The sequence below is a fragment of the Myotis daubentonii genome, chromosome 9 (genome assembly GCF_963259705.1).
Source record: "Myotis daubentonii chromosome 9, mMyoDau2.1, whole genome shotgun sequence".
Taxonomy (NCBI): Eukaryota; Metazoa; Chordata; class Mammalia; order Chiroptera; family Vespertilionidae; genus Myotis; species Myotis daubentonii.
The window spans coordinates 5,793,252-5,865,340 of NC_081848.1; positions in this window are offsets into that span (position 1 = coordinate 5,793,252).

The window sequence follows — 72,089 nt, forward strand, 5'->3', positions numbered from 1 at the left end:
ACACAAAAGCTCTGATTTCTAGGCTCAGAACTGGCACACTCTCCTCTGTGGCATTTTATTGGCAAACAAACAAACAAAAAATCAGTCCTGATTTAAGGGATGATAAAATAGACTCCTCCTCATGCTGGGAGGAGGCAAAGTCACATTGCAAGAGGCCTGGGTACAGGAGGCAAAAACATTGCAGCTGCCTTTGCAATGGGCCATCCAGACTCCTGTCACCCTCACTGTCTCTGTTGTTCCTTCATGGATTGGAAATTGGGGAGGGGGGATACAGGAACATGCCCTCTTTCAGAAGCCATGAGAGAACACAAGTCCAGCCAGAGGCAGGAGCCGGCCTCCCAGGCCTCGCCGCTCGCCCAGTCTTCGCACGCCATCGATGTCTTATTTTCCATCCTCTGAACCTCCAGTGTTGTTTTTCTTAACACCACAAACTGCCAGCTGCTTTGTGTGGCCCGCAGGCCTCCGAGGGCATTTTCTTCTCCATTAGTGCACACAGAAGCGGCAGCAGTCCCCTGGGCAGCCACGGTGAGTTTCCAGGCCAGGCCAGCGATCACAGGCCCTGCTGGTGACAAGAGGGAGGGATGTCCAAAGAAAACCTGAGTCCTGACATGCCAGTCCTTCTGAAAGACAACGCTGCGGCCCAGACCTCCCCAGCCCCTCCCTCCTCCAGGGGACCAGGTGATAAAGCTTGTCAGCACCTGGCCAAGCAGCCTCCCAGGCTCACTTTGGACAACACGTGGCCAGTCTCCCTTTTGACAGCAGGCCCCATGTGGACGCTGCATTTGAAGACTGGAAAGGAAAGTGGGGGGCGATATGGAAGAGGAATGGTGCCTTAGCGGGCAGACCAGAAGGAAGAGCCTCATTACGAAGGAGAGTGAAAGGGCTGGGAGGGTTTTAGTCACTGACGGCACGTGTTAGAAGGACTGGTGCTGGCGCAAAGCGAGTTCCTGCATGTCTTTTCTGAGAACGGAGTAAACATTCCCAGACTTAAAATGCAGCAGGAGTGGATTAGGTTAGATGAAACAGAGAACTTGTGTCTGTCAGAGCTGCAGTAGCAGAATGCTGGACAGGAGTGGGGCACAGTCTCTGCCCAGAAGAAGTTTCCAGTAGCATTAGAGATCCCCAGACAGATCAAGAAGATTGGGCAATGCGACGTTGTGTACACACACAAGTGTCTTGGCAAGGACTCTAATTGCAATAAAATTTTAAAGAAGGAAGAAAGCTGAGTAAATCTTTGAGGAAGCATTAGGACTTGAGCCGAGAAGGGTTTGTATGGACAGAGAACATTATGGCCCAGACAGAAGGAGCTGTGGGGACAAAGGCAGGAGGTGACCGAGGTGTCCTCTTCTGCTGGGGAATCCCCTCAGTCCTGGGCAACTGGCCTGTGAGGTCATCCCGAAGGGAGAGAAGCACGAGGCGATGTAATTGTGGGGCATTAAAGACACCCTTTGACAAGACAGTAGGATTTAGGTCAAGGACTAACCTGAAGCAGCGGTAGAGATAGGATGTCTTGAAGGCTGCTTCCACCTTGCTAATTCTAATATCGATCTTCAGAAGACCTTTGAGCTTCTCACCTTTGGTCATAAGTATCTCACTGAGCACACAATGGTGAAAAATACAAGTCATATTTGGGCTCCGAGGTGAGTCAGCAGGCCTGCCTTCCCTCAGGGGAGTTTGTTCTTAGAGAATAATGTTCCTGAGAACGTCCATTTTCCAACATCGTGAGCAAGGTAGGGCCCAGTAAGTGCTTCTTGGATGGATTTGGAGGGAGGGGGAGAAAAAATGGGGAGAGGGGGAGAGGGATAGAGAAAAGATATGCAATTCAATAATAGCTTTGTGAGTGGAATGATAAATAGGTGAATAAATAACTAGAAGAATTACAGATGAATTATGGTGGTTATTTTAATAATTCTATACAAAGAGAAGTGCTACAATGTGGTTAAAAATAAGTATAAAACGAAGTTGTATTTTCAAAAATTTTGACTTTGACCCTCTGGCATGGCCTTCTTAGAGGTACATTATATAATAACACCATACTCCCACCCCCCACCCCCACACTACAGTTACCAGCACTTCCTAACTCTACTCCAAACTGCTCTATCTCTCTTCTCTGAAAAAACAAAAACAATTAGATGGACCTTGAAGTCTATCACTCACACTAACAGGATGTGGCCTTGGGCACACCTCCAGCCTCCACACCCTCAAAAACTCCGTCTGGGCAAATGAGAGGGCTGACTGAGATGAGGCCTGGAGTCCCGGTTAGTGCTGGGATCATAAACCATTGTCTTCATTGTTTTTAAAAAGTAAAGAAGTACAAGACGTTTAGATAGCATGCCCAGCATTTCCAGATGGAGAACTAATGAAATCGCTGGTCTCTTCTGCACTATGATGGTTTGGCTCCTTTTCTTCTCACCTGAGAGCTCGGAGGCTAGAAGGGAGTGTAGAGACGCCCTCGGGGGTGCAGGCAGCAGGACCCCCGCCCTCCCCGCCCCCTTCACCCCCTCCCCCCAGAAGAAATGAGCTGCAGAGAGGGAGTATTTTCCTTGTCGCCTTCAATCTGGCTCCATGCGGCTGGTGGGGATTGTGCGTTTTGCAGCTGGAAGCGGTGGGCTCCCGGGATAAAAGCAGCTGCTCAAGTGCAGCTTAGCGCTGGAGATGCCTGGTGAGAGGAGCCAGAGCGCGCCCGGTCCTTGTTCCCTGTTTCTGCCTGGCCGAATCAATAATTAACTGTGTTCTAATAGTGCAGTTTTGCTCCAGATTCTCATTTAGCTCAGGCATGAGGCCTAAATGAAATATTTAGTTGACAGGATACAGTTATGAAGTAAAACCACATTTCTGTCTGTATACTTTAATTATTCTAATGATGAGAAACCGCAGCCTGTCCTCAGCCCTGGCTGCTGTGGCTTCCCTGTCACTCCTCTTCCAGGGAAAAGATAAAAACCTCTCTCCCTCCTGAAGGAAAAATGAGAATGTCACATCCCAGTGGCCACCGGCACAGGGGCCTGGAGCAGTGAGGGAAGCCTGCTCCCAACCATTTTGTCCTAATGCAAGTGGACTCATCAGAAAGGCATGCTGGGACCTTCATCCTAGAAATTGGGCAAAGAAGAGAAGCCAGGCCATGTAAGAGCAGGATGGGGCGCCCAGGGACTATCTGAAAGCAGCCAGCATCCTGGCACAGGAGGCATACAGCGCCTAGGCAAGGTCAGGCTGAGCGCGGAGCACCGTCAGGCGTCTGGGCCACACGGTCACTCCAAGTTAGAGAATGGGTAGCTCTGCCAGGGGCCCGCCTGTCCAGGGCATGACCAGCCTGTGCTGGGGGCTCCGAGACAGCTGAGCCCAGAAGGAGAAGTCACAGGAGGTTAACGGGACAGGCCAGCCTGCAACCACGGCCTCCCCACTCCCTTGTGGTGTGACGTCAGGAAGCCCCTTCACCGCTCTGGGCCTCGGCTCCTGAGCTGCTGGTCAAGCACCATGACCTCAGAGGCCTCACCCAAGCCTGGCTCCTTCGGATGCTGGCTCCAGCAGATGGGGACACGGAGAGGTCACGCCAAGTGCACTCCTGCCTCCAGACAGCCTCGCCTTCACTGTCCGCACCATCTCTGACCGAGAACCCCCCTTCCCCCCCCCACCTGTCTGGGAGGAAGCCATGGGCAGCCCTGTTTATTCACTGCATTGCGATTCAGGCAGTGCACCCAGAAAGTGTTTCCTCACACTTACCCTGAACCCGCTCGCCAATACACAGCTCTTTCTTTAAAAAAAAAATGTTTTAATGAATTTATTGGAGTGACATTGATTAATAAAATTGCACAGGTGTCGGGCGAACAGTTCTATAACATGTCATCTGTATTGTGTGTTCACTACTCAAGTCAAGTCTCCTTCCATCACCACTTACCCCCCTTCGCCCTCTCCTCCCTCTCCCACTGCCCTGCCCTCTGGCAGTCACCACGGCGCTGTTGTCGGTGTTTGCTTGTTGGTTGGTTTTTGTTGCTTAATCCCTAGCTCTTTCTTGAGAGAATGGGTGCCTCTGTGCTCCCTGGGGTCCTGGATGCAGAGCTACCGCCCACCCCTCCTGCCCCATCCCCACCTGGAGAGGTCAGAGGGCTGCAGGTAACACCACCTCTCAGCCAGGCAGTGCCCGGAGCCTTCTGCTGGGCAAACCCAGGTTGGAGCCCACGGCCTGGGGTCCCTAGATCAGGCGCACGATGGCTGCAGATCACTAATTATTTGCACAGCTTGCTTTCCTGAGTGCCTCTATTTTAGATAAATATTTTGTATACATTTGCTCTAGAAATTAGAAAAGGCGGAAAGAAAAGCAAGCGATGTTGATTTTGGATCCAGGCTGGCTGGTTCGCTCTTGTTAGTGTTTGAGAAGTCAATCCATTCATCTCCAGCGAAGTGGGCAATGCAGAAGAGAGAGACTTGTCCAATATTTGCTCAGCCTATTGTGTCTCGGCACGTTCCCAGGTGCACTGGCTTTCAGAGGAAGTTAATCACCATGTCTGAGACCCCTTCGGCTGTGCCATTTCTGAGCAAAAGGTGCAGATAGGTTTTTTTGTTGTATCGTGCTTTAAATCTATCTCCTTCCTCCCTTCCTTCCTTCCTCCCTCCTTTCCTTCCTCCTTTCCTCCCTTCCTCCCTTCCTTCCTTCCTCCCTCCTTTCCTTCCTCCTTTCCTCCCTTCCTCCCTCCCTCCCTCCCTCTCTCCCTCCCTTCCCAGTTGCAGTGGGCAGGTTGCTGCCTGCTAGCACAGGTGCAAGGCACTGGGAGGCAGGGGCAGGGTGGAGAAGGAGGAGCCCGGCCCATGGCCATGGGCAGGTGGGGTTCTCCTGAGCTTCTCTGGGGACCAGACCCGGGAAGCGTGTGCAGGCAGAGGTGTTAGGGGACCGGCTGTGGAGCGAGGTTCTGGAGCCTGGAATTGCTGCCAGGTCAGGCATCACCAGTACCACGGGACAGTGCTCTGCAGGTTAGTGTTGCAACGCTTCTCCGCAGTGTAGCAGCCTCACATGCCCGCCCACAGGCAGCCGACACCCCGGCGGAGCACATGGCCTGGGAGCATGGTGCTGTCCCCAGAGCACAGTTTCCAGCCACTGGGAGGAAAAAGTAGAAATGATCACTTCAGAGTTGCCAAATGTTTATAAAAAAAAAAAAGAAAACTAAATCCCCTTTGCTGGTGCGCACCCTCTCCATGCCAGGTCACCCCCTGGAACACCCTTTATGCCAGTCTGTGCTTGTGGGGAGGGACGCAGCCCCACACTGAGCCTCCCGCGTGTGGAGCTGCTGGTTAGCATAGCAGCCCAGCACTTCCTCCTTCCCCTATGGACAACGTCTCTGCCCAGGGCGGCCCATGCTGCCAGCCACCAGGTCTCCTGAGACCCGTGACTCGACTCTATTCCAGTTCAGTGCTTGGGAGCCCATTGCTGTCCCATATTTAAGTCACCTCCTCAAACTAACCTGTGTCAATAATCAGCATGGACCCTGGCTCTGTCCCCTGGATGGAGAAAGGCAGGATGGGAGGGGAGAGAGGGTGGTGAACCCTCGCAGTGCCTGCTCCGCCGGGCGTGCATGGTTTGATCTACAGGAAGCCGCTGTCTCTCAATCTTTCTCTTCTCGCCCAGGAAAAAGGAGACAGGTCTGCTGGGGGCCTCGTCTCCTTCCATGGCCCAGGCCCAGCAGCGGAGCCAAGGCCCATTCATCAGAGGCCCTGCCAGCCCGCGCGTGTTGGTGATGTTCCCTCTGCCACTACATTCTCCCGACTTGAAACATATATCATCGCCTAATCCACCCGGATAAGCGGCCTGATGTATAACCGGCTCCTCGATCCGCTGCCACTTTATGAAAAGGCCCCGCTAAGTCTGATAAAAGGACAACTTTGTGTTCTGAATGCTCATAACTTTATCAGATAAAATCCCAGTACAAAGAATGGCTGGGATTTCAGGCGGCTGAGGCTAGGGAAGCACCTGTGAGTGCGTGTGATGTCTCTCTCATATCAGCACAGAAAGCCTCGGAAGATGGAAAGCCTGTGTCTTCCAGTTATCACACAGGTGACATGGGTGCCCTCTGATAAAGTGCGGCTCAGCCCTTCCCTCCCTCCAGGCTGCCGGCCCAGCTCCAGCAATCCTCTCGCCAGGGCACAGCTGAGCAGCAACAACGCGGCTTTGTAACATGAGACGTGGGTTCCATCCAGCTCCACCATTTCACCACGCACAACCGTGGGAAGAGTGCTCATGCTCCCTGCAGCCGCAGGCTCTCCTCGGTAGATAGAGGAGATTATACTTACCTTATACAGTTATTCCAATCCTATATAATAAAAGGGTAACATGACCCTAACGGTGGAATGACTGGTCACTATGATGTGCACTGACCACCAGGGGGCAGATGCTCAATGCAGGAGCTGTCCCCTGGTGGTCAATGTGCTCCCACAGAGGGAGCTCCGCTCAGGCACAAGCCAGGCTGATGGGCTGCGAGTGCAGCTGTGGTGGTGGGACCATCTCCTGCCTCCTTGAAAGCACTAAGGATGTCTGACTGTGGCTTAGGTCCACTCCCAGTGGGAAGTGGGCCTAAACGATTATTCAGACATCCCCTGAGGGCTCCCGGGCTGCCAGAGGGATGTCTGACTGCCAGCTTAGGCCCGATCCCCCAGGGAGCAGGCCTAAGCCAGCAGGTGGACATCCCCTGAGGGGTTCCAGACTGCAAGAGGGCGAAGGCCGGGCTAAGGGACCCCCGGAGTCCACGAATTTTTGTGCACTGGGCCTCTAGTGAGTCAATAAAAGAGCCAATATAATAAAGAGGTAATATGCAAATTGACCATCACACCCTTGCACAATATGGCCACCCCCATGTTGTCACAAGATGGCCACCCCCATGTGGTCAAAAGATGGCCATCCCCATGTGGTCACAAGATGGCCACCCCCAGGTCATCACAAGATGGCTGCTGCAAGATGGCTGGCAGGGGAGGAGAGTTGTGGGTGATCAGGCCAGCAGGGGAGGGCAGTTAGGGGCAACCAGGATGGCAGGGGAGGGAGGGCAGTTGGGGGCAACTGGGCCTGCAGGGAGGGAGGGCAGTTGAGGGGGGACCAGGCCAGCAGGGGAGGGAAGTTCGGGGGGGACCAGGCCAGCAGGGGAGGGCAGTTGGGGACGACCAGGACGGCAGGGGAGCAGTTAGGCATTGATCAGGCTGGCAGGGGAGTGGTTAGGGAGTGATTAGGTTGGCAGGCAGAAGCAGTTAGGGGCAATGAGGCAGGCAGTCAGGTGAGTGGTTGGATAAGGCCTAAACTGGCAGTCAGACATCCCTCGAGGGGTCCCAGATTGGAGAGGGTGCAGGCTGAGCTGAGGGACATACCCCCCCCCAAGTGCACAAATTTTGTGCACAAGGCCTCTAATAGTCAAATATGCTTGTCCTTCCTCTTCTGTTTCATTCCCTTCTGTCTTTTGCTTTTGCTTCCAGGGAGATATACCCCACTTCACTTCACAAATCTTCCATTGATTTTGTTTTACTTTGGTTACTACAGCTTTAACTTTTAGAACTCTTGCATGTTATCTCATTGTTTCTTTAAAAAAAATAGTACCCTGTTCTTGTTTCTTGAATGTAAATTTTCTCTTATCTCACTACAGATTTTACAGGGAATTTTTAAAAATGTTTTCTTCTCTCCCCTGTGTTGCTTTCTTTTTCTCTTTAATTGTCTTCCCTGACAGTTTGGTCACTGCATCCATGCACGCCCTGGGAGGCACCCCCTTCAGCTGGCCCCAGGATGAAGACTCGCCAAGCAGCCCAACGTCGGACCTGACATCTGGAGTCCAGGTAAGCCAGGTGAGCCCAGCCAAGACCCCCACTTGCACCCATTAGCACAAAGAGGTTTATTAAAGAGCTGAGGGTTAGTCCAGAAAAATAAACTTGAAGGGGCATTACCCTCAAAAGATCAAGAGCCTTGGCTCCTATGAGGAAAGGTGTGCCTGGTAGGAGACCACCGGCTGGGGATGCTGAGCTCAGCAGGCATCCATCACACTCAAAGGAGGGGCCCGGCCAGCCCGCCAGAGCTCAGCTACTTACCGAATGAAGGCCACGTTTCCTTCATGGCTCACCAGGGCCTCCTGATCTGCACCTGCCAGCATCTCTGGCCGAAGCCCCTCCACCCATTCACCTCTGACCCACCTCTCACCCACCTTCTGAGCTCACAGGTGCCAAGCTGTGCTTGCCCAGGGACCCCACACTTGCCGTCCTCTGATTGGAGTACTCTTCATGCAGGTCCTGTCCCGGCACCTCAGGGAGAGGCCTCCCCATCACACTCTAAGCCTTCAGTCTGTTGGGGTTATGATGATAACGGGGGACTTATCTCCTTGAGTGATATTATTTATTAGTTTTTCAAGTTCCTGTTTGGCCTTCCTCCTCTAGAATCCCAACCCCGTGAGGTCGAGGATCTGTCTTTGGCTGCTGATGCCACAGCCTCAGAACACAGGTAGGAGCGGGCACTCGGGTGCTGACTGTCTGAGAGAAGCACCAAGAGCGTAATCAGTGCAGACAACGCTGGGCAGACACACTGGGCCTTACTGAGTGGCCTCGGGCGCCAGAGCGAGCGCTGGGCTGTGTGGGGTGAGCCGTGAGGAGTCAGGGGGCTTCGGAGGTGAGGAGGGAGGTCAAGGTCCGCCTGGCCCACCCTGCCTCTCTCTGCTCCTAGTCCCTGAACACGTCTGCGCTCCCTGAGGGCCAGGTCTGGAGCCATAGCGGGGCTTTGGTCCGGGCCTCTCTGTCCGGCTGCTGCCTCTGCTTCATTTCTGGTCAAGGAATGGCCCACAGCTGGCAGTTCAGTGGCTTCTTTCTTCATTGGCTCATTTTAAACTTGGGGTTTGCAGTACTGGCCACGGCCTTTGCTTTCAACTCCCTGAGGCAGACTTAGACACAATCACCGAGCTGGGCAGACAGAGGGGAGCTGCTGTGCAGGTTCCCCTTCGTGGATGCATTTCCTGACAGCAGAAGTAAGTCTTTCCAGTCAGTTCTTTGTAGTCAATTCCTGATCGGCGTCCCCCATTGTTAATATTGTTGTTAAACTCCCGAAGCCGCACTGAGTGAAAGCTAATTATGATAATTAACAGAGAACTCCTGAACTTGTCAAACTGGTAATTATAAACCACAGGGACTGCTATCATTAATAGATGCCGTGGAAAGGGAAGGCGCAGGGGTGCTGGCAGAGAGGGGCGTGCAGGAGGCGTTCCAGTCCAGAGACAAATCTGCACGCCAGCAGGGCGCCCAGAGAGGGCCGCCCTTGGCTCTGTGCCCCGCACACACGCTGCTTCCACTCACCTGCACACCAAGCCCACTCTCCATGCACACCCACCACCGCCACACGCACACACCTACACGCATGCATGCAAACACTCTTACACATGCACACACTTAATTAGGATAAGTTTCCCTGTAATTCATTCAGTTGTGCAACAAAATTTTATTGAGCATTTACTAAGTCTAGAACTTACTTTAGGCACTGGAGTCAAAACTCATAAGACACAATACCTGTCCTCAACGAGTTTATACTCTAGTGAATGAAGGGGAGATTTTTCAAAAAGAGCCTTTAAAATAGAATAAAGGTTTTTTTTTTTATTTATTGATTAAGGTATTACATATGTGTCCTTTGCCCCCCAACCCTCCTCCCCCACTCATGCCCTCACCCCCCTGGTGTCTGGGTCCATTGGTTAGGCCTATATGCATGCATACAAGTCCTTAGGTTGATCACTCCCCCTTACCCCCACCCTCCCCTACCTTCCGTCTGAGGTTTGACAGTCTGATCGATGCTTCTCTGTCTCTGGATCTGTTTTTGTTCATCAGTTTATGTTGTTCATTAGATTCCACAAATGGGTGAGGTCATGTGATACTTATCTTTCTCTGACTGGCTTATTTCCCTTAGCACAATGCTCTCCAGTTCCATCCATTATGTTGTGAATGGTAAAGAATAAAGCTTTATAGTTGTTCCAGTGAAGTCATTGCCAAGTGCAACGTGAGCATGGGAATAAGGTATCTAACCCTGTGGGAATGAGGAACGACCCTGGTATCCAAACAATACAGAACCAAAACCCCACTTTGAAAGCAGAGCCTCCGAACATTTCACAGTTCCAAAATCTGTTCAGAACTGCACGGAAGTCAAAGCCTTTTACTCCAGAAATAAGCCCAGTCAGACATAAACGCAACGTTGTTCCTGGAATTTCAACATTTCACGGAGGCAGCTTTATTAATACCACCCACTCCTCAGTTCTCCGCGGAGGTGAGGATAAGGCATGTGGAAGCACGGGCGACCTGTTGCTATTATTAACAGACACTGCTTGGTTAGTCTGCTCCCTGTCTGGTTGCTCCTGCAGATGCTGGGCTTGGACGCCCATTCACCGGGCATGTCCCTTTCACCGCACAGGGTCTCAGCTGCTCCTCTGGGAAGTGATGCTCCCTTCTCCACGGAGGCCTAGGGCATCCCAGACCAGCTCATGCGGAGGAGCCCGGGCCTTCCCAAGGCCCAGTGGCCCAGTGGGTGAGCGTCCACCTATGAACCAGGAGGTCACGGTTCAATTCTGGGTCAGGGCACAGGCCCAGGTTGCAGGCTTAGTCCCCAGTGTGCTGTGTGCAGGAAGCAGCTGATCACAGATTCTTTCTCGTCAATGATGTTTCTCTCTCTCTCCTCCCTTCTTCTCTGAAATCAATAAAAATATATTTTAAAAATTGCTCAATTCATGAGATAGCCTGGCTTTTCTTCCCTCCCAGACAGTAGGTAGAATCAATTCTACTTTCCCCGGGTGGGGGTGGCCTCTGCTCCCTGCCACTGCTGTGGTCACTAATGGCACAAGTGCCGAGGGCAGCCTGAGCGGATCTGGTGGCCTCCAGCCCTGGCAGCCTCCATCCTTCTCCCTACAGACACCGGAGTTCAGCCTGCAACTTACACAAACAACCCCTCCGTATGACAATATGCTCTAGGACAGCCGTGGGCAAACCACGGCCCGCGGGCCGGATCCGGCCCGTTTGTAATGAATAAAACTATTGAAAAAAGAGACCGTACCCTTTTATGTAATGATGCTTACTTTGAATTTATATTAGTTCACACAAACACTCCATCCATGCTTTTGTTCCGACCCTCCGGTCCAGTTTAAGAACCCATTTTGGCCCTCGAGTCAAAAAGTTTGCCCACCCCTGCTCTAGGACAAGGTCCCCAAGACCCTTCTCACCAAACTGCCTCCCCCAGGTCCCACCTACATACACATTTGGGAACTATTATGAACGTCTGCCTGCAAAGTCCACTTAAATGGAACCCCAAGCCCAGGCCTCAGGAGGCAGAGGGAACGTGGGGTCCTCAGTGGAGCCCTGGAGCCCTGGTGCCCTGGCAGGAGCCAGCTGCGGGCAACCAGCCTGCTACGCCCAGCTGGGCTTTCCCTGAAATGTGGGGGCTTTTTCTGGCCGGGCGAGAGGGGCAGAACAGGTCAAGTAAGGGCAAGGCACGGGCCTGTTTCAAGTCCTAGCCAGTGTTTATTTTTAGCTTAAGCTCAAAAATTGTCAGGAAGGCTTGAGAGGCCTCCAGCCCAATAGCAGCTTTGGGGTTTGGCTAGAACAAGAAAGGAACAGACCACAGGCCACGGAGGGACACTGCCAGGGGCTGGCGGGTCACAGGCCGTCTTGGGCCTCCGGGGAGGAGAGTGAAGGCCTCTGCGGAGGGTCCCAGGCACCAGAAGGTCGGAGAGGAGTCAGGGTGCCTGGCGGAACTGCCCCCACTTCCCACACGTTCTGTCTCCTTTGCTTGAAGGGAGAGGGTCAGGCCAGGCTGGCTAATGTGGGGTGTTCTTGCCAGAACCACAAAAGTCCCATTTCCTCAGCGAGAGCTGTTTCCCGGGGCTGCGCATGCCCACAGCAGGAGCCGTTCTGTCCTGGAGGGTGCAGACCAGCTGGGCTCAGCGCCCTCCTCCTCCCAGGTCCCTCTCTCCTGCCGTTGCTTTCCTGGGCAGAAACAACAAATGGTCCTTTTCACCCTGGAGATAAGATTGTGCTTCTCCCAAAGTCACCGCTGGCCTCTCACTGCCTCTGGAAGTGTCTGAATAATGAGGCTCTCAGAGAACTGTGGTTTTATGAGCCGGAGATTCCCCAGGCAGGCCTGGTGGCAGCGCCTACAGGGTGACCTGGGGCCTCGGGCCCAGCACCGGGCCCAGCCCAAGGAGCTTCGTGTGGCTATCCAGGTCTGGGCTCCGCAGAACTTTTTTATTTTTAATGTGTATATAGACTGGTTTCTCTTCCTTTTAATTTTGTCATTATTTTTTTTCTTGCCAAGGTAAACAATGGCTCTTATGCATAGAATTCCCAGCCTTTTTAAATGGTGATGACCCTCAGCCCGTGAGTCCTTCCAACTCCCCAGCAGCTGCTGGGGCCAGCAGACCAACCACAGAAGTGGGGAGGGATGTCCGCCAGGCTGAGCAGCTCGCTTACTCTTTCAAAGTACCTCTTCCTCCCCAGTCCGTCCTCCTCCTCGCCACCCCTGCTGGACTTGGAGCTACCAGGTAGATCTGGACTTGAGCTCCTGCTGTGCTGCTTGCAAGGCTATGACCTTGGGCCAGGCATGCCACTCCTCTCACATTACCTTCTTCATTAGTTAAAGTCCCATGTTTGTGATGAGACTCAAGTAACAGTAATGGATGAGACAGACATGCAAAGTGCTATGACCACTTTGTCAGGGCCGCGTCATAATGACAACTGCCATATCAGTGCTACAACCATCTGCAGGATAAGCAAGGTTCCAGACTTAGATTTCATTCCTCGCTTTGCTGGTTGTTAGCTGTGTAACCTCGAGAAAATTATTAAACTTCTAGTGCCTTAATTTCCTCATTCATAGGAATGGAAATAATCTTACCTAATCATAGGACTGTTGGGAAGTTGAAGAGATAATACAGGTAACATGTCTGGTACATGGTAAGTTCTTACCAAATGCTGTTTCCCTTTCCTTTTACCTTTTATTACTTCTTTAGACAGTTCTCTGATGTTTATTGAGCACCTATCCTATGCCAGACCTGATGCCAAATGCTCAGGATGCAAGAAATGAAGATTTGAGAAGCACGCTGTGCAGCTAGGGTGAGGAAGGAGGAATAGCAGTTCAGTGGGCCGCGTGGTTTGTACCGCCAGCCGAGAGAGGGCAGGTTAATCCTACCTGGGCATCTGCAGGGCCCTTGACCGAGGTCTGGAAAACATGCACAGGGTTTCACCAAGGCTGAGAAGCCAGGCATTTCAAGCAGAAGGACTGAACCAAGGCTCTGGACATGGGCTCAGTGGCAGGAGCTGACGCCTCAGGAAGCAGGGACCAGGTTAAGAAGGACTCACACACACACACACACACACACACACACACACACACACACGATGGGAAGGTGCTGGGCTGTATCCAAGAGCACTGGAAGCCTCTTAGATGGAAAAGCAGGGGAGTGCCTTGGTTAGATTTGCGTTTTAGAAAGACTGCCATGAGGCATGGACTGAGGTGGGGTGGGAAGAAGGGAGAAGGGTAAGAAAAATCAGTCAAAGGGGATGGGAATAATTCTGAAGACAAATTAGGCTCTAATGAGGGAACCAGCAGTGGGGAAGGAAGGGTTGGCTTGGTGAAAATGTAGCTTGTGAAATAAAGGAAGAGGAACTGACTTGGTAGCTGGCTCAGAAACAGGGGGTGTGACAGTGCCATTAACCTGGAGAGGGAACAAATTTCACACAAATGATCCCCCTACTGTGCCTTCTTCAATTACAGAGAAGCTGGGGAACAGCCTTCACCTGGTGACCATCTAGTGGGCCCTTCTGATCAGGAGTAAGATTAAGGGGCTCTTGTCCTCAACAACCTTTAAGGCTGAGAAAAAAATTCACTTCCCTTCACTTCCAATTTGTTTGTGTGTTTTGGAGAACCCTAGATAAAACAGAAGACAACAACATGGTTTTGAACAGTATCAACATAACTATTATTTTAAAATTATGTTATAACCAAAATAACTTTATTATATGATATTAGAGGCCCGATGCATGAAATCCATGTGTTGGGCCTCTAGTGGTAGAATAAAAAGGAAACTACCAAGTGTTGGCATGGATGCAGAACAAATGTAACTCTCATGCATTGCTGGTAAAGAGTAGAGTCATAGAATCACTTTTGAAAACTCTTTGGTGGTGTGTTATTTGCATTGTTGTGGGGCATATGCAGACCATATGAAAGTGTATATTCAAGGGAAATGCATGCATGTGTTCACCAAAAGATATGTATGAGTGTTCATAGAACTATTTGTAATTGTACCAATCTGGAAAGTATCCCAATGCCTGTCAATAGTAGAACAGATAAATAAATTATATTATATTAACACAATGCTATAATATACTGCAGTGAGAATAAGCATTCTACTCCTATCTGCAACAATAGAAATGGTTCTCAAAGACATAATTTTGTGTGAAAGAAGACAGGTATTTATGTTAAGGCAAAACCAATCAATGCTGTTTGAAGTCCGAATAGTGGTTACCCCTAAAGGAGATAGAACAAGAAGGAAGCATGAGGAGGGTTCTGGGTGCTATTAATATTGTGTTTTTTTAATTCATGTGCTGATTATACAGGTGTGTTTCTGAGAATGCATTAAGTTATAGGATACTAGAGGCCCAGTGCACAAAGTTAGTGCATGGGTAGAGTCGCTAGGCCTGGCCGGCGATCAGGGCTGAACAGGGCCTTCCGACTGCCAGCTGGGGCCTCCCTTCATTCCATGTCGTCCCCTGGTGGTCAGCACATGTCATAGTGAGCAATCAAACTCCCGGTCTCCCAGTTGAAATCCTGAGGGGACACTTTGCATATTAGCCATTTATATATATATAGAAGTACATGTTTGTGTATATATATCATACTTTAATAAAAGAGTAAAATATATAAATTTTACTCTTATATATAAACCAAGATGGAGCTGCAGGAATAGGGGCAGGTGCTGTTGGCTGTAGTACTTAGGAAGAATCCCTCCACCTGTCTTACACTGCAGAGTTCGTGTAGAAAGGTCATGTAGGAGGTCAGAACTGGGCTCTGGGGTTAGTAACAGAGGTGGGAGAAAGCTGAGCTAGCATTTCCACTTCCATGGAGCCCCAGGATCTGAAAGATTTCCACTTCTGAGTAAGTAGAAGAGCAATTATCTGATATTAGGAATGAAATGGTGACATTACTACAGATTCTACAGAACTAAAGAGAACATGAAGCTATTATAAATAATTTTATACCAATACATTTGAAACTATAGCTGTAATGGACAAATTCCTTAAAAAATACAACTTACTAAAACTAACACAGGAAGAAAGAGAAAATAGGAATTGTTCTATTTCTAATGGTAAATTAAATCTATAGTCAAAAGTGTTCACATGCGCACACACCCAGGAGTCTTCCATAGTGATGTACCACCACATTTATGGAAGAGAGAGCAACACTTTTACAAAAACCCGTCCAGAGACTTTAAAAATAGAGAGTACTCCTCAACTCATTTAAGGGGTTAGCAAACTTTGATATAAAAAGCTCAGAATGATATTATAAGAAGGGAAAAGTCTAAATCAATCTCCCTCCCAAAACTAGACACAAAATTCTAAACACGGTATCATCAAGCAGAATTCAGAAATATATGAAAACAAGATCCTAAGGCAGAGGCACATTTTCTAAAAAATGCAAGGTGGGTTCCATGTATGAAAATAATCTCGCTCACAATAGTAACAGAATAAAGAAGACATTTAATGTGATTTCAATAGAAGTAGGACAAATCTATAATAATAAAAGTCTAATGTGCAAATCGACCAAATGGCCGAACAGCGGAACGACCACCCGGACGACCTTCCGGATGAAGCCACAGCTGCGAGGGCTGAGGCAGCCAGGGCTGCGAAGGCCTACTCTTGCATGAATTTCGTGCATCAGGCCTCTAGTAATTAATAAAATCCAGCACCGTAATGATAAAGCTCTACGCAACAGCAAACATGATTTTTAATGGAAAAATATTGCTTTTCCTTTGAAGCCTTTTAAGAGGGAAAGAAGACAAGAATGAACTTCTGTTCAAAACTGTACTAGAGATTCCAGCCAATGCACCAAAAGATAACAATTGTAAAGAGATAACTAAAACTGTCACCATCTGCATAAAGTGCTATTTTGTACACAGAAAATAAAAAGAATATATAGATAAGTAATCAGAATTTAATTGTAATACTTTTTAATTTTTAAATAACTTTATTTTTCAATTACAGTTGACACACAATATGAATTTTAAAGTTAGATAGCAAGGTTGCTGAATATAAGGTCAATATACAAAAACAAGTATAATAGCAATAAAAAGAATATGAATTATTTTTTAGATAATTATAACACATTCATAATTGCATCAGCAAATATAAAATACCTAGGAATAAATCTAATAAAAGATATTAAAGACTTCTATACATACTCAAAAACGAAAAAAACTTATAAAATATTACTGAAAAATACCTAAATTGATTGGAATACATATGATTTTCAAACCTTAAAAACTAAGTATTACAAAAATGTTATTCCTAAGTTTAGCTATAATCAAAATGTCAATAAATTTTCCTTTCTTCTTCTTTATCTTTTTTAAATTGAAAATCTTATTCTAAAATTGATATAGAAGTACAAAAGGTCAAGAAATTAAGTCATTGTTGACAAAGAACAAAAAGGTAGAAGCTACAGCAACTAAGGCAGCATGACATTAGCACAAAACTAGTTAAATGGACCCATGGAACAGAAGAGTCCAGAAAATGCCATGCACAAATGGACATTGGTTTCTGACACAGCAGAATAGTGGAGCTAGGATAATCTTTTCTATAAACGGTGTTGACACTCTTGAATATTTATATGGAACAAACTAAAATGACCTTTACACCAAAGCATATACTAATATTAATTTCAGGTGGTTTGTATATCTAAAAGTGAAAGGCCATGTCATAAAGCTTCTACCTAATCATGTAGAGCATTATATCTATAAACTTTGAAGAAATAAAATAACTATTTTAAAAAACCCTGGCCAGTGTAGCTCAGTTGCTTGGGCATTATCCTATACACCAAAAGGTTTCTGGTTTGATTCCTGGTCAGGGCACATGCTAAGGTTTCGGACTTTATCCCCCGTAGGGGTGTGCAGGAGGCAGCCCATAGATGTCTCCCTTTCACATCAATGTTTCTCTCTCTCTCTCTCTCTCTCTCTCTCTCTCTCTCTCTCTCTCTCTCTAAAAATCAGTAACAAATCTTTAAAAAATAAAATGAAAAATAAAAGAACACAACCATGAAAGTAAAGTTTGGCAAACTGGGCTACATTAAGATTAGGAACTTCTGTGCATCAAAAGATACTAAGAGGCAAAGAGCATGGAGCCAGAGAAGTTATTTGCAACCCACATAAGTTGACAAAGGACTCAATCCAAAATATATAAAAGACTCTTACAAGCCAATAAGAAAAATGCAAATATAAAAGAGGATATTGTAATGACCAGTAAACATACGAAACTGATCAACCTTTTTAATAATAAAGAAAATGAAAAGTAAAACTACAATGAAATACTACTGCACATCCACCAGAGTGGCTGAAAGTACAAAGACTGGCAATAACCCATGCTGGGCGGGCGTGGAGCAACTGGAACACTCACACATTGTTGATGGAACTCTACTTTGCTACAATTACTTGGAAAACAGCTTGGTATTATGTATGAAACTTAAACGTGTTCTACGACCCAGCGGTCTCCATCCCAGGTATGTATCCAGAAGAAATATTCACATAAGCAACAAAAGACATGCACAAGGATGTTTAGAGCCATTATTCATAATAGCCTCAAACTGGAAGCAATCCTAATTCTGCCAGCAGTAGAACAGATAAGTGAATATGATATATTGGTACAATGGTAAAGTACACAGCAATGAACACAAACCACCTAGAGCTATAAACAATAACCTCACACATATAAAGCTGATCAAAATAAGTCAAACATAAACTAATAAATATTGTATGTTTCCATTCATATAAAGTCCCAAACTAAGCAATGCTAATCTCTATTCTTAGAAACCAGGATAGGGTAACCTTAGAGGGAGAGATGGCAGTGATGAGGAGAGGACAAGGAGGGGGAACGGGGCGGGCGGGGGGCGGGGGCGCTCGGGGGAGCTGAGCCTTCCATTTCCCAGTCTAGGCGATAGCTTATGGGGTTTTATGACCATTTAGGCAGCGATAGTTGTGTGTTTTGCACATATTTCTATATGAGTGTTATACTTCAATAAACGTTTTTAAGAACAATAAGCATAAATATTCACACTAAACTGGAAATAGTTGGTGCCTGGACTACCTGGGCCAATGGGAAGGGAAGGCCAGTGGGATTTTGTGAATAGAGGATAAATGAACAAAAGTATGGGGTTCTTCAAATATCAAGTTCCCAGAAAAAAAGAGAGCTCCTTTTTTACAAAGTCAACACTCAACCTCTTTTTTTTTTTTTTTAAAGCTTCATAAATCATGCAAAGCCCGCTGCTCGCCTTGGCAGCTCCCACTAAATTACTCCACGCACAGGTGCACGCGCCCTCCCGCGTCTGAAAGGGAGCGAGTCTCAGCCAAGGCGGAATTGTGGGCGTTTGTAGGGTATTCCTTTCCTTAAGGGTTTCTTCCTGTAGCTTCCGTGTATTTGAAGATCCCTGGGCTTGCAGTCAGAACCTCCAGGTTCAAGAGCAAATTAATCCATGGTTTAGCAGCCACTGGCCCTGGGTCGCCTGGCATGTCTCAGCCTCAGTCTCCTTCTCACACATGATGGGGAGAATACAAATGCCTGCCTCCCAGAACTGTGAGCAGGACACAAAATGTAGTCCTCTCCTCTCCCCGCCCCTCTCCTTCCCTCCCCTCCCCTCCCCTTTCCTCCCCTCTCCTCTTCTTACCTCTCCTCTCCTCTTCCCTCCCCCTCCACTTCCCTCTCCTCTCTCCTCCCCTCCCCTCTCTCCTCTCCTCTCCTCTCCTCTCCTCTCCTCTCCTCTCCTCTCCTCTTCTCTCATTTGGCGATCCCCCCTCCCCATCTCAGGTTTCTATGTCATCCTGCTCTTTGAACTCTCTTTCCTCTCTCATCCCAGGAAGGAATCGGATATTAGTAATTTATAGTCTAAGAACTGATTGATTATTCTCCAACTGGAGCTTGGCCAGGCGTTTGCATTTTCTGTCTTTTATCCCTCATTGTGGCACAGAAGACGTTTTCCCCTGTTAAAGGAATTTGAGAATCAGCGAGTAGGTGAAGAGCTCAGGGGGCAGGAGAGGGGGGCCTGCAGTCCCGTAGTCCGATGTTGCTAGTCTGTGGGGAGGTGGCTTGTTGCAAGTGCCTTTCACGGTGCTGGAGCTGGAGCAGCAGTCAGAGGGCTGCCCACAAAAGGGCGCCTGCTCTCCAGGTCGAGGTCAGGGTGGGGAGAAAGCAAACACCACACAAGGCTGTTGATACCCTAAGCCATGTAGCCATAAAAGAGACCTAAGAGAGATCCGGCCACTATGTTTGGGACCTAAAGCTTTGCTGACTCTGGGAGGGGTCGCCACAGCCACTGCCTCCTGCTACCCCATCCCCCTTCTGGTTTGAGCTCAGCTCTGCCTCCTTCCTCAGGGATCCCTTTTTTTTTATGATGAAAAATACATTTATTTTTTAACGTATACATGTACACTGATAGTCGGACAGAAAACTTTATGACTCCGTGTGATATTATCAGTGGGACTTTTGCTGCTGCATCACTGATGACAGAGATTTTACATCAGCTTTATATTTCGTGATCTTCAGAGATATGCACGAGCTACTATTTCATCCGTCAGGCTACTCCTATTACGAGACTTAACAAACTTTAACCCCATCCCTCCCCCTCCCTCCCTTTGTCCCCAGGTACCACTTGGACTTTTGCTTTTAAAGGCTGTGCATATCTTAACCTCCCTATCAGGCACCCTGCATTTATTCCTAGGCCGCATTTGTTATTTCTACACCTGGCTATAACATTTCAAAAGAGAACAATGCTTTCTGTAATGTTTCTTCCTGGTTAATAAAAATGATGCTGTCTGGAATGTGTTACAAGGAAAAGCAAGTTGAGAAAAAGTATAAGAAACCAAAGAGGAATCAGCAGAATAAATTGACGCCAACTAAGTACCAAGGAGGCAGAAAGGGTCACACTGTTAGGAAAACCCAGCACTCGGAGAAAGGCCTTCTCTAGACCCACACAGTGCTTGGGGCTTGGCGATGACAAATGGGCTGGAGGCTGGAGGGGAGCCCACTGAGGGGCAGGACAAGGGCGGCCAGCAAGCAGTGACGGCCCCTGAGGCTGCGTGCTGGTGTTGCCCTGAACAAGCTGGGAGAGCCCAGCCTCACAGGGGATGGGCTCCTGTCCCGGCTCCTGTGCAGCCCCCAGAGGGCCCCGCTGCCTTCTCCCAGGACAGAGCCCAGCACCAGGGAGACAAGCAGGCGGGGCAGCTGCAAGGGCTGGGATGGCAGCAGAGAGAGCTTGGGCCCTGGCGGCAGAAGGAAGTGAGGGACTGAAATACATGCGTCTGATTTGTCTCGGAGGAGATGGAGGAGATGGAGGGAGGAGATGGATGAGATGGAGGGAGGAGATGGAGGGAGGAGATGGAGGGAGGAGATAGAGGAAAGAGATGGAGGAGATGGAGGGTGGAAATGGAAAGAGGAGATGAAGGGAGGAGATGGAGGGAGGAGATGGAGGAGATGGAGGGAGGAGATGGAGAAAGGAGATGGAGGGAGGAGATGGAGGAGATGGAAGGAGGAGAAGGAGGAGATGGAGGGAGGAGATGGAGGAGATGGAGGGAGGAGATGGAGGAAGGAGATGGAGGGAGGAGATGGAGGAGATGGAGGAGATGGAGGGAGGAGATGGAGGAGATAGAGGGAGGAGATGGAGGAAGGAGATGGAGGGAGGAGATGGAGGGAGGAGATGGAGGGAGGAGATGGAGGGAGGAGATAGAGGAAAGAGATGGAGGAGATGGAGGGTGGAAATGGAAGGAGGAGATGAAGGGAGGAGATGGAGGGAGGAGATGGAGGAGATGGAGGGAGGAGATGGAGGAGATGGAAGGAGGAGATGGAGGGAGGAGATGGAGGAGATGGAAGGAGGAGATGGAGGGAGGAGATGGAGGAGATGGAGGGAGGAGATGGAGGAAGGAGATGGAGGGAGGAGATGGAGGAGATAGAGGGAGGAGATGGAGGAAGGAGATGGAGGAGATAGAGGGAAGAGATGGAGGAAGGAGATGGAGGGAGGAGATGGAGGGAGGAGATGGAGAAAGGAGATGGAGGGAGGAGATGGAGGGAGGAGATGGAGGTGATGGAGGGAGGAGATGGAGGAAGGAGATGGAGGGAGGAGATGGAGGGAGGAGATGGAGGAGATGGAGGGAGGAGATGGAGGGAGGAGATGGAGGAGATGGAGGGAGGAGATGGAGGAGATGGAAGGAGGAGATGGAGGGAGGAGATGGAGGAGATGGAGGGAGGAGATGGAGGAAGGAGATGGAGGGAGGAGATGGAGGAGATGGAGGGAGGAGATGGAGGAAGGAGATGGAGGGAGGAGATGGAGGAGATGGAGGGAGGAGATGGAGGGAGGAGATGGAGGGAGGAGATGGAGGAGATGGAGGGAGGAGATGGAGGAGATGGAGGGAGGAGATGGAGAAAGGAGATGGAGGGAGGAGATGGAGGAGATGGAAGGAGGAGAGGGAGGAGATGGAGGGAGGAGATGGAGGAGATGGAGGGAGGAGATGGAGGAAGGAGATGGAGGGAGGAGATGGAGGAGATGGAGGGAGGAGATGGAGGAGATAGAGGGAGGAGATGGAGGAAGGAGATGGAGGGAGGAGATGGAGGGAGGAGATGGAGGAGATGGAGGGAGGAGTTGGAGGGAGGAGATGGAGGAGATGGAAGGAGGAGATGGAGGGAGGAGATGGAGGAGATGGAGGGAGGAGATGGAGAAAGGAGATGGAGGGAGGAGATGGAGGGAGGAGATGGAGGAGATGGAGGGAGGAGATGGAGGGAGGAGATGGAGGAGATGGAAGGAGGAGATGGAGGGAGGAGATGGAGGAGATGGAGGGAGGAGATGGAGAAAGGAGATGGAGGGAGGAGATGGAGGAGATGGAGGGAGGAGATGGAGGGAGGAGATGGAGGAGATGGAGGGAGGAGATGGAGGAGATGGAAGGAGGAGATGGAGGGAGGAGATGGAGGAGATGGAGGGAGGAGATGGAGGAGATGGAGGGAGGAGATGGAGGAAGGAGATGGAGGGAGGAGATGGAGGAGATGGAGGAGATGGAGGGAGGAGATGGAGGAGATAGAGGGAGGAGATGGAGGAAGGAGATGGAGGGAGGAGATGGAGGGAGGAGATGGAGGAGATGGAGGGAGGAGATGGAGGAGATGGAAGGAGGAGATGGAGGGAGGAGATGGAGGAGATGGAGGGAGGAGATGGAGGAAGGAGATGGAGGGAGGAGATGGAGGAGATGGAGGGAGGAGATGGAGGAAGGAGATGGAGGGAGGAGATGGAGGAGATGGAGGGAGGAGATGGAGGGAGGAGATGGAGGGAGGAGATGGAGGAGATGGAGGGAGGAGATGGAGGAGATGGAGGGAGGAGATGGAGAAAGGAGATGGAGGGAGGAGATGGAGGAGATGGAAGGAGGAGAGGGAGGAGATGGAGGGAGGAGATGGAGGAGATGGAGGGAGGAGATGGAGGAAGGAGATGGAGGGAGGAGATGGAGGAGATGGAGGAGATGGAGGGAGGAGATGGAGGAGATAGAGGGAGGAGATGGAGGAAGGAGATGGAGGGAGGAGATGGAGGGAGGAGATGGAGGGAGGAGATGGAGGAGATGGAGGGAGGAGTTGGAGGGAGGAGATGGAGGAGATGGAAGGAGGAGATGGAGGGAGGAGATGGAGGAGATGGAGGGAGGAGATGGAGAAAGGAGATGGAGGGAGGAGATGGAGGGAGGAGATGGAGGAGATGGAGGGAGGAGATGGAGGGAGGAGATGGAGGAGATGGAAGGAGGAGATGGAGGGAGGAGATGGAGGAGATGGAGGGAGGAGATGGAGAAAGGAGATGGAGGGAGGAGATGGAGGAGATGGAGGGAGGAGATGGAGGGAGGAGATGGAGGAGATGGAGGGAGGAGATGGAGGAGATGGAAGGAGGAGATGGAGGGAGGAGATGGAGGAGATGGAGGGAGGAGATGGAGGAAGGAGATGGAGGGAGGAGATGGAGGGAGGAGATGGAGGGAGGAGACGGAGGAGATGGAGGGAGGAGTTGGAGGGAGGAGATGGAGGAGATGGAAGGAGGAGATGGAGGGAGGAGATGGAGGAGATGGAGGGAGGAGATGGAGAAAGGAGATGGAGGGAGGAGATGGAGGGAGGAGATGGAGGAGATGGAGGGAGGAGATGGAGGGAGGAGATGGAGGAGATGGAAGGAGGAGATGGAGGGAGGAGATGGAGGAGATGGAGGGAGGAGATGGAGAAAGGAGATGGAGGGAGGAGATGGAGGAGATGGAGGGAGGAGATGGAGGGAGGAGATGGAGGAGATGGAGGGAGGAGATGGAGGAGATGGAAGGAGGAGATGGAGGGAGGAGATGGAGGAGATGGAGGGAGGAGATGGAGGAAGGAGATGGAGGGAGGAGATGGAGGAGATGGAGGGAGGAGATGGAGGAGATGGAGGGAGGAGATGGAGGAAGGAGATGGAGGGAGGAGATGGAGGGAGGAGATGGAGGGAGGAGATGGAGGGAGGAGATGGATGAGATGGAGGGAGGGGATGGAGGAGATGGAGGGAGGAGTTGGAGGGAGGAGATGGAGGAGATGGAAGGAGGAGATGGAGGGAGGAGATGGAGGAGATGGAGGGAGGAGATGGAGAAAGGAGATGGAGGGAGGAGATGGAGGGAGGAGATGGAGGTGATGGAAGGAGGAGATGGAGGGAGGAGATGGAGGAGATGGAGGGAGGAGATGGAGAAAGGAGATGGAGGGAGGAGATGGAGGGAGGAGATGGAGGTGATGGAGGGAGGAGATGGAGGAAGGAGATGGAGGGATGAGATGGAGGGAGGAGATGGAGGGAGGAGATGGAGGAGATGGAGGGAGGAGATGGAGGGAGGAGATGGAGGACATGGAGGGAGGAGATGGAGGAGATGGAGGGAGGAGATGGAGAAAGGAGATGGAGGGAGGAGATGGAGGAGATGGAAGGAGGAGAGGGAGGAGATGGAGGGAGGAGATGGAGGAGATGGAGGAGACGGCTGTTGCTGAAGGGGAAGGCTCCACCTCTATTCCCGCTGTCGCTCCTGCGAATTCACATTCCCTCTGCCCTCCACCCCTTCGCCCCTCGTCAGGTTAATATATCATAATCCAGTATTTGTAATTATAGAACTACAATGGGGTTTGAATATTCTAGCCACATACTGGATTATGCAAAAAACATGACTTTTCCTACTTTATGTAACTCAAATTACTGGGTATTTCATGCCCCCATTATGTTTGGGCACAGAAAACACCATCTTGTCAATTCTAGTGAGCTCACTTCAGGGTCTGCCCAGTCACTTCAGATGTAAATTCGGTAAAGTCCGAATTTCTTACTTTTGAATCGTCCTCCCCAGAGTGGCAGCCATATTCTGGGACTCAAGTAGCATTGTGACCACAGAGCCTGTGTCCACGGCCAGGCTTGGCCATGCTTCCTCATCTCCGGGTGTGGTCATTGCCACCTGTTCCAGGGGACACCCACAGTCCCCGCAGCTCTCAGCTCATGCTCCCCCAGCTCCTCTGAGCCTCAGAGATGGGGCTGGGGGAGGGGAGGGTGGGGTCTCAGTCCCTCTCCCAGGCTGGGTCACACCGGCTGCCCCCTGACCCACCTGCTGGCTCAGGAAACTGTCCTCTGAACCTGGATGACGGTTCTGTATGATGTTCCACTCAAAGCATGGTCTCCAGTGGCATGGAGGCTGTGGGCAGGCCTTGCTCTGAGACCCACAACACCAGCTCTCCCTGCTCCCTCCCTAACTCTCCCTGCTCCCTCCCTAACTCTCCCTGCTCCCTCCCTAACTCTCCCTGTTCTCCCCCCTGCTCTCCCTTCTCCCTCCCTAACTCTCCCTGCTCTCCCTGCTCCCTCCCTAACTCTCCCTGCTCCCTCCCTGCTCTCCCTGCTCCCTCCCTAACTCTCCCTGCTCCCTCCCTGCTCTCCCTGCTCACTCCCTAACTCTCCCTGCTCTCCCCCCTCTCATTGTCTGGGGCCGCCACAGGCCTTCTGGGAACTGTCCCATGAATTGCCTTAGGAATTCTCCCTTCCCTGGTCACCACTGTGCTGTTAAATAATGTGCTCACACACTTGCATTCTGATTTGCAGCATTTAAACCCATTTATTGAGCACCCTCCCATAAGAAAGAAGGACTTTCTCAGTCGTGACTCCATATCCTTTCCTCCACTTCATCTCCCAATTATCAATGGTCATGTATTTTGTTCTTTCTACTCACTGCCTCTCTGACTAAATAATGTAGTTAAAAATTTCATTCTTGGTTTATTAAAGTAGACATCATTTATTGACTCCCTATAATGAAGTTTGAGGCTAATAAATTTTTATCTTCTCCTTTCTTCTCCCTCCACATCACCAGTGTTGTTAATTACAATATTATTTTTATGTTATCAAGGTAGCGATTACATTCTATTCTATGACTGCACTGCTTGCTGTTTTGTATTCTTTTATGGAACAGTTGGTTCAGAATTGAAATCAGTGCATCATACTTACAATATTATGATCATGGGAATGTGATTTTAGTGGAACCAAGTGGGGTGCTTGGGCCCATAGAACAGGAAACGTAATTAAGTGTCAAGGTCTGAGGGCTCCTGTCCCACTTTCTTTAGACTTGCTTCCCTCCCAGAAGCCATCATTGACACGTCTAAGAATAATCTCCTCTCTCTCTCTCTCTCTCTCTCTCTCTCTCTCTCTCTCCCTCCCTCCCTCTCTTTTAACCGCGTGATGTTCTCTATTCGTTCTTACTGAGGCATCCTATCTAATAAAAGAGAAACATGGTAATTAGCATACGTCCGCTACCCTTCCCATTGGCTAATCAGGGCAATATGCAAATTAGCTGCCAGCCAAGATGGCGGCTGGCAGCCAGGCAGCTTGAAGCTAACATGAGGCTTGCTTGCTTCAGTGACAGAGGAAACCAACGTTCCCCGCCTGCCTTGCAGACCTCTGAGCCTGCAGTTTAAGAAACATTGTAACAAATATAGAAGCTAAACAAAACCCCAGAAACCTGCTTTCAGCCAGCTGGGATCTCAGAGCTGGAGTTGATACAGTGTTTTGATTGTAGAACCCAAACAAACCAGATACCTGCTTTCAGCAGCAGAGGCCTCAGAGCTGGAGCCTCAGAGCTAAAGCTGGCCCAGAATAAAAAAGAAAAAGAAAAAAAGGAGCAGTTGGGAGCTTCAGTCACCTGCCAGCCTGAAAACAGCCCTCAGCCCCTCACCCAGACTGGCCAGGCAACCCAGTGGGGACCCCCACCCTGAAGGGTGTGTGACCAGCTGCAAACAGCCATCATCCCCTCACCCATGTGGCCAGGCACCCCAGTGGGGACCCCCACCCTGATCCAGGACACCCTTCAGGGCAAACCAGCCAGCCCCCACCCATGCACCAGGCCTCTATCCTATATAGTAAAAGGGTAATAAGCCTCCCAGCACCGGGATCAGCGTGACAGGGGGCAGCACCCAAACCCCCTGATCGCCCTGCGGCTCTGTGTGTGACAGGGTGCGGCGCCCCAACGCCCCTCCACAGGCCCTGCTCTGTGTGTGATGGGGTAGAGCCATAACCTCCCCATCGGCCCTGCCCTGAGTGTGACAGTGGCAGCGCCCCAACCCCCTGATCCGCCCTACTCTGTGAGTGACAGGGGGGAGCTCCTCAACCCCCTAATAGGCCCTGCTCTGTGCGTGACAGGGGGGAGCTCCCCAACCCCCTGATTGACCCTGCTCTGGGCATGACAGGGGGCAGCACCCCAACCCCCTGATTGGCCCTGCTCTCTGCATGACAGGGGTGGCGCCGCAACCTCCCCACTGACCCTGCCTTGAGTGTGACAGGGGGCGGTGCCCCAACTCCCCAATCGGCCCTACCCTGAGTGTGACTGAGGGTGGCATCACAACCTCCTGATCCGCCCTGCTCTGTGCATGACAGGGGGCGGCGCCCCAACTCCGCAATCGGCCCTGCTCTGAGCCCGACCAGGGGCTGCACCTAGGGATTGGGCCTGCCCTCTGCCACCCGGGATCAGGCCTAAGCCAGCAGGTGGTTATCTCCCGAGGGGTCCCAGACTGCGAGAGGGCACAGGCCGGGCTGAGGGACCCCCCCTTCCCGCCGAGTGCACAAATTTTTGTGCACCGGGCCTCTAGTTATTTTATAAGCACACAAGATCTTGCCTGTGCGGAGGGCTTTATTTTGCCATAACCTTGAGTGGGTTTGGCTGGTTAAAGAATACTACGCTCAACAATGTTCCCTTCAGCTCAGGTTCTCAGGTGTTTTCTTCTCAGGTGTTGCTCCTGTGATTTCTGACATCTAGTTGCTAATGAGGCCTGGTATCAGTCTTTCTAGTTTATTTTCAGATAATCTCATCTCCTGTCCTGGTGGTTTTGGGATGTTTTCCTCAGCTGTGGCATGGTAAAATCTCATCAGGTGTCAAGCTGTGGCTCCTCCCCTTCTGTCTTTTTTAAAATTGAAGTATGACTTGCATATGGTAAAATGCCCAAATCTTACATGTGCCTTGAACATGTGAGTCCAAACCCATTTAACCACAATTCAAGTCAGAACATAGTGCCACAGCCGGTTTGCCTCAGTGGATAGAGTCTTGGCCTGCGGACTGAAGGATCCCAGGTTTGATTCCAGTCAAGGGCACATGCCCAGGTTGCAGGCTTGATCCTCCATAGGGGGCTTGCAAAAGGCAGCTGATCAATGATTCGTCATTAATATTTTTAACTCTCTCTCTCCCTCTCCCTTCCTCTCTGAAATCAATTAAATTTTAATTATTAAAAAGAAAATGAATACAGAATATTTCTAGCATTCTAGAAGGTGTCCTCAACTCTCCTTCCATTATCCCACCACCAGGCATAATCATTCTTTTGACCTCTATCAAAAATAGTTTTACCTGGTTTAAAATGTCAGGTAACTGGCCTCAAAAGTACCTAGTCGGTTATGCCTTAGTCCTTCAACTCAAAATTACGTCTCCAAAATTGATCATGTTGTGTGTAACAGGACTATTGCTATGTGATATTCCATGGTATGAATTTACCACAATGTATTTACCCATTCACATGTTGATGGATATTTGGGTTATTTCCAGTTTGGAAGTAGGCATAAAACTGCTATGAACATTCCTGTTCATGTGAGTTGGCAGACATAAGCACTCGTTTTTGTTGAGTATAGACCCAGGAACGGAATTGCAAATTATAGAGTAAACATATGTTCAGTAGATGCCACCAGATTTCCTCTAGCGCTGACAACCCATCAATAATAAGAAAGAATTTCACAGGCTTCATGTCCTTATTAATTTTTAATTTTTAATTTTAGCCATTCTGATGTGTCTGTAGTGGTATCACATTGTGGTTAATTTGCTTTTTTTGATAACTAATGATGTTGAAAACTTTATCATGTGTTTATTGATCATTTGTATGTATATCTTCTTTTGTGAAGTACTTGAGCTTCATGTCTTCTGCCCATTTTTTAAAAATTGAGTTCTCAGTTTTGTATTGATTTGTAGTTCTTGATGTGATTCAGGATCTGAACGTCCTGTGAGGTGTGTTCCAAGCGTTTCCTTCCAGCCTATGGCTTGTTTCTGCACTTTCTTGATGTTGCCTTTTGATGAAGGAAAGTTCTTAATTTTAATGACGTCCAATATATCAATCCTTTCTTCTTATGTCTGATACAGTTTGTCCCTGTTCAAGAAATCTTTGACCCAGAATCATGAAAATATTCTTCCTCCTCCCCCCCCCAGAATTGATTGTTTTATTTCCCATATTTAGGTCTATATCCATCTCAAATTAATTTTTGTGTGTATTTTGAGGTAAGGATCAAATTTTCTTTTCTTTTTTCCATGTAGATATTCAATTGATCCTGCATCGTTTATTAAAAAGAACATCTTCTTCCCCTAATGAATGGCTTTGTTAAAACTTACATGACCATGCATGTCATATATGCAAGACTGTTCCTGGACTCTGTAGTCTGTGCCATTGGAATATTTATCTATTCACATTTAAATACCACATTGATTTCTGTATATTTATAATAAATAGTGTCTAGTGGTGCAAATACTCTAACTTCGTTCTTTTACAAATACTAGGTCATTTGACTGTCCATGCACATTTTAGAATAGGTTTGTTGATTTCTACTAAAAATAAAAGTTTGCAGTTGCACTGCAGCTTTAGATCACTTTGGAGAGATTTCATGTCTTAATATTGAGTCTTCCAATCCATGAACATAATATATTCTTTCATTTCTTTAGGTCCACTTATGTTTCTTTTGGTAATGTTTTGTAATTTTCATCACAGAGGTCTTTCCATTTTTTACTGAATTAATTACTAAATATTTGTTGTTATGTGGTAGTATTATAAATGGTTTTTATTTTCCATTATTTTTGCCAATGTACAAAAATTCAAATGAGTTTGTATGTGTTTATTGTATCCAGCATATTTGCTTAATTCACTCATTATATATATACTAGATTTTAAAAAAATATATTATTTGGGATTTCTACTCACATATTATGTCATCAGTGAATAATGACAGTTATATTTCTTCTTTTCCATTATTGATTGCTTTCAAAACTATTTAAATAAAAAGGAGCATCACTACAATGTTAAATAAAATTGGCAGTTTGTTCCCTAACTCAGAGAAAAGCACTCACTAGTTTATTATTTAATTATGATAATATCATGTTTTTTAATACTCTTTATTAATTTAATAAACTTTCCTTCTATTTCTAATTTGCTGGTAGTTTTTAAAATCATAAATGATATTGAATTCTATCAAATATTTTTCTATTATTAATCATACTAGAGGCTCGGTGCACGAATTCATGCACTAATGGGGTCCCTCCACTGGCCTGCGGGATCAGGCTGAAACTGGCTCTCTGACATCCCCCGAGGGGTACCAGATTGCAAGAGGATGCAAGCCAGGTCGAGGGACCCCACCGGTGCATGACTGGGGCCAGGGAGGGACATGGGAAGTTGGCCAGCCAGGAAGGGGCCACCGGAGGGCTCCAGGGCATGTCCTGCCCATATCACTTAGTCCTGATCAGCCAGGCCCCAGCAGCAAGCTAACCTACCAGTTGGAGTGTCTGTCCCCCAGTGGTCAGTGCACATCATAGAGAGCAGTTGAGTGGCCTTAGCATATCATTAGCATATTACACTTTGATTGGTTGAACAGACGACCAGACACTTAACATATTAGGCTTTTATTATATAGGATGGAGTTTCTCTTTTATTCTGGAAAAGAAAAAAGAAAAAAGGTAACTTATATTGACTAATTTTAAATGTTAATCAGCCTTTTATTCTTGGAATAATTTCCACTTAGTCAGGATATGTTATTATTTTTATATACCAATGGATTTTATTTGCTATTTTTTGTATGTTTGCTTCTATGTTCTTAGGAGAGAATAGTATATAATTTTTTTTTATTTCAATGTCTTCACCAAATTTTCATACAAAGACTACTCATAGTGTTTCCTCATTTTTTATTCTCTGGAAATGTTTGTGTAGAATTGGCATACTTCTTTTTTAACTGTTAATAGAATTCACTAGTGATGTAATCTAAGTCTGAAAGTTTCTTTGTGTAAATGTTTATAATTACTGATTCAATTATTTCTTCTCATGCAGGGTTTGATAAGTTGTGTTTTTCAAGGAATTTATACACTTCATGTAAAACATACATGTTATTGTCATAAAAATATTCCTAATATCCCCACTTTATCTCTTTAATGTTTCTAGCAATGTAGTAATATTTATTTTCATTTATAATATAGTAACTTGTATTTTCTCTCTTATTTGTTGTATTATTTATTATGGGTCTTATCAATTTTATTAATTTTTCAAATAACCAAACACTTGACTTGGTTGGTTTTCTCTTTTTATGCCTGTATTCTTTTGTTGACTCTTTTCTTAAATGAATTATTTCCTTTCTATGTTTTTCTTGGGTTTAATTTTATGTTCTTTTTCTGCTTATTGAATTGAAAACTCATGTAATTGGTCTTTAAATATACTAATTCTCTAATAAATACATTTAAAGCTATGAATGTTCTCTAAAGCACTGCTTTAGCTGCATTCTGTAAATTTAATTTGTCATATTTATTATCATCCAGCTCAAATTTTTGTGTAATTTCCATTGTGATCTTTCTTTGAGTCAAAAAAGGTTTATTTAGGAATATTTTATTTTCTCCTAAGATTTCTAAAGCATTTAGATTTTTTATAATTAACCTTTTGTTGTTGATTTCTAATTGAATACCTAGTGATCAGAGGAAATACACTGTATTATCTCAATCTTTTGAAATTTATTGAGATTTGTATTTGGCCTGGAATATCGCCTATTTTACGAAATATCAATGTCCATGTGAAATAAAATGTATATTCCTCAATTGCTGGGCGTAGTGCCTTATATTATAAAGTTGGTCATGCTGACTAATCATGTATATCAAATCTCTTACATCCAGATTTTCTGTTTACATTTTCCATGATTTACTTAGAAAGGTATGTGAAAATTCCCAAGCATTGTTGTATATTTATCTCCCTTTCCTTGTAGTTCTGTCAACTTTGGCTTTATATATTTTGAAAGCGTGTTATTGAGTGCACACAAATTAAGCAATATTTTACTATTCTACTGAGTTGGCCTTTTTATCATTACAAAATGTACCTCTTTATATTTTATAATAGCTCTTGCCTTAAAGTCTATTTTATTAAATATTAGTATATTCATACCAGCTTTCTTTGTGTTAGTGATTACATAGAATTTGTTTTTTATCATTTTATTTTCAACTAGAGGCCTGGTGCACAACATTTGTGCACTGGGGGGCGAGGGGGGGTTTCCCTCAGCCTGGCCTGCACCCTTTCGCAGTCCAGGATCCTTTAGGGGATCCTTAGCACTGCCACGGAGGCGGGAAAGGCTCCAGCCACCACCGCTGCGCTCACCAGCTGTGAGCCTGGCTTTTGGCCGAGCGGCTCTCCCCCTGTAGTAGCACACTGACCCCCAGGGGGAAGCTCCTGCATTGAGCATCTGCCCTCCGGTGGTCAGTGCCCATCATAGCAACTGGTCATTCTGCTGTTCAGTCAATTTGCATATTAGGGTTTTATTATATAGGATTTTCAGTAGCCTTTAATGAAGATTATCATTTATAAAAGGCATATAGTTGAGGTTTGTTTATTGTGACAAACTTTTTCTTTTAATTATAGCTTTTATGCATTGCATTTTAATATAATCTTTAAATGACTTACATTTAATATTACTAGTCTAGTCAACTTTAAGTCTTTCATTTTGTATGTTTGTGTTCTATCTGTTCCATATAGTCTTTGTTTTTATCCTTACCCTCTTGCTCCTTTTAAATCAATCAGGTTATTTGTATTTTTCTCCTCTTTATGATTACTTAATTGTAGCTTCTTCTATTGTTCTTTTATGTGGAGATTTTTAAATTTTATGTTATTTTAAATACTGAAGGTTTTAATATTTATATTTAATTTGTTACAGTGCATTTAAATTAATAATTATATAATTTTTCTAAGAATGCAATAAACTTATAACAATTTAGCTCCATAAATTTCTCTTTACTTTCTTTGTGCTATTAGCCCATATTTTACTTTTATATATGTTTTAAGTCTTATAAGACATTTTTATTACTGCTGTTCTAAAAAGTCAATATTAATTTACATTTGCCTACTTATTTATTCTCTTTAGTGCTCTTTATTGCTTCCTGATGTTTTGGGCTTCTAAACATCCAGACATGTTTTTAGCCATTTATTTTTCCTCAGTATTTACTAGAGTATAGGTTTGCTGAAATGAATTCTTTCAGCATTTTATAATAAAACGTTCATATTTTGCCATATTTTAAAAGGATGTTTTTAATGGAGTATGTGATCCTCCTAAATTAGCAGTTCTGCTTATTTGTTTTAGCACCTTAAATGCCATTTCAATATCTTCTGGCTTTCACATGTCGTATTAAAAATCAGCAATCTTGTTGTTGTTTTGTCTTGCTCTTATTGGTCATTTTTCTCTAAATGTTTAAAGTATTCTTATTTTTATTTTTCAGCATTTTTACTATTATATGCCTGAACATGAGTATTTAAGGTTTTTTTTTTTTAATTCTGTCTGAGCTATATAAATCTGTAGGTTGAGATCTTTCATTAGATTTGGAAAGTTCTCAGTTTTTGTTTTTTTTCAAACATTGCATCTGTTCCATTATGCATCCTCACTTGTGGCACTCCCAGTTCACATATATTAAACCTGATGTAATGTTCTACATGCCTCTTATGCTCTATTTATCCTAACCTTTTGCCAGAAAAAGACTTCCAGACTCTTGCACTAGGAAAAGAAACTCATGCAGATAAAGGTGGTTTTGCTGAGTTGGGAAGACATAATTAGGATCTTTGAGAAGCTAAGGTGGCTGGAATTTGCAGAACATAGTACTGGAGAGAAGAGATCCACGAAGAAGGAGCACTTCAGAAATACGCATGGGGGTATTATTGATTTCTTAATTGAATACCAAGTATACATGTCCAAAGTGAAATTCCATGAGGCTGAAAAATGGTTGTCAAAGCTAAAAAGATAAAAACAAGCTAAAAAATCTTCCAGACTTTACATAGGACTTGGAGACATTCGAATTGTGACCAATGATAGTGGAGAGACCTTGTTGTACATTGAGGATATTAAGTAGAGATCCCTAAAATGTTATGTCTTACTAGTAGGTAAATTAAAGACTTGCATGTGCAAAAGTTGTTTTGAAAGCCTCAAACAGATCAAGCTGATCCACATGTCATTACCTGCCTCCTCCAAAAGAATAGACACTCTTTAGGATGCTAACAAGTTTCAGACATTCAACACCTAAAAATCCCAATGCCTAGCAGCCAATCATAACTTAGCAGACATACCAAGAAGCAGGATAATGCAACCCACAGGCAGGAGAAAAATCAGTTAACAAAGCAGACTCAGAAACAAGAAAGATGATAAACTAGCAGACCATTTAAAGCACTTTTGTAAAAGAGCTCAAGAGTTTATGGAAACCACAATCATAGTAAGAAAATTAATTGAAACTATGAAATAAAACCAAATAGAACATTGAAAATTCACTGGAAAAAAAATGCATACATTCAATTGTTTTGCAGCCAGGTAATTCAATGGGGAAATTATACCTTTTTTTAAAAATGGTATTGAAACAACTGGATATCTGCTTGGGTAGAAATTAACCTCAGCCCTTACCTCACTACATAAACTAATATTTACTCAAAGTAGATCATGAACCTAAAAAAGCTAAAATGATAAGACCTGTAGAAAAAAACAGAGGAGAAAATTTTTGTGACCTAAGTTTTTTAATGGAGCACAAACAAATAATAAAAAAGAAAAAAAATTATAAACATTACTCTATGAAAATTAAAATCTTCTGCTCTCCAAAAGCTTCCATTAAGAAAATTAATAAGCCCCACACTGGGAGAAGATATTTGCAATCTATATAGGTATATAAAAGGCTAATATGCAAAGTGTCCCCTTGGGAGTTTGACCAGGAGACCAGGAGTTTGATGGCTCACTATGACATGTGCTGACCATCAGGGGGCAGTGTGGAACAAAGGAAGGCCCTAGCCAGCATCTGGAAGGCCCTGATTGCCATCCAGGCCTAGGGACCCTAACCTTGCATGAATTTCATGTACCGGGCCTCTAGTATAAAATATCTGACAAAGGACTTATAGCTAGGGTGTATAAAGAAGTCTTAAAACCCAATAATAAATATGCAAACAGTGCAATTTTAAAACATGGGCAAAGACCTTCACAAAGGAAGATATACAATGGCCAACAACACTTAAAAGATACTCAATATCATTATTCATCAGGTAAATGCAAATTAAAAACTTAGTGGGATAGTATTCCACATCCATTAAAGTGATTAAAATGTAAAGGTCTGCCAATACTAAGAGTTGATAAGAATGTCAAACAACTGGAATTCTCACACATTGCTAGTGGGAGTGTAAAATGGCATAATCATTGTGAAAAACAATCTGACAGTTTCTGGTTTAGTTAAACCTACACCTGCCCTATGACCAAGAAATTCCACTACTAAATATCTATGTAAAAGAAATGAAAACATTATGTCCACAAAAGCTTATACATTGTTTATAGCTGCTTAATCACAATAGCAAAAAATAAAAGCAACCTAAAGCCTATAGATAAATGCTTGTATTATACTTATAGAAAATCATTAGTCAGCAATAAAAAGTAACATAGTTCTGATATACACACCCAATGTATATGATCTCAAAACACTACGCTGAGCAAAAAGAAAGCAGACACAAAAGGATATGAAAGAATAGGCAATTGAGCATCATCTCATACACACAGAGGTTGCTGGTTCAATTCCCAGTCAGGGCACATGCCAGGGTTGCAAGCTCCATCTCCAGTAGGAGGCATGCAGAAAGCAGCCTATTGATGTTTCTCGTTTCTCTCTCTGCTCTCTCTCTCTCTCTCTCTCTCTCTCTCTCTCTCTCGTCTGTCTTTCTCTCTGCGTCTCCATTTCTCACTCTCTCAAATCAACAAAAAATATATTTTTTTAAAAAGGCAAAATTTACCTATAGATGAAAATCAGATTAGTGGTTTCCTGAGTCCAGAAAAAAAAAGTAGGATTCATTGTCTGCAAAAAGTCACAAAGGATATATTGGGGTGTTGGTAAAATGCCTTATCGTATGTACATTATATCTTAATAAAATTGATTTAAAAGTTAAAGAAAATATTATTGGAAGAGTGCTTTTATCCTGCAGAAGTTTAGTTTTAGGATTTGTTAAGCAGGTTAACTCAGTTTTGCACTACTCTTAGGGTGTGGCTATGACTCCTAACATTTGATACTTACTACTAGCCTTTCTTGGATTTTTATTGAAATTCTATGGATTCGCCAAGATATTGCCATCCTGTCTGTGTCAGGATCCCCACCTTTGCATCCCAACCTGCCGCTTCTCTTCCAGAGTGACTCCCTGTGCAGGAATAGTTAAGAAATTGTCCGAGGAACAAGGGATCTTTTATGTAGATTTCTGGACTCATGTGCAGGTCTCTCCTTACATGTGACCCAATCTCTTAATTGCCAATTCTCTTGGCAAATCTAAACTCTGGTTCATATTTCTTCTGCCCTAATAGACTATCGCTCTCTGCTTGCTCTTTGTACCTCAGTTTGGGAAATGCCTTCAGGGAGAAAGTGAGTGTAAATGATGGGCTCACCTCGTGTGCATTCCTTCTCCCCTGAGTTTTATGTCTGCCCTGCTTGTTCTCCGATGCCTGCAAACAAAAGGTTTTACATGTATTTGTCCAGGTTTTATAGTGCTTTTTTAAGATATATTTTTATTGATTTCAGAAAGGAAGGGGGAGGGGGAAAGAGATTGAAACATCAATGATGAGAGAGAGTCATTGACCAGCTGCCCCCTGCACACCCCACACTGGGGACCGAGCCCACGACCAGGGCATGTGCTCTGACTGGGAATCGAACTCTGACCTCCTGGCTCATAGGTTGACACTCATCTACTGAGCCACGCTGGCCAGCCAGGTTTTACAGGTTTTTATGGCAGGAGTGTAGCCCACTACCAGCTACTTCATCATGATTGGAACTACAAGTTTCAAGTGGATCTTTAAAATCTATTTTTCTCACATTTAGGGAATATTCAGAATTAACCACAGACAAAACAGATAATTAAGGGAACATAAAATAAGAATAAGGTATATCAGCAATGAGAAGACAAAAAACTTGGAAATATAATCATTATTGCTAGCTTGTCTCTCCTATGGCTCTGGAAACTATGCTTCCATTATCCTTTGATTATATTTTTCCTTTTGTTTTCTCTACTCTTTCTAGAAATTCTTTTATTTAGATGGTAGACCTCAATTCACTAAGCCTCAACTTTTCTATAATATTTTTTTATAAAATTTCCCATCCTTTACTCTTTGCTCTTCTATATTATAGTTGATTTTTCCCTGGTTTTTACCTTTCAAGTATCCAATTTGGTCTTCAACCATGCCCATTTTATTATTAACTGGATTACTAATTTTTAGGTTAGTAAAAATTTAAATTTCCTAGTTCCCTCTTTATTTCTTGACTGCATCTTTTTGTGGTTGCAATACACTTTCAAATGTCTATAAAATTCTATTCTGCTCCCTTTATCATCTCTATTTCATCACTGGTCAGCTCTGCTTGTGCCCCTTGCACCTGCATTTTCTATTACAGGTTTTACTCACCTCCCTAATGGCTGTTTATTGATATGGATGAATGAAGCACCTGGCCATTAGTCCAGGGGCCTGTCCTCACATCTGCAGTTGGGCGCTGGGAAGACTGATGCAGAAGTTGACAAGCAGAGTGCTTTGTGGGTCTGCAGGACAAGAGCAGGCAAGCAGGAAGCCTGGAAAGAAAGCAACTGGAAAATAAGGAGGCGCCACGCTGGAGATGGAGTAATTGGGAAGTGTTTTTCTTTTAAGTGGAACTGCCTTTCCTTTCTCCCTACTCACTCAGGACCTCCTCTGATTTATGTTCAAGTTCAAATACTCTCACCAGGAGGTTTCTAGTCCCTACGGTGTGGTAGTTATCTGTTGGCAATGTTTAATGGAAAAGTCAGCCCCCAGCCTGTGGGAGTCCCAGTGAATTTATAAGGTAAGAAGTGTTTGAGCCCCAGGGTAAAGAGACCAGGCATTGAAACACACAGTCAATAACTCCTTGCCCTACAAACAACTAATTAGTCCAGCACTTTGCCTATCTCTTAAAAAGAAAGGCAACTTTAGAAGGAGACAAAGATGGGAAGGGTGGGGAGGCAAAAGCCCAGAGTTTGAGCTCACACCTGTTTGCATCAGCTCAGCTTTTGTGCTATCTTGATTTTTCTCCTGAGAAGGACTGGAACAAAGCTGTGAGTGGCCATACACATGGGCAAGAGTTCTCTAAAGCAATGGTGGGAAGAAACAAAAGCCTTCTCAATTATTTTATCTTATCTGCCTATAGCATTGCCTGAGTCTATTGTCTTGATGTTATTTTTATGGTGCTTCCAGGCTGATTGGGGTGGATAGGAAGAAAATGCAAGGAATCTAGGCAGCTGACCTATTCTTACATCTTTAACAACCCAGAGCTCCTTAAGGGCTCCTCGCTGACCTGCATCAGATTTTGTCTGAAAGCCAGATGGGCTGAGTTAGATGGCTCAGGGCTGAGGCTGGGTAACCAATACCACAAAGAATGTAAGAAATAGCTTCAAGCTTAGAATAGTCTAGGGCAGGGGTGGGCAAACTTTTTGACTCAGGGCCACAATGGGTTCTTAAACTGGACCGAGGGCCGGAACAAAAGCATGGATGGAGTGTTTGTGTGAACTAATATAAATTCAAAGTAAACATCATTACATAAAAGGGTACGGTCTTTTTTTTTTTTTTTTTAGTTTTATTCATTTCAAACGGGCATGATCCGGCCAGTGGGCCGCAGTTTGCCCACAGCTGGTCTAGGGTGTATTCTGGGTTTGCAAAGTCATTGGCGGGAAGCTGGCCTCATTACATGGGCTGAGCCTAGAATTTGCATCTAGCCTGCTGTGTTTCAGGAGTGGGATGGAGGTTTACTTCTCTCTACCAACGTCTATCCAACTAGAGAATGGAAATGGGAGAGATTTGGAGCGTGGGAAGACTGCACAATATCTATGCCCTGGTTCCTCGGATATTTAGGCACAAATAAGATTGTAGGGTCACAATCTCTTTTGATCTGTGCAAGTCATAGTGGACAGTTAGCATTTTGGCCTCTTTACTCTGTGTAAGTTTCCTATTGTATTTAGTCTCATGTGAAGCTGGACCTCACGTCTCTCCCACAGGAGAAGCCACACGTGTCCAGTGCTCTGTCTCTCATCCCCGGTCAGCCACAGCACGGGCAGGGGAGCACACCCAGCAGCTCAGAGGCTTCTGCCCTGGAATTGGAATAAGTGGCAATATGATGACGGAGTGGTTAGAATTCCCTCAAGTTGGCAGCGATGGCTGCAGTGGTGATGAGAGCGATGTCCTAGCTGGACCATCTCCCCTACAGGATGGTCAGTGCGCTTCCTTGTCCTGGGCCCATGACAGGGACCTCAGTTCTTGCTTGTTATCCACGAACAGTCTTCCAGGCTGCGTCTGTCGATTCTGACAACCTCCTAATGGAGCATCATGTTGTTAAGATGGCAACAATTAGTTTCTATGTCTTGTAAATGACAGCATACCAACTGATAAAAATCCACTTTTAGGTTGGGAGGCAGCAAAGCACAGTGGTTAAAAACAGACTCGGAGCCAGAAGGCTTGACTGTAACTGCCCAGCTTTGCCACTCACACAGTGTGTGAGTGGGCCTCGGCGTGGGTCACTTCCTGTTTCTAAGTGTGGGGAAACAGTGCCTTTCTCACCACGTTGTTTGAATGCTTACAGAGTTAATATAGGAAAACTGCTCACAGCCGCCCCTGAACACAGTAAGCACGCTGTAATTAACACATCTCCGGTGAGTTATGGGGACGCTGGGATTGGCTTTCGAGCCCAGGTAGGGCAGAAAGCAATGAACGTTCCATTAGTATTGCAGGATAGAATGCTAGTTTATGGCACACAGGAGCCAAGCAGTTAGGTACTACCTTTACTCACCTGGAAAAAGGTGCTCATGGAGGGCAAACAGCTTCAGCGCTCACTGCTGCTCAGTCAAGCACTACAAAGTAAGGGAGTTACTTCCCTTGGCATTTGATGATTTTTTAAAAATAAAACAATACACTTAAATTTCTACTTTATCAGGCTTTCTATGTACAGTATGAAAAAAATCTATTTTCAGTTGCATCTTTGGGATTTATGTAGAGAGGCGGAAAACAAATGTATCAGAGGTATTTTCCCCTCAGGTTGCTTAATTGTGACATCTGTTGCATTAACCAACTTGTAATGTCTCTTTAGCTGAGCCCTGCTTAGGAAAGAAGAGGACATTGGATTAGCTATTCATAGCAGGAGTTGGAGATGTTGAAGCCAGACAAGTTGGCATTCATGCTGCCGTCACTACCAGAACCAGTACGCAGAGACAGGGATTGAATCTTTATGGGCGCTTTATTCGGCAGCTGGCGATCTGAGGGGACAGCAGTTATGTTCCCCAAAAACCGAAAGACTGTCTTACATTTCATCTCAAGCTGGGATTGGAACTCGGGGGGAAGGGTTAACCAGATAAAAGCTGCGTCCCTGATTTTCCGGGCACCCCTTCACCTGCGCAGGGTGACTCTTCCTCTGCGCCTGGGGCTGAGGCTCTCCCTGGAGCACAGGGCTCAGATCCCACCTTGGTCGCTGGCGGTCCTCCGGGTCGAAGGTCGAAGTGCTTGCGGGTCTCCTGCAGTCAGGCAGGTCCAGCCATACGTTCCAGTCCCTGGAGCAATAACTTTTAACTTTCTGTTAACTACATAACTAAAGCTGAAGATGTTTAACTTCTTGAGTTCCCCATCACTGTCTTGTTAGCCAGGATCCTCACCCATCACTGAACTTCCGGTGCCTTAGCGACAACCTCCCTGTGCCCGCGACTGAGAGTTACCGCCCACAGCAAGCCGGTTTCCCTTGGCTCAGCTCTGCCTGTGCCCCAGCCCCTCTTTATCCAAGGCTGTGATTCAGCTAGATCACAGCAGACGCCAAGAAAACAATACATCAGACCAAGGAAGAGAGGCCTTAGCCCTAAAGAATGCAGGGCTTCGTTCATTTATACCTGGAAAAGTCTTTAGAATGTGTGTGGAAGTGGATTTAAAAGATCCTCACCAAAATGGAAGAAACATAACTTTGGTAGATTGAACTGAATTTATCAGTATGGATGAATTTACCAAAGATGCCTGTTTTTGTGTGTTTGCTGATATGGGCAAGAATCGTTTGTATAACTGGTTAATGTACACGTGTTCAGTGCTGACCCTCACTAAATGAAATAAAATACGAGAAATATATTGGCCTAATGTTGATGAAGGAATTGGAATTGGGGGGGGGGGGATATAGGAAGCCTGAAACGGATTAATCACAGTGCAGCCACGGGCTCCCTAAGTCCTTAAGGGCAGGGGGAGAAGAGGAGCAGGAAAAAATGCCCTTCACTCAAGTCTTGAGATAGTTGTTGGTTTAGAAAAAAAAAAGAAAGGTGAGAAAGCCTTTGAGAAACACTTTGGTGGCCGTTCTGTGTCTTCCAGGGATGTGAAGGGAAGGTTGCGGTGGCTGACAGGGGCTCCCTGGTTTCAGTGTGTGGGGGCTCTGGGATGGAAAAAGCAGCAGAGACACTTACCGGCAGAGGCAGAGTGAGCTGATTGCCAGACAGAAAGGCGTGTCGTCGTGGTAAATAGAGCGGCTTCATCTGTAAGATCACTCATAGTGGCTGATTGCTCCTGGGGTTCTTTGACTGTAAGGACTGGTTTCCCAACGAATTAGAGATGCTGTGCTAATAATAAAAGGACCCCCGTGCCAGGGGCTTAGCTCTTCAAAGTTTATTTCTAATTGACACAAAGCCTGCTACTGGGCTGCGTGACTCTCCGGGGCTGTTGACCACGCTGTGACTTAGAGACAGAGCTGCTCATCTTGTGATGGGGCCGCACGGTCTCCACGGTAAGGGAAGAAACTACGTAGAGAACGCATACCTGGTCTCCTAGGCGTCAGGCCAGAAGTGAGCACGGGACTTCTGCTCACAGCCCACTGAGCAGAGCTAGTCATAGGGCGCCGCCCAAGCACAGGGGGCAGGGGCACAGACGGAGCAGGCAGAACACTGTGCGCACTGCTCTCCCCGCCACACCCAGCGAAGTCCTGCTTCATGGATATAACTGAAGAGGCAGAGACCTGCCTGCAGCTGCTGCCATCTCACAGTGACCACAACCTTTACTCAGTTCCTAGACTCAGGTTCAAAGAGACAGAAACCATTGGGTGAAAGGAAGACTGGGTGCAGGTGAGGAAAGATCCTGCAAAAGTATCCAAGTGCCTACTTAGACTCTTCCTCCTCTCCTCTCCCAAGGCACCTGTGGACCTTTAACCTCTGAGAAAGGACAATATCTAAACCTTCATGTACGTGGAACCTCGGGTCTACCCTGACACAGCCGCCTGGCTCCTCGACACCACAGGGATCTAACAGTCAGAATGGAGGCTGATGCGAGACAGGTAGCCGACCAGTGGGAGTCAAACTCCACGGCAATTAATGAAATGAATGTACTCAGCTATCGTCCTCCCTTAGTCCCCTTTATCAGTGGGAGGAGAGATATCATGGCAGGAAGGGACAAGAGGATGTCTCTACATTTTCTGTTTCCTGCAGAAATAATAAATCAAAATAGAAATGGCATCCTTATGAGAATCATGGAAATCAGTGTCAACATCAAATACTTGGGAAAACGCAGGAGTGATTGTTCTAATTCACAGGCCTTTTTCTGTGGTTTATCCTGCCAAGGATAGATGAACCTTGGAAAATGGCAGTGGATTATTGTGAGCTTAATAATGTATGACTCTAACTGCAAGTGCTTTCCTTTCATGGTCTTCCTATTAGAACAAATCAGGACAGCCCTTGATATTGAGCGTGGAGTCATTAATCTGACAAATGCTTTTTTTCTCCTCAATTTCCAACAAATGGAGGACACAAGAAGCAATTTTCCTTCACTTGATGGGACAAGCATATACCTTTATGACTTTCTCAGAAATGTCCGAACTCTCCTTTCACCAGCACATCTCTTATTCCACTTTGCCTAGAAAGACTGATGAACTGAGCTAAGGACCTAGGTAGTTGCTGAATGGTTAGGGAATTGGACAGAACAAAATTTGAGGATTGGTGTGATGAGATTGTGTCTCGTGAGAATAATCATGGAAGTTTCCCACTCAGAGAATCATGGTATTAGTCAGCTTTCTTCTCCAGCCATTGCAGTGTTTGCTTGTGGTATGGAAAACAATGGCCCTGCAGAGAGGGCTGTGCCTCCGTCCCGGGAACCCGGGAATATGTTGTCACTCAGCAAAAGGAACTTTGCAGGTGTGAGTCTGACGGGATCTTGAGGTGGGGTGAGTGTCCTGCGCTATGTGGTGGACCCAATCTCATCGCATGAGGCCCTAATGTAAAAGCCTTTTCTGGAAGAAAGGTCTGAGTCAGGTAACCAGAGAATAAGGAGCAATTCAAAGTGAAAGGACTTAACCCACGATGGCTGGCTTGGAAGGAGGATAAACAGGGACTTCTAAATGCTGACAACAGCTGTCAGCTGACAACCAGCCAGCAAGGGGAAACCTCAGTCCTGCCCCTCAAGGAACTGAATTCTGTCAACACCTAGAAGAAGCAAGGCAGGAGATTATCCGGAGCCTCAAGAAAGAACGCAGCCCTGCTGGCAGTTTGACGTGTGCCACGTGAGACCCATGTCAGACTTCCGACCTGCAGAACTCTGCGATTATAAATTTGTGTTGTTTTAAGACACCAAATTCGTGGCAAGTATTTATGGCAGCGATAGAAAACCGGAACATTACTCAGTGTTCTCACAAACAAAGTGAGGTTGGTGTTAGGACTCTGTTCTTCGGAAAGCAGTCATGCTCTGAATAAATGAGCGATATACAGTGCCATTTCACACGCGGAGCACCGGGCCCATCAACCAAGAGGTGACAGGAACGAAAACTAAGAATAAGGGCTTTCCTTCATCAATTTGTAGGAGCAACAGCCAACAATCCTAGCCCCTCATGTGCTATCATATTTCAAAGTGACCAGCTGGCCTCCTGTTGGCAGGCTGATTGCAAGGAACCTTCCCATTATGAAGGGCAATGATTTACCCACCCCTGGGAAGAGAAAGTTATTTAGGACTTTCCTTCCTTCTCAAAATGATTTTGTCACATGTCATCTCTGGTCTAAATCACGCCTTATATATCATTATGACAATCCACACAACATTATTTTTATCAAATCATTCAAATAGTAATATAATTATTCATATTTTTATAGAAAAGAATTAAGTCAATGGGTTAATACCCATGGGGTTCATTGGCGGTGCCAATGCCCACCACCCAGAAATAGATGGCCTTATAGAACAGTGATGGCGAACCTTTTGAGCTTGGCGTGTCAGCATTTTGAAAAACCTTAACTTAACTCTGGTGCTGTGTCACATATAGAAATTTTTTGATATTTGCAACCATAGTAAAACAAAGATTTATATTTTTGATGTTTATTTTATATATTTAAATGCCATTTAACAAAGAAAAATCAACCAGAAAAATGAGTTCGCGTGTCACCTCTGACATGTGTGTCATAGGTTCGCCATCACTATTATAGAACAAGGATATGGGCCTTCATAAAAATCAATGCAGTTGTGGGAAGATCTTGGGAGATTGGAGTACATTGTACCGATAAATCATATGCTTATTTTGTTGTTGTTGTTAATTCTCCCCCATGAATATTTTTCCATTTATTTTTGTATGAGAGTGGAAGGAAGGTGGGGCTGGGGGGCAGGGGTGGAGAGAGAGAGAAACACTGATGTGAGAGAGACACATTGACTGGTTGCCTCCTGTCCATACCCCAACTGGGGCTGGGAATAGAACCTACAACCCAGGTACATGTCCTTGACTGGGAATCACAGTTATTTCTAGTAATCATCTTCATTGCTCTTTGTTTCCTGCCCTCATTACTGCGCTCTGCTTACTTAATGCTCAGGGATAATAGCTAATATTGAACAAACACTCAGGTGCCTGGCACGGCTCTATATGATTTACTTGGAATAACTCACTTAGTCATCACAACAACTCTCAGAGTAAATAATATATTGTCCACATTTTGCACATTAGAAAACTGAGTGCAAAAAAAGTGGTTAAGTGATGGAGCTGGAATCTGAACAGGCGGTTTATGTTCCGTGCCATGCCCTCAAACCAATATGCTACATTACCTCTCAATGGAGGTATGTTTCCACAAGGAAACACAAAACTTATTCCACCAAATCGGAAATTATAATTGCCTCCTACATTTTGGGCTTTTCATGCTCCAAGTGCAGAAAAGAATGTTTTTGTAGTGTTGGAAGGGATGGTTAACCTTCAGTATGGAGATGAAATAAGATTGCTGCTGCAAAGGGGGGTAGGGAAGAGAAAGGAATAAATTCAGGGCTCTCCTGGGACACATACTAGTGGGTAAAAGTTCATGGTCGTCTCTACTGGCAGGATCATCAACAGCTCAGTTCCCTTGGAAATGAAGTCATGGGTCATATGTACCACCTGACCCAGGAACGAAATCCAGCTAGCTGAGCTGCTAGCTGGAGTCAAAGGAAACAGTAAATGGGTAATAGAGAAAGGAAGTGATAAAAATTAACTGCAGTGTCATAACCAGCTATAGAAAAATGATATAGCCTTTATCAGTGTTTCTTTCCTTGTGGTGTAATAAATTCCTCTTTCTTTTTCTTTCGTGATTTGGTATAATGTACACTGGTGGTGTTGCACTTCACAGTATGGACTGCCTAACACTAAGACATCACAGGAAATCTTGTACATGACTGTGGAGCAAGAACTGAAAGCGCGTTGGCTGTCTCCCATTGGTGAGTTTTTTTTCAGTTGTAGGAAAGATAGTTGCATTTTATTATTATTATTTTTCTTCTTCCTTCATGTTTTTGGTAAGTTTTAAGTTTTAAGAAAGAGCAAGTGGATTTTCATCAACCAAACGGATGAACTACCATAAACACTTGTCTTCCACCCCCTCTCCTCTTTCCAGTATCTAACTTCTCTCCTATTGTGGATGAATCACCTATTCTGTAGTGTTACCTCACCTACTACTGACATGGAAATACTAGCCGTCAAATCACAGGAACAATCCTAGACTCAGCTAATGCATTGCACCTACCCTTTCCCATCCCAGACCTTAACTCTTGAGTGAGTGATGAGAAGATGAAAGATGGTTAGAATTCATTAACATCATTGATAACAATGGCCTTTGTTTGCAATAATGCCACCTGAAGCACCTACATTTTTTTTGAGAGAACCAAAGTGGCCTCTGTTTTTCGCAGGAAAAAGGCAGTGGGCAAAGAGGGTCTGTGTTTGGCCCAACTAAGGAACCTTTGGGTAGAGTGAGAAACCAACAAAAAATGCCAACTTCGTGAGGGTGCTGGCTGGTTGTTGGAGGCATCCCTGTAAGCTCACTATTTCCCATGGCATCAGACTTCACAAAGATTCTTTAAAAAAAAAGACTGGAGTGAATTCAGAGTCAGGGGTAATTTTCTATTTCTTTATTTGTTATTTTAAAAAAGAAGATGGTGAGAGTAATGGGATAGTTTTTATTTTTTTCTTAATTCCTTTATTGGAAAAAGTAGACCAGGCACCTAGGATATCTAAACCAAAGAATCATGTAAGACACCTCCAATTCAAACAGAAACCATGGAGTCCTGATGAACTCCAAATAGGTAGGCACAAGCCACCCACACGTGTAATGTCCAGGTGACATCAGCATCATGCCAGAGGACGAAGGGAGGGCAACTGGGCTCTGATGGCCCCGAGAAAATGAGGATCCTACCATGCCAAGAGGTACTCACTGGAATTGTGGAGGCCCTAGAACATAAATGGGAAGGGATTCTGCAGGGTCCAACCTGGAAATGAATGCAAGGACACAGTGCGATGTGTACAACACTGACTGTGCAATGTCGTTAGTGAGCGTGGTAATGGCAGATGGTACGGACCCAGGAGGGACTCTAAAAGTTCATGGAACTAACCAACTACAGCTTGATTTCAAGGCAAAGTATTAATGACACTGAGGAAAACTCTGGGAGTACAACCCAAATTGGGCAGGACCTGGACAATAGGAGAATAGGAAGGGATGAAAGGGAGGGAGGGCGTCAGAGGACTCCTATCTCAAAAGGTGTGATATCAGAAAGTCACGTTTGCAATCACTTTGTGAAATAACAGGAGGGAACCCTAGTGTCCTGAAGCTAGAAAGGCATTCCTCGGTAAGAAGCCCTGTTTCCCGTTTGCACTGTCCGTGCCCTCTTTGGCCAGCAGACAGCCTTATATGCCACACTGCAGAGTTGGGCTTCATGCTGCAGGCTAGTCAGAAACTTTGAATGCTTTTAAACAGGTATATGACAGAAGTTGATTTGCAACTTTAAAATACAGCAACTTTAAAATATGGATATGACAGACATGACAGATAGGTGTGACAGATAGGTGCACACATTCATTTCACCCTCCTTCTGGAATGAATTATAGATGGTAAGAAGCTAAAAACTACATTTCCCAGGCTCTGCCACCTGGATGGTGAGGCTGAGGTTCAGGCAGTCATGTCTACTCAGGCACGACCTAGAGAGCAGAGGCGGGGCCTGCTTCCGGGCGTCTGTTGTCTTTGCTGGCAACCATGACCAGGAGATGTGGTTTTTGTGCAGCACGATCCAGAATCCAGTCCCGAGTCTTGGAGATGTTGGGCACAGCACATACTTTCCTCCGACAGTGGGCTCTTTTTTTTTAATGCTTCTACTGATTTTAGAGAGAGGAAGGAAGAGGGATAGAAGAAAGAAACATGGATGAGAGAGAAACATCATTGATCAGCTGCCTCCTGCGCTCCTTCCCCCTCCACCCCATTGAGGATTGAGCCTATAACCCTGGGATGTGCCCCAACCAGGAATCAAACCACTGACCTCTTGGTTCATGGGTCAACGTTAATCCACTGAGCCACACCCTCCTTGCTCCGTGTGCTCTTGGTCTAGATCTAGCACGATTATTATGGTTTTTAAGATAAAAGTTGTGGTGATGGTAAAACCCTGATTCCTGGACTTTACCTAAAATATTATGTCCCTAAAACCAAATGTTCTAGTGTTTTTTCCCTGATTCCTCACCTTTTTGGTTGGGTCGAGGGAGCAGCTTCCCAGGTAGATGATTCCTGTGGTGTTTAGTGAGCCTTTCTGGAAGCTCAGCCTGGAGGGTTCTCCTCAAGACTTTCCAACAGCACCCAATCCTTGTATTTCATCGATTCTTCCTTAAGAGGGATAGCATGGTTTCTGTCTTCCGCAGCTAACCTCAGATTTCTGAAAACTAAGAATTGCAGTGTCAGGAGAGAGGAGTCAGGGCAATCACAAAAGATTCCATAGTGTATAAAGGCCTGGTACCACATCATAGTAGATGGATAAAAATTGAACAGGCCTGCCCTTCCGGGCTGATACGGTCATTGTAAACAAATGCTCAAAGACAAAATTTTCAATGTTTTAGTGTGAGACAACAAGGAAGCCAGACTAACTGAAATGAAGGGTTTGCATAGAAGACTTATGGAATATAATACACAAAGGAGGCATAGAGACAGATCATAAGGATCCTAAAAGCCAGATTAAGAATTTTATACATGATAGCACAGCATCTGGATGAGCGGTGGGTCATGAGAACAATGCAAAGCAGAGCAAGATGAGCACGCTCAGCATGAGAGCCAAGAGAGACACGTGCTTGGGAATTTTGAAATTATCTTACCAGAGCTGGTTCTCTCTGCTTCCATGGAAGGTTAGACAGTATGTGGCTCCACAGCCCCTCGCCCCCGCCCATCACCCACACCAGGGCAGACACTTTGTACCAAATGTGACCCCCTTTCTTGCTGCAACCAGACTGAGTCTTAACATTCTTTTCACAGAGCTCCACACAGTCATTAACAGTCAATAGGACTTGGCATGAGAGATAAAATCTACTGCTTGTACCCAGTGTAATGAATGCTGTTCTAGCAAATCCTAACAGTTATAATAAAATATTAATGTACTTTGTTCATTTATTCCTATATTTTATTGTAAACACAATTAACAATCTCATTCTTCTCAGACACAACAACAATTTCAGCGACTGAACTCTTAAAAGAGCAGCATATAGTTGTGCATGACTACATGAAGATTTCAGAAGGCAGAGCAGATTGTGTCAATAGTCTGTCCCAGTGACAGACTCTGAAGTGCCTCTAATTCTTATAAACATTTCCATGCACTGTATCAAGTTCAAAATAAGTGACATGTGTTTAGCCTTACATGTTGTAGAAACTCTAAGATTAATTTCAAAAGATCAAATAAATAAATATTCAGAGATGCATATAATTCTTATAAACATTCATTTCATTCTTGTCACCTATCAAGGCCAGCATTTATAACTGAGCCACTAGAGGCTTGCGAGTGCATTGGCTGTAGTGGTTCCATGAAAACCAGTCCAGCCACCCCTGGGAAAGCATGCCTCACTATTGCAAAATGACAGATTTGTCATCCTCGCCTGGGTTTCAGTTCTTGGGATAATACCCGTAAGATATTTTATTAAAATGAGCTTTGGAGTCACAGCAGTCTGCTTCCTAGAGTAGGGGAATTGGTGGATCCTATGGGAATTGATGGGACAACAGAGTCCTGTCCGTGGAAATGTTAAACTAATACATATATTAGTATGTGTATATTCTGCAGATACTGAAGTATGCCGACTAGTTTCTCTACGTGAAACTATGGTCATATTTCCTTACAAAATATCCTGGAGTTGAATAGAGGCAATAGCACTCTGCAAAGTGTGAGTATGTGAATCTGAGCGTCTTCTCTGTGGAAGTTCCATGTGCAACTATGTCGTCAAGTTTGAAAGGACATCATTGCCATGGAGACAGGAGCCTTTGGCGGTGATTGTACCCCTTTCCATCTCCACCGCGAGGACTGCAGACCAAGTCGTCTATGGGTCACTGTCTTCTAGCTGGCCTCCCTGTGGTCACCCTTGCTCCTCCCACAAAGAATTTTCAACACAGAAGCCAGAAGGTAAATCAGGTTGTGTCACTCCTCGCTCAGAGCACGCAGATGGTCTCGATGTCCTTTAGAGCAGAACATCAGGCACCTAGAGAGCTTGTAAAGCAGATTGCTGGCCCCACTTCTGGAGTCTCTAGCTCAGCAGCTTTGGGGCAGGGCCTGGAAATTTGCATTTCAAACTCGCTCCCCAGGAATCAAGATACTGTTGATCAGGGCCACTCTCTGAGGCCAGTAATGATGATAAGAGAAAGGTTCTTACAATGGCCCACAAGGCTCTATCATGGGAATCTGGTCTCATTACCACCTCACGTCATCTCCTGTTACTCTTTCCTTCACTCTGCCCAAGACACAATGGCTCCTTTACCTGTCCTTGAGCCGGCGAAGCATACACCCTCCTTGGAGTCTTTCTCTTGCTCATCCTTCTTTTCTGAGCACTGTCCCCCCAGATAGCCTCATAGCGCATTCTTCACCTCCTTCGAGTCTTTGCTCAAAAGACTCCTCTAGGAGGGCTCTGCTAAGCCTGCCTTCTACACCGGCACACTTTATCTCTCCCAACATCCTTGCATCCCCTTTTCTAAATTTATTTTTCCCACAATGCTATCACCAACTGACATACTTTACTTATTTACTTATACATTTTTTTTGTCTTCTTACCCACCAACTGGTGCTAAACTATAAGCCCTGTCAAGATAGGGAGCTTATCTACTTGGAAAATCTGTCTTGTTCATGCTGTATCCCGCACCTAAAAGAGTTCCTGCCACGTAATAGCCACTCAGTATTTGTTTAACAAGTGAATAAAGAAGTCTGAGAGATAAAAGGAAATTTTAGATAAGTTTATGTCCCATGGAAGCCAAGCTAGAAAATAATTTCCAAATGAGATTTCAAGATAAATAATAAGTGGCAGAAGGAGTCTGAGTAAAATTGAAAACTGAGGAAATGTCCTTTACATCTAGTATTTTTTGTACCTAATTTAAGAAAATGTTGCCTACCTTGATATCATGAGGATATTCTATTTTATCATCTAAGAGCAATAGCATTTAAAATATGTGTTTTATTTAAAATAATTATAGAGACACAAGAAGGTGCTAAAAAATGTATGAGGAAGCCCATACATACTTCCCCCAGCCTCCCCTGATGTTAATATCTTGCATAACTAGAATAAAATATCACAAACAGGAAACTGATATGCTATAATCTATACAGCATATTCAGATTTCATCAACTATGCATGCACACACACACACAAACACATATATATGCGCTTATATGTATGTGGGAGTGTATTTGTATCACTCTATGCAATTTTATCACAATCAGAATACTTGGCTGTATCGTCAGCACAAGACTCCCTCATGCTACCCCTTTATAGCTACCTCCTCTCCCTCAGCCCTTATCTCTGGGCAACCACTAATCTTTTCTCCATCTCTATAATTATGCTATTTCATAAATGCTATACAAATAGACTCTTGCGGCATCTATCCTTTTGACAATGGCTTTTTTCGCTCAGCATGATTTCCTGGAGGTTCATCCAAGTTGCAGTACCAAGTTCATTCTTCTTCATGGCTCATAATAACTCATGATGTAAGTGTACCACAGCCTCTTTAATCTCCCACCTAGTGAAGGACATGGGGCCGTTTATATTTTGGGCTTATTACAAATAAAACTGCTCTCAATATTCTTGTACAAGCTTCTGTGTGAAAAAGAGTCTCCAGTTCTTTGGAATAAATGCCTAAGTGTGTGATGTTGGGTCCTATGGTAAGTCCATTTTTAGTTATAAGGAAAATGCCAAATTACTTTCCAGTTTGGCTCTACCATTTCACATTCCCACTAGCAATATATGTGTATATGGACCAGTTACTTTACATCCTTGGTGTTATCGCTATTTTTCTTTTTTTAATTTGGCCACTCAAATAGGTGTGTAATGCTGCTTCCTGGCAGTTTTAATTTTCATTTCTCTGATGGATAATGATGTTAACCATCATGTGCTTGTTTATATCACTCTTTGATGAAATGTATGTGCATCTCTTCTGCACATTTTCTAAATTGATTATTTGAGTTTTTTTAATCTTGAGTTTTGAGTATATGCATTTTAGAAACAACTGCTTTGTTAGACATGTGGCTTGCAAATACTTTCTTCCAGTCTGTACTTGTTTTTTGTATACTTAATAGGATCTTTTGCAGGGCAAAGGTTTTAATTTTGATGAGGTCCACTTTATGTTTTATTTATTTTGTAGACTGTGCTATTTGGTGCCAAATTTAAAAGTTCTTTGCCTACCCTGGGAACCCAGAGATTTCCTCTTTTGTCTTTTGTTTCCTAGAATTTGGTCCATGATCCATTTGAGTCGCCACCTCTTTTCTTCCAGAACTGAAACATGTCATGCCATTTCCATCTGGCCTTGTGTTTGCAGATGTGGAATCCCCTCTCATTCAAACGGGTGGTATTTTTTATAATGTATCATTTCTCTCTGGCTGTTTATAAGATTTTTTTTCTTTGCCATTACATTCAGAAGTTTAATTATGAGGTTCCTTGGTGTGCATTTTGCTTCTTTATCCTATTTTGGATTCACTCAGCTTTGTGGATCAGTAGGCTTCTGTCTTTCATCAATTTGGAAAGTGTCAACCATCGTTTCTTCTGGGACTCCAATGATATGTTAGCTATTTGTTATATAAATCCCTGAGAATGTTCTCCTTTTTTTCAGCCTATTTTCTCTTTATTGTTCAGGTTAAGTAAATTTTATTAATTTGTCTTCAAGTTTATGGATTTTGTGCTGTCATCTCTACATCTCTACTTGTTGATTCCATCCAGCAAGTTTTAAAATGTAAGTTATATTTCTTAGTCCTATAATTTGTTTGGTTCTTTTTTTATAACTTCTATTTATTTGCTAAGATTTACTATCTTTTTCATTGTTCAAGAGAATTTGTAATTGATTATTGGAATATTTTTATGAGAGTTGCTTTTCAGATAATTCCAGCATTTTAGAATTAGAACCTATGAATTGTTGTTTCTCTTTCAAGTTGTTGTTTTCCTGATTCTTAGCATGGAAGATTATTTTTTATTGTAATCGTGGTAATTTTGGTAATTATGTTAAGGAACTCTTGAGTCTATCTAAATCTATTTTAGCAGAAAGTTACTCGTTTTAAGTTTAGCATATAAGTGTTGTCCTGCATGTTTGGCTTTAGTTCTAACAAATGTTCCATTTTCTGAGTCCTTGCAATGCTATTGTGCCCTGCTTTGTTCTTTCAGCAGCTGCTAGCACTGGCTGCAGTTGCAGAAGGCACTTCCTTGGGCCATTTGCTGTTGCTGAGAGACCTTCGATGAAGGACAGGAGAAAAATCCTTGGCCTGGGTCTCCCTAAACCACTAGGTGGAAGGCAGGGTGAAACAGGACGTCACTGCTTGCCACCTTTGCTGGATGGGATAACCCACCAGGGTCTCAGTTGTGCACCGGGGCTTGGGTAGCCTAGAACTTCACTGCAACCCATGGGTCAGACTTTTGGAATGACCATGGCCCATGAACAGGGACTGAATGGCCTGGGGATTCCTGCTGCTGTTGCTGCAGCCAGCAGATCAGACCCCACAAGGTCCTGGTTGTGGAGCAGGTTGAAGGAGGCTGTGTCTTCACTGCTGTCCCTGCTGAATTCCCAGTTTTGGAGCAGGGATGAGGGTCCTCACTAGGTCTCTGTTGGACTCCCCTCTCTGGTCCTTTGTCCAAAGAAAGAAGGCTTTTCTTCTCTCTCTCTCTCTCTCTCTCTCTCTCTCTCTCTCTCTCTCTCTCTCTCCCTGTCAATGGTGGTTCTGGGTTGTAGGCCTCTCCAGTGCCCAGGTGAAGGCGATGTCAGAGATAAAGTGGAAACCCAGGGAACTCACCACATTGTCATTCCTCAAGTCCTGAGATCTCTAGCCCATCTGCCTTTTCATTTTCAGCTTCCAGAGTTCTTTTATTATTCTGCTTAATAAGTTATGAGTATTTGGTTATATTTGGAGAGGAGGAGCAGGAAAAGTCAATTTAGAGTCTCTTGTTCTAGAACTAAAATTTCAGAAAGCAATATAATTTTTACTACAATCAGATCATTAATTCATCTGAAATTGATTTTGGTGTATGATGTGAGATAGCTATCTAACTTCTGTTTCTTCCATATGGATACACAGGTGTCTTGGAACCATTTTTCAAAAGTCTGTCTTTATCTAATTCTCCGCAGGCCTTACCTCTTACTATATCAAGAGTGTCTATTGTTTGACTTGCTATTCTGTCATTCCTTTATTTTATTATCCTTGGACCAATACAATACCAACTTAATTATATCCTCATAGTAAATCTTGATATATGGTATTGCAAATATTCTTACAAATGTTTTTAATGTTTAAATATTAATAGGAGAGTTTTAATAAATATATAATAATATTTTCAAACATTTTTAATCCTTACCAAAGGATATGTTTTTATTTATTTTTTTAAAAAGAGAGAGAGAGAGAGACATCAATGAGAGAGAGAAACATCGATTGGTTGCCTTCCATAAGCTCCCAGACCAGAGAGCGTACTCACAACATAGTGCCGTGCAGGGAATTGAACCTGAAACTTTTGGTGTCCTGGACAACACTCCAACCGAGTCACCTAGCCAGGGATAATTTTAAAAATTTATCTATACAAAATTTTTGGATATTCTATGTACACAGTTATATCAATTGGAAGTGATGGCATTTTTTTTCTTTTTAATCATTTTTTTGGGTTGAGGGAGGAAAGATTCTTTCTGTGTTAGTCAGAACCTCTAGTACAATGTTAAATTGATAAAAGTGGGAGTAATGGGCTTCCTTATCTTGTTTGTACTCTCAAAAGGAAAGCTTCATCAAATATGATCTTCGTTATAGGTTTGCGGAGAAATATTTTATTAACATAAAGAGGTTTCCATTTATTCCTACTTTGCTAAATGTTTTCATGAACTGTTGGTGGTTTTAGCATAGTTGCATAGTAAATTTTATAAAAACTAAAAGAATGAAAAAAAGACATACTATGCTAACACTAATTAAAAGAAAGCTGGAGTGCTTATATTAGTATCAGAAAAAGTAGATTTCACAGCAAAGAATATTATCATGTATAAAGACCTCCCTAATATAATCTATACTAATAAAAGGGTAATGTGCTAATTAGGGCAGACATCTTCCTGACGTCCATCCAGATGTCCATCAGGACAAAGCCCCAGTGGCTGCGAGGCCCAGGGCTCAGGCCTTGCAGCTGCCGTGGCCAGCAGTGGCAGCAGCAGCGGGGTGATGGGGGTCGTGCCTTCCCCTGATCAGCCCATTTGCCTACCGCAGAGGGAGGCCAGACTGTGGACATCCACAGTCAGTGGACATCCTTCCGTCAGTAGGACATGCCCTGAGGGATCCCGGACTGTGAGAGGGGGCAGGACTCCTCCACCCCCAGTGCATGAATTTTCGTGCACCAGGCCTCTAGTAAGACATAACAATCCTAAATATTTATGCACCTAATAATAGAGCTTCAAAATACATGAAGCAAAGAGGGATAGAACTAAGACAAGACATAGGCAAATCCATAGGTGTCCTTGGAGATTTCCTTTGGAGATTTTGCTCTCTTAATATTTGACAAAATGAGCAGCAGAAAACCAGCGATGACACAGAAAACCTGCACAACACTGTTCAACCACCTACCTAACTGATCTTTTATCAGTTACAGAACAGTTCATTTCATCCATCGACAGTAAAATACACATTTTCTCTAAATGCACGTGTAATATTTATCAAGGTAGACCATATTAGACCCATACAATGAATCTAAATATACTGAAAAGGATTCAAGTTGTGTAAATTATGTTCTATGACCAAAAATAGAAGTTCATAGAAATCAAAAACAGGAAGACATCTGAAAATTAGGCAACTAAATAACACAATTCTAAATAAAAAGTCAAAGAGGAAATTAAGAGAAAATAAAAAACATTTCAAATTGACGGAAAGTAATAACACAACATATCAAAATCTGTGGGATACTGCTGAAGCAGTACCTAGAGACAAATTTACTCCCCTAAATGCCCATTTTAGAAAAAAAGAAAGATCTCAAATCCATGATGTCAACTTCTATCTTAGGAAATGGAAAAATACTTGTTGTTTGTGGATTGATTGATGATCACCATTCTACAGGTATGAGGTGAAAGTTCATTGTGGTTTTAATTTGCATTGCTCTGATGATTAGTGATGTTGAACATCTTTTCATGTGCCTTTTAGCCATCTGTGTGTCCACTTTGGAAAAGTGTCTATTCAGGTCTTTTGCCCAGTTCTTAATTGAATTGTTTCTGGTTGTTTTGGTGTTTTTATAAGTTCCTTTTAAATTTTGGATGTGAGTCCTTATCAGATGTATTGGTGAATATGTTCTCCCATTCAGTGGGTTGTCTTTTCATTTTGTTGATGGTTTCCTTTGCTGTGCAAAAACATTTTAGTTTGATGTAGTCCCATTTGTTTATTTTTTCTTTTGTTTCCCTTGCCTGAGGAGATATATCAGAAAAAAATATTGCTATAAGAAATGTCTGAGATTTTACTGCTTATGTTTTCTTCCAGAATTTTTATGATTTCAAATGTAACATTGAAGTCTTTAATTCATTTTGAGTTTCTTGTCTATTGTGTAAGAAAGTGGTCTGGTTTCATTTTTTTTTTTTTTGCATGTATCTGTCCAATTTTCCCAACACCATTTATTGAATAAACTATTTTTACCCAACTGTGTGTTTTTGTCTCCTTTGTCAAATATTGTGTATGAAGACAGAGGTTTACTAGTATTTCTAGGCTCGCTATTCTATTCTATTGATCTATATGTCTGTTGTTATGGCAGTATCATGCTGTTTTGATTGCTATGGCCTTATAGTATAGTTTGATATCAGGTGGTGTGATTCCTCCAACTTTGTTCCTGTTTCTCAAGAATGTTGTAGCTATTTGGGATCTTTTTGTGGTTCCATATACACTTTTGGAATATTTGTTCTAGTTCTGTGAAATACACCATTGGCATCTTGATAGGAATTGTGTTGAATCTATAGATTGCTTTGGGCAGTATGGACATTTTAATGGCAAGGATGTGGAGAAAAGAGAACCCTCATGCACTGTTTGTGGGAATGCAGATTGATGCACCCATTTTGGAAAGCAATATGGAGTTATCCCCCAAAATTAAAAATGCATTATGACCTAGCAATCCCACTTCTGGAAATATATCCAAAGAAACCTGAAACATTCATTTGAAAGAATATATGCCTTTAAGTGTTATTTACAATAGCCAAGGTTTAAAAACAGCCCAAGTATCCATCAGTAGATGAGTAGATAAAAAGGCTGTGGTACATTTACAGCATGGAATATAACTCAGCTGTAAGAAAGAAGCAAATCTTACATTTGTGACAGCATGGATGGACCTGAAGAACATTATACTAAATGAAATAAGCCAATCAGAGAAACACAAGTATCATATGATTTCACTTATATGTGGAATCTAATGAACAAGATAAACTAACAAAGTGGAGACAGACTCATGGATACAGAGAACAGACTGCAGTTGCCAGAGAGGAGGGGGTTGGAGCCTGGGTGAGAAGGGTGAAGGGATTACGCAAAGAAAAAAAAAGACTAATGGACACATACAACAGTGTGGTGATTGCCAGAGGGAAGGGAAGGCGGGGGGAGGTAGAAGAAGGTAAACTTGGGATAATGGTGATGAAAGGATACTTGACTTGGGGTGGTGAACACACAATACACAATACAGATGATGTATTGAAGAATTGCATACCTAAAGAGTTCCCAGGTTAAAAAAAACAAAACTGGAAAAAAAATCTAATGAAACCCAAAGTAAACAGAATAAAATAAATAATGATGAGAATATCATAGTGGAAAATCAATGAAATACAAACATTTTAAAAATCAATGAAACCAGCATCTTTTTAAAATGTATGTATTTTATATGTAGTAATAAATCAATAAATATCAATTTTAATAATGATAAAATTGATAAACTTCTAAACAGGCTGTTCAAGGGGAAAAAACAAAAGAAGACACAAGTTACCAATATCAGATATGTAAAGGCGACATCATCACAGATTCTACAGATATTAAAAGAATAATAGAAGAGCCCTAGCCAGTTTACCTCAGTGGATAGAGCATCAGCCTGTGGACCAAAGGGTCCCAGGTTCGATTCTGGTCAATGGCATGTACCTCCGTTACAGGCTCCTCCCCGGCTTGGGCCCTGGTCAGGGCTCCTGCAGGAGACAACCAATCAATGTATTTCTCTCACATTGATGTTTCTCTCTGTCTTTCCAGCTCTCATCCACTTTCTCTAGAAAAAGCAATGGAAAAAAATCCTCAGGTGAGGATTTAAAAAAAAAAAAAGAATAGTAGGAGTGTATTGTGAGCAATTCTACGCTAATAAATTTAATGAAAAAATAGTTTAAAAATCATAAGCCACCAAGTTTATTTAATAAGAAATAGCTTGACTAACCCTATATCTGTTAGAGGTGTCAAATTTTCAAATTAAAACTTTCCATTAAAGAAAATTTCAGGCTCAAATGGCTTCATCTGTGTATTCTGCCAAATGCTACTGGAAGACATAAGATTAATTCTATTTAAACTCTTCCTGAAAATTAAAAAATAAAGAAATAATCTCCAACTCATTCTACAAAGCCAGCAATGCCATGATGACAAATCCAGAGAAAATCATTACAAGAAAAGAAAACTATAGAACAATATCCCTCATAAACATAAATGCCAAAATTATAAACTACATTATAGAAAATCAAATAAACAATAATATATTCTGGTCAAGTAGGGTTTATTTAATGAATGCCATGTTGATTTAACATTTTTAAATAAATCAGTATAATTTGCTATAGTAACCAATTAAAAGAGAAAAACCATATGATTATCTCAATAAATGCCAGAAGAGGCTCTTGACAAAATCCAAAATCCATTTCTTATTAAAAAAAAAAAAAAACTTTCAGAAAACTGGTAATTAGAAGGTAACTTCCTCAATCACATGAAGTGTATCTACAACATACTTCAGTCAACATCATAATCATGAAAGACTGAATTCCTTCCCTCCTAAAATCAGGACAAGACAAGGATACTTACTCTCACTACTTCTATTCAATATAAGGGAGTTTCTAGCCAGTGCCATAAAACATGAAAAAGAAATACAGGTAACCTAAGATTGCTAAGGAAGAACTAGAACTGCTTTACATACACATATAATTCACATGCAATATATAGAAAGTGGGATACAATCTACAGAATATTTATTGAAATTAATAAGTAAGTTTATTAAGGTTGCAAGACCAATATATAAAATTCACTTGTATTTCTATTACTAGTAATGAACAATTAGACATTAAAACATTTGTCAAGATAATAGCACCAAAATATAAAATATCTAGGCATAAAACTGACAAATATATGTAAGACCTGCCTAAAGAAATTAAAGAAGATTTCAAGGGGAAGATATAACTTGTTCTTAGGTTGAAAGGCTAGGTATTGTTAAAATGTCAATTATCCTCAATTAAATTTGACACAATTTCTATTTAAAATGCCAAAGGCTTTTTTTTTTTAGATATAGACAAGCTGATTCTAAAAGTAACATAGAAATGTAAAGAATGTAGATAACAGCCAAAATGAATTTTACAAAGAGAAGCAAAGTCGGAAAGCTGATACTACCTGTTTCAAAGCTCAGTATAAAGATACAGTAATGAAGCAATGTGATATTGGCATCAGGATAGACAAACAGATGAATGGAACAGAATGGATAATCTAAACATTGCACATACACACAAAACTAAAGGTACCAGGACAGATCAATGGAGGAAAGATAGTCTTTTCGACAAATGGTCTAGGAATAAGTGGACATCCATATGCAAAAAAATAAAAATTCAAAATAGATATATACCTAGATGTAAAACTGAAAACTATGAAGTTTCTAGAAGAAAGCATAGTAGACAATCCACTTCTTTGAATATTATACCCTGTTCTTCTTATTATTATTTTGGCACTGCATAATGTGTAGTGGTAATCATCTTTAATTTCCATCTTCTCTGTGCCTGTCTGGACACCCCAGGAGCTAGAAACTACATTTGTCAGTTTCCTTGACGCCAGATTTTGAAGTGCAATTTATGTTCTGCCAACGAATACACTCAAGTGTAATTCTGAGAGCAGGAAGGAGGAAAGGCTTTTTTGTTGACATGTCTGGTATCCGTGTTGGGGAAGGCATGAATTTTTGCAGCAATTGGACACTTCAGTGTTCCCAATGATTTAGTAAACTCCTTTCTTCTTGAAATACTTTGTTTCTTTATTCCTGTGCTGAATTGTGAGAAATATATTCTAAATAATTCAAGTAGTGTGCTTATATTATCAAGCCAAATGATAATATCTTAACCTTCATATTGGATAATACAAAGATCTTAGAGAACTCTTTAATTCCATTAATTTATAGTTTTAAATTTAAGCTGCAAGAGTTTATTGTTATAGTTTTGCATATTCAATGTTCATGTGGATTTACTCACTTATTTATAACCTCTCTTGTGATTCCTTTCTGCACTTCACACCTTCCATCTGGAATCATTTGGTTTCTGCCTGAAATACATAATTTAGAATTTCTTTTACTGAAGGTCCATTAATGACAACTCCATTTTGGTTGCCTAGAACTATCTCTATTTTATTCTCATTACTGAAGGGTATTTTCAATGGATATAGAATTATTCATTACTGATAAATTTTGGTCAGCATATTGAAGATATTCTTTTGCCATCTAGCTAACTTTATTTTTGTTCCATCAGTAATTAGCCTAATTCTCATTCATTTGAAAACATACTGCCTTTCTCTTATGACTACTATTAAGATTTTATCTTTATCTCTGGTGTTTTATAATGTGCTTAAGTGTTTTCTTTGTCTGAATTGATATTTATAAAGCTTCTTAAATTTGTGTATTCATGACATTCGTTGGTCTTGAAAATTCTTATCCACTATCTCTTCAAATATTGCTTCTGCCCTATTTTTTTCTCTCCTCTTTTGGGATTCAGATTAAATGTATGTCAGACCTTCTTTATCTGCTCTGTATATCATTACTTAACTGCTCTTCTGTGTTTTCTACCTTTTGTCTCTTTATTACATGCATAGGCTCATTTCTTCTGCCATATCTGCCAGTTTATTAATTCTTTCTTTAGCTATGTTTAACCTACTGTTACACTCATACTTTGGGTTTCTATTTTTAGTTGTTGGATTTTTCATTTTCAGAAGTTTTTCTTTAAAAAATCTGTGTCAATCTTCATAGTTTCCTGTTGATATGAATAGTTCACACTTCTTTCGTATTTCCTTAAATAGTATCATCAATGTTGTGCTGTACTGCCCATTCTCCTCTAAGAAATTAGGGATTTATTCCTCAGCTAACCGGAATGTTATTGTCTGCAAGTCTTTTTGGTACTTGCCTTAGTGGTGTGCTGCAACCCAGACTAAACATAGTTGTTTTATAGCGTGTGTCTGATCATTTAGTACTAAAGTCCTTATAAATATGTTTCTATTCATTTTTGTTTCTGCTTCTTCAGTCCTTATGTTCTTTTCTTTGTGACTTGGTTATCTTTGATTCGATGATACCCACTATACTTCAAATCACTGTCTGTCATTTCTGAGGCCAAAGGATGAAAGTATTTTTCTCTGAAGACAACTTGTGTTGCTTCTTCCAAGGGCCATGAACCTATTCATGTAGGACCACCCTCCACCAGGTCCATGTCCTCAGGCTTTGGGCACCACCTAGGAGATGCGAAGCAGATCTGCAGGTCTGCAGGAGGGCCGGATTCCTTCTGGCTCACATTTATGTCAGTGTGTTTTGAACATGTCACGTATTTGATGTCAAACTTTGTACAGATCTTGGATTTTGATTTCTGTCACCCTTTGTCTGTAAGACTTTAAAACAAAAGTTCAAAATTCCCCCAGATGGCCAATGCTCTTAAGGCAAAATACCTCTGCGTTGCCTTTACCTCTCCCCTTTTCTCTTCATTGATTTTTTCCTGGTAAATCTGTACGCCATTGTTAACTATTTGATACTTTTAAGAAAACATTCCGTTTTTTTTCTGGATGGGTAATTAGATAAAAATAACCCCCCTCCCATTTTATGGAAAGCTAGAAGCGCTTGTCTCACCCACTTCATGCAAATATTTTTGAGGTATAAAATATCCAAAAGTGCCAGGAACAGAATGCAGATGCCCAGAATCTAGCAGTGGCTACTGGTCTGCTTTGTTCAAAAAGACTTTAAGCCACCTTCTGAGCTCAGAAGAAAAAAGTGCCAAGATAGATGAGGAAAAACTGCCTTGTTCATGGGAGGTGGAGAGCCATGGGAAGGGAAATCCTTGGACTAGATAATTTTGGAAATATCTTCCAATTATCTGGGCCTTTCAATTTATGAATACAAAGAGCTGTTTATCCCTTCATTTTACAGCTTACCCCTTCATTTTACAACCTGCTCAGCCCGAGTTTAAGTTCTCCATGCTCATCTCTTGTCCCAGCCTATAGTTCTAGATTCTTCCACTGCTACCCCATATGCACCACAAACTATAGTCAGTCAGACTCTTTGTCTTCCTCTAAACATCCTTCAAGCTTTCCAGCCTTAGCAACTTGAGTTGGAGTTTCCCTGCTTGAAATGCTTGCTCCTCGTTTCCACACACAGAAATTTTAGAGCATCTTCTAACCCAGCTCCAATGCCACCTCCTCCAGGAAGCATTATTAGGTCTCCCTGTTGGACTGCTCCTTCCTTTGCTCTCTCAGAGCATCTGAAACTTTTCCAGCAACCTTTGCTTTTCTGTCCCTTGTGTCCGTGTCATTTGGGTCGTTGTTTCTTCTCTCTTCCTACATTGTTAGGTGCAAGGGGCTCAGCTAGGCTCGCCTTATCACTGTTCCTAGCACAGCTGCATGCCCAGTGTCTCCTCCCAGGGCTGAAATCTCCGATGAAGGGGAAAGTCTGATTCCTTGGTGTTATTGGTCCTACAGGCTTTGGCGGTAGGAACTGCAAACCTCCTAAAGGGGGCAGCATAGAGCCTCTGAGGGTTGGCCATCGCTGGCCAGGCCCTGGGACACCTGTTTGAAGGGCTCCATGCTGGAGCACACAAGGCAGAACCGGAAGCCTGAGCCTGTGTTTGGAGGCAGGACACGAAGGCAGGAGCAGGGCAAGCCCGGATCGCTGTCGCCCACCAGCCTCAGAGTTGGCCAGGCCGGGTGTAGTTGAAGCATTTAAAATACATTAAAGGCCTGCTCTCTTTGAAGTTGGAAACTATCTCTATTTAATCAGAGAGAAACAACTTTTCAAAAGATTTTTCCCTTCTCTTTTTTACCTTCAGCTTGCTGGCTTCTCCTGTGGTTAGTAGCATGAATAAAACATGCATAGCCCAATTAAATCTTGATTTAATTTCACTTCTTTGCAAAGCTGATGAACCGGAGTGCTTTCATAAAGACACTGAGCATTAGCATTCTTTTGTTATGCACAATCCATTCCTAGGAACAAGGGACTAAAAATAATCAGCTGCCTCTCTCCTGGCCTTGCCAAGCTCTCAGTGACTTAGGAAGAAAGGAAAACACACACATGCATACACACACACACACACACACACATACACACATCTCCAGCCAGGCTAATGCTCCCCATGGAGAACCCCTGGTAATGGTAGAGAATTCTGGCATGTTGGACCATGAGGGACATCTTAGGGTCGGGAGGCAAACACAGTCTGAGAAATGACACCTTCCTGAGAGACTCTAGGGGACCTGGTAGCCAGCAGCACCCAGTGATTTGAGAGCCTCCCTCCCTCTGCTTCAGAGGAGGCACCAATAGCAGAAAGTCCTGGACCAAGCTGCACCTTCCCAGAAGTCTGATTGGGTATCATGGTTACCAATTGCTTTTGAGTTTGAAATAAACAAAGTTCCCATACAAGTCTGTTCTCTTTATTTCAAAAAGTAAATATGTATTCACAACTGGAAAGAAATACAAGAATATGTTTATCAGTGGTTATTTCTCCATGATGGGACAATGGATCATTTTTTTATTATTCCTGGTACTTCATAGTTTCCGAACTCTTCTTAAGCATAAATATGTTTTATAATCAGAAAAAGTTATCATGTTAAAGAGATGCATTTATTAAGCCCTTCTGCTCTATTTAGGAGGGGCAATTATCCAAGAAATGGTCCCAATTTCAATGAGTTTTCAATCTACATTGGGTAACCAAGACTAGACAAGGTAATTAGTAATGAGAATCAAATATAGTGGTCTTGGTTCTAAGTTGTCCAGAGAAATAATCTCTCTGAATCTAGCAGTGGATAAAGACCCTTCTGGAGTTGATACTAGAAGGTTTGGGTGGCAGGGTTTGAGGGACCTGAGGAGTCATGTAGAATGAACTACACATGGAGCTTAAATTTTATTACCATTGGCTCTAGTGAAAGATCCCCTGGTTAACACAGTCAGTATCTAACCAGCACTTGGTACCATCCAAGTCCGTCTGTCCCATAATTGGGTTTCTCTTCCTGCCTGAAGGTCCTTTCTGATTCTGAGCTTAGCCAGTTCTTCTCATAGGGTCACAGACACTAGATCGGCTGCCTCTTCCGCAACCATCCTTCCCACATTTCACATCAGCTTTGGTGCCTTTCTGCTTTTTTATCTTTCTTTTCTGACTAAACAACTATGGTTTCTTGAGTCACAACTCCAATGGCATGACTGTCAGTGGACACAGGCTTTGAAAGATGAATAAAACTCACACAAAACAAGAGCAATGGGATGGATGTTCTCAACCAGGAAGAATGGTACAAGAAGACATAGATTTTGTGAGCCATCAAATGTGTGGCCTGTTCCATGAAGAAGCCAGTCTAGCTGGGGCTGGTGCATCTAGGGAGTGCGGAGGGTACAGGAAGAAAGGGAGACAGAAGTGCCCTAGGGAAAGCCCTGACGGAGGCTGAGTCACTGACATTGCATGCTGCACAGTCGAGACGATATTTTTCATTTCAAAAAGAGCCTGCTCTGGGCTTAGGGGAGCCTCCTAGTAGCCAGGTGCTACTGCTTCGTGAGGGCCCCAGGGATTGCTGACCCTGTGGGGGATGGCCAGAAAGAAGAGACCAATGAGAAGATGCCGTTGTTTCCCTGTGACCTGAGGGCAAATAATACACAATCTGCACCAGCCAGTGGAGGAAGGCTTTCGAGGTCTCCTATAGACAGGAGGCCTGTGTGCACTTGGCTGAGTGCCCCAGGCCGCACCTAAACTCTGTCTACTTGCCTTACTTTCAGTGCCAGCCCTTAGCTTGTCCTCGGGCCGGAGGTGGACAACAATAGACCCTGGGAAGAGGACTGTGCAGACACCAGGAGTGTGTCAGGGCCATATCAGGAGGAAGTCTGGGCGCCCTGAGGACCCAGTATCCACTGAGCCAAACCAGCTAGGGCTAGAACTGGTTTTGAAAGAGGTATGTGAGGTCCAGCTGCTCATGTTCCCCAGGTGCCAAAGATGTGGGGACAGCAGGACAGGAGATAACTGGGCCCTGGGTGAATAAGCTAAAGACAAATCTGGTGACCCTGGAGCAGCGAAGGAGGAGCAAAGACTTTGGAGCCACACAGGCCCGGACTCAAATCTTCCCTTTACCATTCCTGCTGACATAACCTCTCTGAGCTGTAGGCTCTTGCTGGCCAAATCGGAGACTGCGCATGGCCTTGTGAGTGGTTAATGAGATGACAGTAGGAAATCTCTGCCGTATGTGAGGTTCTCAATAAACCACGATCCTTGTTGTCTTTCAGATGAGGTCACTCATGAAGGGAGAATATACTCAACGCGGTGACGGGGCTGAAAGTCCCCTTGGGAGACGGCGTGGCCAAGGAGAGTGGGGAGAGGCTGGTTGTTCCCCTTGGGGTTGACGACCCTTTGGATGGCTTTCGTAGGTCCACATAGGCCAACACTGACCCTGGGACCACAGCTCCCAGGCCTTTGCAACTGTCTTGCGCTATTTCATTTGAGCCAGCGCCTGGCCACTTCAGAAAAAATGTCTGCTGATATTTCAGGTCTCCCAGACTGTCTCCATCCTGCACTTGGCACGAGTCTAGACCTCACTGGGAGCTTTCTCCCACACAGGCTGCTCCACCCGAGGCTCAGAGCAGCTTACACCAATAAGCGGGTCCCCAAGACCAGGAGGCATGCAGGGTGGAGAAATTCACACACTCAGAGGAGACAGGCCTGTTAATATGCTTACAGGCCGGGGGTCTTGCTACCAAATACAGACGAGATATTGCTGCAGTAAACGGGGAAATTGCTCAGGCCTATCTTGCAAGCACGGACAAGGAGGAATCCCCAAGACTTGGCGACACAGCTCATAAATCTCCCTCATTTTAGTTTGTCCCAACTTCTGCCATTTCCAGCAACATGTGGGACTGTCACATTTGAAGAAAATAAATAAAATGCAATTACAGATTTGCCTTTGTGGTCCTGATGTGCAGATTCCGTGTTATGATGGTGTGGATCTCACACCCCTCAGTGCTTTTGCACTGTGGTATGATTATTGGATTTTGATGTATTGCCAACATCAAACACAAATAAATATTCTTCGCTAAGTGACACTGGGGAGGAAGGCACTTTTTCAACATCAAGCCTAGTTAGGTGGTTCAGTAGAAAATGAAAAGAAACCCAGGGGAAGGAGATAAGCACTCCAGCTCTGGTCTCCACGGCAAGTCCTGCACATCGCGTCCCCAAACGCTGGGAAAATAGAGTCAGAGACAGAAATGAACCTGGAGGCTGCTCTGATTCTACGTGTGATGCAGGCGCATCCTCAACTGATGTTTCCTAAACATCTACTATGTGCAGGGTGCTGTTCTGGCATCAGGGGTAGGGCAGCGAAGGAAACAAAAGAAAACATCGCTGCCCTCATGAAGTCTGCTTCCTAGTGGAGAGAAAGGGAAAATGAAGTGCCCAGCATGTCAGGGGATGTGTGCTCTAAAGAAAAATTAAGTTAGTGAGTGACGTAGGAAGTACTTGGTACCAATTGTAAATGGTGGCAGAAATGGCCTTATAGAGGGTGACATTTCACAAAATCCCAGTAAGAAGTGAACAAACCCTGGAAACATGGGAGGGAAGTGCATGTAAGCAGATGGAACAGCAAGTGCAGAGACCATGAGGCACCAATGGGCCTGGGGCATTCAGAAAACAGTAGAAGCCTGGACCAGAGTGTGGGTGAGCAGGGGACAGCAGAGTAGGCGTGAGGTCAGAGAGGTGATGGGGGGTGGGCTAGCCAGATGGGGAGGGCCTCTGGGTCTGTTGTGTGTAACAGACAAGACACATATGGCCCCTGCTTTCTCGGGGATTATGCTGTAACTGGGACTGCAACAGCCAACGGTGCGGAGTGAGCCGCTCTAGTGAGGAGTGTTTGAGAGCAGCGATGTGTCCTTCGAGGCCTCCTCCAGTCACTGCGGCCACCATCGTTCTGGAAAGCTCTCTCCCGAAGGTCTGGTTCTCTGCAGGCAGCACTCGAAAGGGGTCGGAGGAGCCATCCCAGAAGACAAACGTCCTTTGGGAGATGGGCAGGGCCGCAGGGGAGAGAGATCTGTCCTGACCCTGAAGGCTTCCCAGTAGAGGGCCTGCTGACGGTGTCCCGCCCCAGTTTCTACTGGAAATGCCAACCCTGGCAGGAAGCGGGATGGGGAACGGGGTCAAGACGAGAGAAAATGATACTGTCACGTCATGCCATGGGGTGAAGGGTGGCCTTTATTGGAGAGACTGACAAGCGGGCGACAGCAAAGGAAAGCCCATCATGGGTCTTGGTTTGGGTCAAGGCACGGGCGTCAGACCATGTGGCTATGCTGCAGGGGAAGGCTTCTACTCCAGCTCAAGCAGGACAGCCTGGGAGCGAGCTGACCAGGCGAGGCCTGAGGCCAAGCAGTCCACAGGAAACGCCCGTGTGGGGGGCTTGCCCAGGAGCCCTGCGGGCACCTGGACTCAGGCTGCTGGGAGGACGGCGCCGCAGCCCCGGGAAGGTGAGTGGGAGCCCGGCTCCCCTGTGAGGGAAGGAGCTCTCGCTGTGGCGCCCGTCACCCTCTGGGCTTCCCACTGGTCCCGGGATGCCCACTGTCTCTCCTATCGGGTAAGACAGAGCCTGAGCGATCTAGGGCCAACCATAGTAGAAAAAGAACCGGAGCCCACAGGGTGGGTCCTTAAAAGGCACAGACAGCCCCGTGAGGAAGTCACTTTAGGAACCTCTTGTTTGGGGAGAAAAAGGCAGTGGCTTGAGTGTCACTGGCTTTTGCACCAATATTGGTTCTTAACGTTGAGAAAACCGTTTCGCTCTCTGGCCAGCAATCCCCTGGCCTTAAACGAAGGTCTGGCTTTCAAGCTCTGGGCCTAGAAATCCCAGGGATCTGTTAGAAGTGCCCCAAGGCCGCCCTGTCTAAGTGGGGGCCGCAGCGGAGCCTGGAAGGACTCTGGGAACAGCACTCCTTCCCAGAGCCGCCGCGAAGCTCACTTTGGAAGAGAGCATGTGACTGGGCTTAAAAAATGGTTTGAAAAGCACTGCAGCGACTTCTGCTCCAACCTTTGTCTGCCTCGGCAGTCCCACTGCACCCGTCTGCGCCTCGCCCACCAGCCCTGCGGAGTGTCCTGCAGAAGGCGAGGGAGCGAAGGAAACAGCTTACAGCTCAGGGCAGAAGGTACAGGGGCTTCAGAGAGCTGGGCATTCCGGGGAGTCCAGTGAAGGGCCGTCGTACCGCAGGACAGAGGCAACAGCGGGAGACGTGAGCAGAGCAGGGTGCCTGGCACCTCCTGGGCAGGGGTGAGGCTGGAGCAGCAGGCAGGACGCCGGGGAGGGGGGCCAGGAAGGGGTAGGCGTGGAGAATGGGGGAGGGGGCAGACTGGAGGCCCTGGGTGCCAGGCCGGGGAAGCTGGCTTCACTGCAGCGCAGGGTCCCCCAAACGGTTTGACCTGACGTGGAGTCTTAGTGCTCAAGGGAGCCCTCTCCAGCCAACAGCGGTGCAGGGGGCAGGACACGGTGCCTGGGCAGGGACACTGGCCGGTCAGCGACCACACAGAACACAGGGAGGTGATTGCTGGGGGTGAGCAACGGAGCGTGGACGTGGCAGAAGTGGAACTGTGGTCAAATCGGTGAGACCTGACAGCTGACTGGTGGGCAGAGCAGGAGAAGGGTGCAGAGAAAAGCCAGGCGCACACATGAGATGTGGTGGGGACATTATATAGTGATAGTGCGTACATGCATGTATGTGTGCACACACATGAAATTGTGGTGGGGACATTATATAGTGCATACATGTATGTACACCCACACACACGTAGAATTGTGGTGGGGACATTATATAGTGCATACATGTATGTACATGTACACACTAATGGGATGTGGTTGGGGCATTATATGATGTGTACATATGTGTGTGTACACACGTGGGATTGTGGTGGGGCATTATATGATGTATACATGCATGCACACGTACACACACGTGGGATGTGGTGGGGACATTATATGATGTATACATGCATGCACACGTACACACATGTGGGATGTAGTGGGGACATTATATGATGTATACATGCATGCGCACGTACACACATGTGGGATGTGGTGTTGACATTATATGATGTATACATGCATGCACACGTACACACATGTGGGATGTAGTTGGGACATTGTATGATATATACATGCATGCGCACGTACACACACGTGCCTGGCACACAGTCCTCTGTGCTCCGACGTGTGTCCGCATTTCCAGGGGGAGTGTCCGGCGGAAGGAGAAGCCACAGCTCGGTTGCCCGGCACCAGAGCTCTCTTTGCGAAAGGATCCATGGCAGGATCACTTTAAATAGAAACTCTCTCCACGCTTTTAAAGAGGATTTCTCTTTTCTTTCACTTGCAGCCTTTCAGGAACCTATTTAGTGTGTTAAGTGAGGCTCCCCTGGAGTTAAAATGGAGCCACTCCAGTTCCTCAATGAAGACAATCTCAGAGACAAATTCCCTCTTGAAATAGCCTGAGTGCAGAGGACTGGGAGGAGGTGAGGAGGGCATGTCCCCCCAGGGCTGGGGCTCAGAGAGGGCTGGGACAGGGGGAGCAGGGGCAGAAGCAGGTAAACGCCCTTTCTGGCAGCTGGGAGCTTGGGAGGTGGGTGCCAGGCGGGAGCCATGGGAGGCCACCCCGGGAAACGCCCGCATCCCAGGCCCGGCCTCGCTCCACCTGGGCTGAGACCATCACTGAGCACAGAGTGGCCCCTGCAAACGGAGCCTCTGGCAGTGTCTCTGTGAGTCCCGGCATGCTCAGCAATAGCGGTTTTGGTTTGGGAAGACTTCTTGGAGGAGGTGACTGCCTCAGGGAGCAGGGCAGGAAGGGAGGGGCTGATGGAGAGGAGGCGCTGCAGTGGCAGGGCTGTGTAACCTCTGCAGCCCCGGGGCAGCCTCCGCCTTGGGGAGCAGCTCCCCCCGGGCCAGGACTCCAGGAGGCTGCCGGGACCTGAGGGGCGTGAGGCGCTGTGCCCTGCACGGTGGGCCGGAGACACCCCAAGGGTTAATGTGGGATGAGCCCCCCTGGGAGCGGAGTGTGGGAGTCTGAGGTCCCTGTGCTCCCGGGGAGTGGGGAGCGATGCAGGAAATTGCCAATAAACCGGTTCCATTACCCATCTCCTGTTGCATATTTTATTGACTTGAAACTTTTTTTTAATCAGTGAATTTCCAGAGCCAGATAGGCTATAAAATATATAAATAAAAGGGGTCCAAAGCAAAATGAGGACCAAATTATCCTCGCACTCCTTACCCCTCCACCCACCCCTGCCTGAGCTCCAGCGCTCCACCCCGGGGTCAGGGCCCAGCCTCTCACTCCTAGCTCTCCCGCCCTGAGGGTGTGAGCGCTGTTTGACCGGGAAGGAGTGTAAACTTGAGATTTATAGGAAGAGGGAGACAATTTATACCAGAAAATTTCTGTCTGAGATATGTGTGATGGATGAGTTTGATTTTTAAACACCAAGCATGGAGACCCTTGTGAAGAACAGTTTATATTAACTTAGGAATGAGTGGACCGCATGAAGCCCCGCTGACTGGAGGTGCCTGATGTACGGAGCACAGCCTCTGCCGTCCTCAGAGCCCGGCTCCCAAGTCCGTGCAGCGTGGCGTCCACACTGTCCTGCAGTCGCCTGTTTGGGGGTGGCACTTGCCTTCATCTTTATTTATTTCCCAAACAAATAAATAAATCAGTTACTGCAACTGATTGAAAGGACTTATTGCCGCGCCAGTGCCGAGAGCCTCGAGGCTGGCCCGGCGGCCACTTGCCCGGTTCTATCCTCTATCCGGGTCGGCTGGGCCTCTCCCCGAAGATTTGCACCTGCCCTGCTCTGCCCACTCACCCTCTAGGCTGCTACACCGCTGGCCCGGCCCTCTCCTCCGCTTTCCTCAGAGGATAGCCCAGACTGGCCCCCCAAAGCCTTTACCCCAAACGAGTCCTGTAAGTGATGCCCACGAGAGGCCAGAGGCCTGGAGCCTAGAAAGTCGGGTCTTACACGGCCTGAGGGAGCTCCTCATTTCACCAATAAGGCCTGGCGCCCAGAGAGGCGGGGAGGCTGCCCGAGGTCACACAGGGGTCAGGAGCCAAGATCACTGACTGTCCTTCCGACCGCGCTGCACTTCCCGGGGACCAGGAGGGGAGCTGGGCCCCACAGACCTTTCTCCAGATGAGAGAGAGTGGCAGGAGCAGAAGCCGAGCCCCGGGGACTGCCACTGGCCACAGCAATGTCCTCCTGCGCCCCCACCCTGACCTCTGGCGGCCAAGGCTGGGGACGGTGGGGATCATCACCCCAGGAGGGCTCCCCTCTGCTCATACTTCTTTCTGGGTCTTGGCCTCTTCCGGGCCCTTCAACAATATCGTTTAGCCCTTTGTCCTTCCTTCTCTGCCCTTCTCTGCTTTGCTCAGCCCTTGTCTAGACCCTCACAGGCCCTGAATCCCGGACTATCCACAAGGTGTCTTCCCTGCTACAAAGCACTCGGCCTGTGCCCCCTTGGGGCATCCTCTGTACAGCAATGTGCTCACCAAACCACCGTGTGCCCGCCCGCCCGCCTGCACTCCCAGCCGCTCTTGGGTGGGGGTGTGACTAGTTTAACCAATGGGCTTGCGGGGCAGGTGGGGGCGGGCACACCTCCTCTGCCTCTGTCTGCCCCGCCCGCCCAGTGGCTGGGGGCCAGGGGCTCCAGACGCCGCAGTTACAGAACGGAGCAGCGTCCCCTGGCCAGGGCCTGA